Source organism: Argiope bruennichi, chromosome 7 (assembly GCF_947563725.1).
Source record: "Argiope bruennichi chromosome 7, qqArgBrue1.1, whole genome shotgun sequence".
NCBI classification, from domain to species: domain Eukaryota; kingdom Metazoa; phylum Arthropoda; class Arachnida; order Araneae; family Araneidae; genus Argiope; species Argiope bruennichi.
In genome coordinates this window covers 127,776,892-127,848,980 of record NC_079157.1, presented here as the reverse complement: position 1 = coordinate 127,848,980, position 72,089 = coordinate 127,776,892, and the positions used below count along the sequence as shown (strand labels likewise).

Sequence of the window (72,089 nt, the reverse complement as noted above, 5' to 3'; positions counted from 1 at the left end):
ATGGACAAATTTGTTAGTCTGATTATTTAGGGTTATCTTGTACAATCACGTGAAAAAAGTATTCAGACACTTAAACGGAAAAAAAAAAAAAAAAAAAAAAATAGAAGTCATTTCATTGTGTTATATTTGGGAGTTGCTACAATTTTTTTTCAAATGTAATTGCGGAAAAGGGAAGCAAAAGAAATTCAATAATTATAGAGTTTTTATATCTTTCATTACCAAAAAAGTTTTAAAAAATGTTAAAAAAATTCAGATAGAAAGCGAAATTGAATTTAAGGAAGTTGTATTGGGTAGGATGGAACTCGCAACGTTGGGGTTTGTAGCCTAGTAACAAGACCACTAGACAAAAGTAATCACCTGTAAGGTGACCATTTTTTTTTTACCTGAAACCAGGACAACATGAACTTTGACCAGCCACGCCCAAATTTTATAAATTTTTATCAAAAATTCACCCAACGGCCAACCTGTATACCTAAGTAAATAAAAAACTTTTAGATATCAAAAAATGTTGCGTTTATTTAAACGCAAGAAATGTGAAAACTAAAATATGATTTTACAATATAAAAATAAAACATAATAAACATAACATAACATGATAAGCCATACCTAATATAATAACATAATAAAACATAAGGAATTATTTAATTTAGTTTTTTTTTATATATATTTTTCTCATGAATGAATTGCTTTTAATAAATTTTAGTTTTCCTGTATATTTTCATAGAATTCCATACAGGTTGCATTAAAATTATTTTTGACAATCAACAAGGATTTCAAAGTTTCCATTTTCAATTGGGTTTTTTCGCTAGTCCAGATGTTGTTTAATAAAGAAAAAACCCGTTCGGTCGGTGCATTAGCTCCTGGCATACAGAGGCAATACTTTACCAATTTACCAATATTACACATCATTTTCTTTAAAGGCTTTAAAAATTTCAATCCACCTATCTGATACCGAAACACAATTTTGTTTCCAATGCCCAAGTTTCTCATCTGTGGTGTAGCGCTGAATGAAACAGATTTCATCAAAGAGCTCATCTTCAATTAAATTTATTTCCGGATAATGTTGAATTAAATAGTCACTGCATACTTGAACCATTTGATGCGTAGGTTTCATGTTTAATGTAATCCAATTAAACTTCTCGATTCCCTCAAAATGGCCTTTCCAGTCTTCCAGATACTGAAAACATGTACTGTAAAATTCCACCACTTTTTCTTTGAAAATATTCGACTTAACTAAGCCGTCTTCTTCTAGCTTTTTTAAATTTTGTCGAACTTGCAGGGGCAGAAACACACTTGCTATCCTGTCAGCAATTTTGGTTTTAAGGTCCTTATAAATTATATTTGTTTCCAACATACAAATATCCTGTCCTTCTATCTTTAAAACTGTGTTATGAAACATTGACGACACATTATGGAGAATGAAAAGCCAAGATTCGGTTTCGGGATTCTCAAAATAATTTTTAATAATTGTCGGAGTTTTTTCATTAGACGCAAAATATGATTTTAATGCAGGAAATATTTCCAACACGCGCTCAATAGCTGGTCGTAACGCTAATCACCTCGTAGCACTGTAACCCAAAAGTTTTTTATATTCTATGTCTACAAAATTACAAAATTCTTTTAATTCACTGACGCGCACAGTATAAATGTAAAAATAAGAGTAAATCTTGGTAATTAAAGTTTGTATATCGATTGGAAGACAGTCCGCCGCGGTTTGTATAGAATTGTTTGAAATATGCGCTGAGCAACCAATTCCCACAAGCTCCCGTCCGTCCAAAATAGCTTTTAGCTTGGTAAAAATATTATTTTTCCGGCTCTTCGCATGCCTCCAAAGTTAGTGTTGGTGTTGTCGGCACAAAACCCTAATATCTTGCTTTCTAAATTATGTTTTTTTAAGACCTCTACAATATATTCGGTAACTATGTCAGACGTTTCTCCTGGCAAATCCTTTACTTCAATAATTTTTACCTGTATTCCATTCTTGTATAAAAAAATATCTGACAAGTAAAGGAATAAGTTTAATTTCTTTGAGATTTGAGGCGTCTGAATACACTGATATAAAACTTACGTTTCTCAAATCTTCAGCCAATATTTGATTTGCATAAGGGACAAGTACATCGGTGATTATAGCTTCGCATTTGGTCCCAGAGCATGTTAATTTAGCATCGAAACATGCCTTAATAAGTTTACAGGTACAGTCCATTGATCGAAAAGATTGATTATGCATAAATGTATGATATGCCCACAAACCTTTCAGCTGCAGCTATTTTCTTCTCGGCAGTTTCAAATTCTTTTTTCTTAAAATATGATGTTATACTCGAACATACAATTGCTGCTGACACTGCTCGTTTGTGTTTAACTGTTTTATGTGGTTTTCAATGTCGCTTTTTCCACTATTTGCAATAGAAAACATACTTCTACATTTTTCACTTCACTAGGATCAATATTATTGCTTTCTTTAATAAATGTATATTTTAATTTTAAATCATCATTAAATACGCACTTTCGTCGTTTTGCCGCCATGATAATAATAAGGTAGGTACATCTCAGTAGTTAGTATATCAGACCACCACAGTCTTGTATGACGTCGTGGCGGTCCTGCTCATGCGACACCTGACGATATCACATGGAATTATCAGGGTTGCCAGTTCTATTTTTATTATTTTTATTTTATTACTTTTTTTGTTTTAATGTTTTCTAATCTAAAATCAGTACTTTTCGTGTACTGGTTTTGTTTAATGACTAACCAGGACTTATGCCCTGAAAACCAGTACTGTTCTGGTAAAATCAGTACGAATGGTCACCTTACACCTGTGTCCCGAGCTTGTTATCTGGCTTATAAGTTTCATCACATTACTCTCCCTCCAGTGAGTCGGAGGTGAGACAAACGATATATTTGTTGCTGTTGAGCAGAGCCGGCCTTCTCTATGAAGGGGCTCGGGTGCAAGAAACCATTTAAAGCCCTAAATTTTTCCAAAAGTAAAAAAAAAAAAAAAATACATATACGAACACATATTGCTATTGCATGTTTATTTAATGCTTGTGTTTGTTCATGCTATTAATTATTTCAAGAAAATTACAAGTTTTCGCAATTTCTTTTTCGATGCTTAGTGCAAGTGCAATTAAGCGTTATGCACACATGCTTCACAGAAGACAAATCTTTATTGATTTTGATTTCCTGAAAGAGCGCTCTGCATTTATTATACTGTCAGTGTAAAGAAAAGTTTTAACACAGTTAATACATTAAGAAATAAATCATTATAATTATTAATTAGTATAAATTGCAATATGTGTTGAGCGTTATTTGCATCCCTTTCATTTAAAATCATATCCCGTAGTAAGACAATTATTTGTATTAGGTTTTCATATGCATCGCTATTATAAAACGTTGCAAAGTTTTTAAAATATTTTTTCTAATTCATGTTTTTTTTAAAATTTTTATATTAGTGATTAGTTGGAAATACTTTTAAATCTATCTGTATAATAACAGTATCAGTTACAACCGGGTTCTCTATAATTTCATCTTCACCTTCTTCGAAATATAACTTTTCTCTTTTTCGAAATCGTTTTTCAGTAAAATATTCTGAAAGATTCAAATTACGTGCTGCCGCTATTGTTTCGTCTAAAATTCAGTTAAAATTCTTAAATTTTGGATTTCAGTTTCAATTTTATTGACTATATTAAAAGCCCAATCGAGAACAACTGTTTTTACTTAAAATAGTTCATTGATACTGCTAATTTTGGACAATATTGTAAACCATACTATTAAACATAAAATAAATGCCATTTCTTGTATTGAATTCAATAGACTTTTTGCTTTGGATATTGCCGTATTATTGTTATTTGCATCAATAAATTCTTGTAGGACATTACAAGTGTGTTCAAACTTTATATGCACTGCTTTAATCGTATCTATTTTGGTTTCCCAACGAGTGTCACATAATAATTTAAGAGTAATGTTTAAATACTTTTATAGAATTTCCCCTCTTTCTGTAGATGTAGAAAATAAGCAATATAAACGTTGCAATATCCAAAAGAAATTACGATACATACTGCTGGAAGCGGCATCACAAATTTACAAATTAATAGAGTGTCATAGGCAAGGCACATAAATTGCATGAAGATTTAGAGTAATTATTTTAGACTGTACACCTTTAAATTTCCCTTTCATGTTGCTACCATTGTCACATGCGAGTCCACTACAATCCATAATAACTAAGTAAATCTCACTTAATATTTCCAATACAACTTTTGCTAGTCCTTCTCCAGTCACATTAGTTACTTCAATAAATTCTATAAATGACTCATTTATACTTAATCTTTTCCTTTCAAAATTTACATACCTAATTACTTTGTTTTTTATTGGAATTATCAGAAGTAGAATCCATTTGGAACTGTAATACGTAGATACTTTTGTATCGTCTTTAATTTTGTTAAGAACTTCATTTCCTAATGCAAGAAATAATTTGTTCTTGTAATGTATGTGCTAAAATCATGCACAATTCTATTTTCGGAATTTTTTTTATTCTGTTTGTATGATCCATAAGCACAAAGTCGTACTTACTTAATAATTCGATTAACCTTAAAAAATTTCCCTTTTTAGGCAATCCTATTATTTCATGGTTTCCTCAAAGTGGAAGATTATTTATTACATGCTAAAAATAGAATCACAACAAAAATTCTTTGAAATAATAATTTAAGTGTTCCGTTTCCTTATTCATATTCACTTGATTTGATTTATCAATAGGCGAACATAAATTTAGCCGTTTTAATAATTTCTTTCCAAGCAATAAATGAATTAAGAGACAAATAGAAGCTTATGATCTTGAATTACAATTGATAACTTTCTCCAGTTATTACAGACACTTATAAAGCGTGTATATTTTTTATTTCTTCTTTTAAATAATGTAAAAATAAACAAAATATCGAGTCTTACATTTGTGAATAAATCAACCAGCTGCGAATCTACATTTCACCATTTGGGTACTTTATTAAAGAAGTAGTAAGCAGTGGAAAATAATCTACTTTCAGCATTTTTAGCAACAACTCCTTTTTGTTGTATAGGTATGTTTTTTAACACAAAACATTTTAAACTTATCAGTTATAATGCTTGGTCATAAACCTGAATCACTTATATTCATCTGCTCATATTTGCTATTGCCATTTCCGTCGTTATTTTCTGATTCAATCATATTTGTATTAATATATGGTTCTTCAAAATTTTTTAGTTTCTACACTTTTATTGCAAGATTGTGTAGTTTGTACGGAACTTTCTTCGCTAGTTGAAGCTTAGATTGCAACTTCTGAATTCGAAGCAATTTCATTGCCAGAATTACTTCGTAGACAGGAAAGCGGATATACTTATGATTTTTGAAATTTAGCTTTTCTACTAATTTTCTTTTTTGAAGCCGAGTCTTGACACCCAGAGGGATGCATTTTTGGCATGGACATGATTAGATCTAATTATATCAAACATTTTATAGTATGAATTATCAAAGTAATACATGCAATTTAACTTAGTGATTGATGTAAATGACCGCATTTTATGTTTATATGTTACACACTTGCATTAAACTGTAATATATCTGTAAACTTCAAATACTTCCAAACCCATCTATTATTCTAGTTAAATTTCTCTCTCTCTTCTTTCCATTCGACTATTAATATTCAGAACATTACTTTAATTCTTGATCATGTTGGGGCGCACCTCAATCGCGGGGCCCCAGTGCATAGCTATCCTGTAATGAACTCTTTCACTTTCAAGTTTTTAATAAAGAAAAGATTAAAATAATTTGAATACCCAAAATATGAAATATATTGATAATGTTAAAAATATGCCAATATATGTTACCTTCCAGAATTACGTAAGTACTGCACAATTATTTAATCTATAAGCAATAGTTACTATTTCAGTTATTACTGATGTTATATGTGAGAATATACCTCCCGCTTTCTTTTATATATTCCCACAAAAGTTATTGAAGAGTTGCTTGAGATTACTGAAGAATGGATGAGAAACAGACTAAAACGAAATTAAGATTGTTGAGATGAGGCAATTCTTAAAACAAAATGATATTCGGGAGATATCACCTGCTCACCTCCATGTTACTATACTTAGAACTCGCTTGCTAGGGGATATAAAGATATGGTTAACAAATCAAAAAATATAATCTTTTATTGGAAAACAACGTCAACTTAAGTTGTATGCTCAACTAAAAGGTTTATGTAAAAACAAGGTTTATGTAAAACAATACAGTTTCTGGAATGGCTTTCTATCGAAAGCTCACTTTCCTTATATTCTATACTTGTAGAAGAAGCTTGAGGAAACATTAAACATTTTTAAAATGCTCTTCAGAACATCTTAGGGTGAAGATAGTACTTTTGAAGTGAACTCTTTTCCTCCCTGTGATATCCGAGATTTTGCCTTCAGGCGACTTGATAAATCATTAACTGCTCATGTTGTCTTCCAGCAGCTGTTTTCATATCTCCACTATCGGTTTTCATCTATTGTACCAATTTGCACGGATGACTTGCAATCAAATAAATATGTTGGTTGTGGTATCGTGCCTCTTTCTGAGACACGGTCTTCACAGTGAGGTAAATTTACGTTCACGTGCAAAACAACCGCGAGGAACATTTCTGTGCAATTCTCAATTATATGTTTGTAACGATTATTGTTTACAATTTTCCGATTACGAGAACACTTATAAGAACACGACTGATGTGTGTCGTACTGTCATTTTCTAAGGAGAAGATTTAATTTGTGCATTTATTTATTTTTTCCTTAATTCTGAATTTTAAGTTAAGAAATAGCGGGTATACTTCTGATTCTGTGGATGGTTCACCAAATAATAAACTAAGCGAGCGATAGATCCATATTTACTGTTGAGTTGGGTGCCATTTTCTGTGCTCTGCAGGCAATTTCATTATTGCTTGCATTTAGCATTTTTTACTTTTTTTTTGTTCTACATTTATTACATTGCTTTATAGTTTCGTCATTTTTACACTGTATTTTCATTTCCAGATACTAAAATTTCTTAACATTACACATTGATTTTTTCCATTGCCATATTTTATGTATTTTTAGGCTGATACTTTTGCTTTTATATTTCAATAAATGCTTTATTATTTATTTGATTCTACCGTTTGCTTGTTTGCGTATAACCACGTATGTACCAATAAACCACAAACAGACAAATCCTAAAGAACAGAATACAGAAAACGTGAAAAATTATTTGATTTTTTTTTCGTAACTATTTTCGTTTTCGGTGATTTCTATCTTCATCATCTTCTTTAGGTATCAGGAAAATCATCTCACCTAAATAATGACTGTTTTCAGTTTTGTTCTCCTTAACACTTATCTAAGCTGCTTGTACTAGATCAGCTAAGTTGTTTTGATCTCTTAATTTCTCATATTCTTCTTCATTTCTTTCATTCAGACTGCTGAGTTTTATATTCAACTTCTGAAAGTGATCATTGCCCGCTCATTATCACATGGCCAACTCTGGGGCACGTCTCGAAGAATATGAAGACCAGATATTGGAATCCAACTATGAACTAATCTGCAAAAGTTTTAGCTACAAGAAATAATCTTAACTCATTGACAAGTCTGCAGTTTTAAGAGATAACAGCAAAACAATTTCATTGCCGGTTAATGATAATTTTCCTTAGTGGAATTATCTTATTAAAGGTTTCAAAAACTGAAAATTATTTTTTTCAACAGAGTCCTTTGTTTGATTTCAGAATCAAAACTGTATTAAAAACAAAATATATAGCGGGACGTTTTTAAATAAAAACGACTAGTCGGAATTATTGAGATAAAATTTGTAACAAATTCAGGAATCCTCGTTTGTTTTATTCCATTCTCAATAAGGTTTACAATCATTGATTAGATTCATTATCTTCGCTTTGTTATTACAGTATTTATAGACAACGATTTGCCTGCTGAAATAAGATTATGATATAAGCGTAGAAGCCACATAGCCATGAGACAAAATAAATAAAAACATGCTTATTTTCGCAAGGTTGCTGAAATAAAAGAAGTAATAAAAACTGGTTTAAAATGTTATAATATGTAGATTACGTTGAAAATGCATTGTAACGATTAACTAAACTGACCACTTATGAAAAAACGGACCATAAAATTTGTTTGAGAAATATGGTATGAGGTATTTGAGGTATGTAGATCAGCTAAAGCCATTATTCCCAGAGGTCATATAATGCAGACTATTTAGAGTCTAGATCCGACATTGATTAAAAAATAAGAGGGATGGTCGCATAAAAAAATGTCATTTCCATTTACCCTTCATTATTCATTAGAGATCATTTTTCAAAGAAGATTTTAAACACAAAGCATGCTCGGTCCTTTTTGTGCGTCTTGAATTTCGAACATAGGCTGAAGAAAATAAATATCGCTTAACAGGTCTTTTCTAATACAGCTCCCCAATCAACATCAAGCTTCTGAGCAATCCTGCAAAGGACTATCTTCACTTTCTAGAATACGAAACAAAAAAGGATGAAAAAATTCTACCTCGATATTTTCTCGACGTTTTAAACCATCCTCTGCTTGCAAATCAAATGTCCGTGAAAACGACTATCTGGATTTCTATTAAATTTTAAATGAAAACTATCAACGGGAAGTTTATTTATGTATTTGCCCGCCGAAGCGCACGAACACTTAGGAAAGCCTCAAGCTTTGCGAAACGATTTTATCAAACGAATTTTTTATTTGAACGAAGTTTTTGCACAAATACTTATTGTACAGAAGAAAATGTTCAAATTAATATCCTCATTTTCTTTATTAAAAAAAAATCCGTTGGAAAAGAGAATGGAGGAGCATATTGAAAAAAGGGCTACAAATATTTATCTGCTTGAATTCTTAACAGCGAAAAAAAGTCACATATTCTTATTTTACATTTCCAAATGCTTTTTGGATGGTCATTATTCAGAAGAAAGTAAATGTCAACACACACACATTTTCCGATATTCCAAGTCCCATCTCGCGAACCCTGCTTTTTAATTTTTTTCTAGAAACAGTTGTCACAAAAGTTTTTCCAAATTTAACATATAGAAATCGTTAAAAATTTAAAAATATATATATATATATATATAATTTTTTTCCCCTTCGGGCAGATTAAAAAAAAAATATATAAACATTCTGAGGTCGACTTTTTACCTATGCGCAACCCTTGCGCTAACGCCAAATGCTTTCGGTTGGAATCCCTCCACCATGCTGTTTTCTTTAACCTAATTGCCTATGTGTGTTTGTGAATTTTGTAGTGTAGCTGTGTTTGTGGAAATTAAAAATATTATATTTAAAACCGCGCAGTTCATTAGAAAATCACAACACACTCACTATATACTCGCATTAAAAAAATGCACCCACATATCTCCCTTTCTACTTATTTTTATTGATTTTTCAAATCCAACAGATTTTTGGGACACCCGATATATATATATATATATATATATATATATATATATATATATGAAATTCGAAATAGTTACTGAAAAGCTATTTAAAAAAACATAATATACATATTTTGTGAAAAATATAAATGCACTCTGGATACTTCAGATGCAATTAGGATTTGAAAATATGTTGTTATTTCCTGCATTGTTCATTCTTTCTGAATATTATTTATTTTACCTTTTTCTTTTAAGTACACAGGACAGGACTAAAATCTTTTAGCGATTGATTTGAACTATAGCGTTTGAAGTAATGTGTTTTCCTATAAACGTGTGTTAAAAAGCAGCATTGTGATTTTTAGCATTTATCTTGAAAATACCCGAAACCAAAGTGTATGTGGTGTATTCTTGGTTTTCTAAGTAAATTTTCAGAAAGCCTCCAAATAGCTTGACTGTACCAGATACCTGGAATTGGATTATGGGAATCTTTCCTCATTCTGGAATTGGTTCTTTTGGTTAATTATCTTTAGTTATCATAATGATGAAAGTGCGAGTGTGTGTTGGTGCTTTAAAGGCCAAACCGTTTGATGTAGAGCTATCAAACTTGGCATATACATACTTTGGAGTGTGCGAATGCTCGTCTCGGGGTAATTGTTTTAAAATTTTGATTAGAATTTTCATTTATTAAAAATTAAGCGAAATATTGGCATCTTTCCACGATAACTTTAGAAAATATTACACTACAAAAATAATTTTTACATCATTCTATAGTTCAAAAATTATCTTTTTAATCATACAAATGTTTTAATACATAAATTTTAGAATTAAAAATACCAATTTTAAGCTTCTTTTAATGAATTAAAAATGTTTAGTACTAACTTGATTATGAATAATTAACTTATTTCGTATAAAATAAAAATAAAATTTAACATGCAGGAGCACGTTATGCGGGCATGGGAAAAAAATTATATTTTACCTGTATATTGTCATCACATTGACAAAAGTTCAAATTAAAAAATAAGTTAACTATTAATTCCTTGGTTATATGAGACGCCATTTTTTAATTTAAAAGGATTCTACCAATCACATTCTACAACAATGTTTTTATAGTTTCAATTACTGAATTCATATTCGGCATACATATTTTTGCATCTTATCGCTGCCTTATAATTGAGAACAAATTTTTAAACATAATATAAAGTCAATATAATATAATAATATATAAAGTATTATGATATCTTGGACTAAAGGTTATATCTCCTGTAAAATTTTTTATATTAATATCCAAAATAAACGTTTATTTTGAAAAAATTTCATTGTTTCTAAATACTAAAGAAACATAATAAAAGAAATTAGAAACATAATTAACTACTGAAAAATATATAAATGCAGGTATAAAATGAATATTTTATTTCAATTTTATGTTCATAAAATGATTTATTAATATTATGCTTGTAAATAGTTATTTTTAAAGCAAAGATAATATATATATATAAGCTTAAATTTCAATGAGATTTTATTTAATTACAGTTATATTCAATATCCTTAATCATAAAACATGGTGCAGTTATTTATCAAAAGCGTAAAAATTATTTTTATTTAAAGAATTAATTAAGGTCTTAAAAATATAATGTAAAAAAATAGTATGAAAAAAATCCCCTCCCCCCACCTCTTTCACTTATATGTATCAATAAACGACTTTTGGTGAAAAGTGGAAAATCATAAAATGTAGGATTAATAATACACATGATAAGAAATCTCAAGTATCCAATGTGGGTATCAGAATAAAATCTTTTGAAAAAGATTAAAAAAAAAAAAAACACCCTTGAGATGCATATTATTAAAACTAAAAGTGTACTATCGATCATTCAAAACATTACGGATATTTACAGAAATTTATGAGAATAGTACTGAAATAATTTTTATACAACGAAATTGAAAACAACTAAAGCTGATTGACAGTAAGTCGCTGAATGATGTCATATGTACTTTTGAGCCTCTTTGGGCTATATAAAGACTCTATAATGTAAGACAGTTTTCATCGAGAGTTATATTTAAAGCTTTATTCCTTCCACATTTGCCAATGACTTTAAATATATGAAGATCAGAGTTAGGACTCTTTCATTGGGTTCATTTGAATTATCATAGTTGGTATGCTTTATAATTTATAACAAATTGGGTTCTGTGTTGGTTTCTATCCATGCTTATACGATTTTAAGCAGATTTATTATATTATATTCTAGCTTTTGCACAATGGATTTCATGAATTGACTAAAAAAAATAAAAATTCTACAGATATTCTTTTTCTTAGGTACGAACATTTATGCACAAAGAAGGATTTGAAATAAAGAATATTATGTTGCAGGAAGGATGAAAACCTCGGCTGAGTGAGTTTGCTGACGCATAATCCTGCTTAAAGGAGCCTCAAAGAGTGGTGGAAGGGTTGGCATTTCCATTTCGCCATCATTTTTTTGCAATGAAAGATAATTCATACTAAGCCAATTCATAACCTCATCATAATAAGACACTTTCGGGTTAAATATTTTTTCAATGGCTGCATTAGCTTAGAAGTCAGCATCTAAAAAAAGATTTCCAATCCCCAATTTTCTTTCTTCTTAACTCAAACAAGAGATGAATGAATGGAAAACTCTCCGAATTCGCATTCCCTACCAGCCTTATAGTTCTACCTATTATGAAATGAAAAGCAATAATGGTTTTGGAGCGGGTCTTTATAATTGTGGAAAAATGGAATCTATTTCGTTGTCAGACTTGAGAACAAGGATTTTTCTTCCTTCATTCACATGAGTTATATAAATATTAAATCTCGCATTTCCACTTTTACATTCAATATTTTAATAAAAATAAACATAACCGAATTCAACAATATATCCATTTCCCTATGTCGTTTGAACTCTTTTAGAATGAAAAACATATAATCGACAGAATACATTTTTAAACTACATTTGTAGGTCAAGTTATTTTGGGATATCACTGGCTATCCTATTTAACAGCACTTTTTTTTGTATTATCCAGTCAATCGTCTTGAAAATGCGCTGCTTGACAAACATTTCAGAGCATCGACACAAGGTTGTTTCTTTCACAATCATCTTTGCTTTAACCACTGCAATACTGGTCACAAATCTCTTGTTCCTAACTGTGAATTCCTGTAAAAGAAAATAATAACAATGCTTTAGCAGAATTTCTTGCAAATGATGCAATCTTCTACTTTTTTTTTTTAAATGAGGCACAGCTTTCTAAATTAACATCATTCATTCTGTATTAACAATAACTCAATTTTTTTTATCAAACAAACAAACAAACATTTTTTTTTTTTTTAACAAAATGAGATATTATACATGGCATTATTGAAAAACGCAGCGAAATACTAAATAAATATTTTGAAATAACATAGATCAGAACTTAAATTCAACCTTTTTTTTTTTTCTTCCCTTGAATAATTTTGAGAATTAAAGCCTCTACATCACAAGCTTCTTTAAAGTGGCGAATCAGTCAATTTCTCTTAATAATCTTTCATGTAAGTAAGAATTCCGAACTTTCTCTTTGCTATTACTGTCAAGACGGATGTGCATTTTTTGTTGTCCATCTGCCATGGCCATGAAGCTAAATTTAGCAGTGTTAACCTAAAAATGTTGATTATCCTATGAAAAAGATTGCAAAATGGAAATGATTTGGTATTTAAACTTTCCTTCTTCAACAATGGCACAAAAAGAAAGATTATCAACTTTATATACATACATGTAACATAAGTTTAAAGATGAGTGGCCAACAAGAGAAAAAAAAAAATTGCGATTTCAATTTATTTTTCTATGGGAGGGTGTGGTTTACACACAGGGATCACAGGTGGTAACACGCCCTTTCGCATCGGGACAAAAGAGAAAAAGTATGAGAATTTTATCCTCACCGTATTTTACTGAGGTATTCTTTTAGGAATTTCTTCAACACATATCGATTCGGGAAAGAGAATTTTAAGTACCTTTGGAAGGTACTTTTATCCCTGTTCTTGCATTGTCATCAACTTTTCAGAGTACATGTTAGAAATAATTCAATAATAATAATAATAATAAAAATATAAAAAAAATGTGGGATTTGGATCTTTGGAAATACGAAAACACGTTAGAATAAAGTAGTAGGGGCTAATTTAAAATAAAAAATAGGATACTAATTAGGATTTAAATTAGATCTAGAAATATCATTACATTTCTGTAGCGGAACTTTTAATAATTCGTTATTAGAGTCCAGTATTTTCAGATGGATGAATGTGGAGTGTGAAAGGATAAGTTAGTCAAACGCAATCGGATTTCAGTGATCTTGCAGCGAAGTCGGTTTTGGAATTAAAAATGTGAGGCTATTTATGGATAATGCAGCTATTTTAAACCAACGAAACAATCGCTCAAAAACTCTCTAAGAAAAGCGTTATACCAGAGAACGCCTTACATGACATTGCCTTTCAACAGTTACAAAATATTAACCTTTGGTGTGAATTTAGCATTTTTAATAAATCTATCGTATCCTTGGCGAGTTTTTTTTTTGGGGGGGGCGTTTAATGGCATGTGGTTATTAATATCTGAAAATCGAATATGTACTTTAGACTAGCGTTTTCCAACTGAATGAAAAAAAAAAAAAAAAATGACACAGAACTAAACTTGCAGTCACAGAATCACTTAAAAAAAATGATATAAGTTTGATAAAGACATTTCAGTTTAGAATTATCCCACTTACATGTTTCTGAAAGAACAGACCGACAGAGAGTCAATCCTTAGCTAGATTTATTCGAAAAGTTGATAGATTTCTACAATATAGATCTTAAACCGATTATCTAATTCTAACAGAAGAACAGACAGACTTCCTCTGAACAGATGTTCCGCAAAATTCATAGAAATTTACAAATTTGGTGTAAAGGCCATATACCAGATTTCATTCATCTAGCTCATAGCGTTTTTGAGTTATCCTTGTCATAGACAGTCGAAGTGATGCTAAAAATGTATTTTTCAAACTCAGGGAGGTCTAAAATGTAGAGATTCATCAAAATCTCGAGTTCGAATTTTTCGGCAATCGCGATCTTTCTCTATACTTTGTATAAGTGAAAGAAAAAATTTCTGTCTCTTGATAAATATTTTTTGCAGCACAGCTCATTTTTAATATGACAAGTACATTTAAACAGTGGATCAAAAAAGTATTGGCAATTGCACCTTAATGGGCGTATTTAAAATAATGTATTCCTAATCGCAAATTAAAGTATAAAATAAATATTAGAATGCATTTTGTTAGGAATTTACTTTAAAATTTATTTATTTGTACTATCAGTTTACCTACTAAAAATAAAAATTTGTAAAACGAAGGGGAAAAAAAAGTATTGCCAAAGTGCCAAGAATCGTCATTTGAAAGCACGTGATTTTAGGAAAGAATACATATTTTCCTAAAATCACGTTGATTTATTGATTAGACGATCTGTTGTACTTCTGGATTGTTTTTATTCAACGCTGGTTAAAATGGTAGCGGGACAAATACGTACAAACATTTGTGTACGAGTCATAAAAGGTCAATAAATCACGCGTACCTCTTTGAAAAAAAGGGGGTAGGGAGTGATCAATCTAGGTTGGCTAAAACATATGTTATCTGTTGGCAAGAGTATTTGGCGAGAAAATGTATTGGTATTTTAACTAAATTTTGATAAACACAAGGAAAAAACTTTTATCTCTATGTGTATACACTGGCTCTGTACACACCAGGCCGTCTGCCTATCAAATTTGGCGAATATATACTTTGGAGGGTAGGAAAGTGATTTTTTGAACTTTTAATTAGAATTTAATGAATCGAAAATTAAGAGAAATATTGACTTTTTTCCGTGATAACTTTCTAAAAATTTACAATAAAAAATATTTTTTACTTTCAAATCATATCAATTCTCTGCATTATTCATTCACAATCAAAGTATGCTAAATATACTTCTGAAATGAAAATCAATAAACCTTAAAAGAAAATCTGAAATAGAAATTCCATTCTAAAAAATGACACCTGAACTAAACTTTCAACATCACAAACGATTCCAATTGTTTTAAGATAAGTGGATTATTTAAATGTGTATTTCAGCTCATTAATAGCACACAAGACAATAAGAGAATTTAAGTCAGTAAATTTCCTACTATTTGAAGTTAAATTTGTTCAAAGCTTTTGATAAATCTGGTAATCAAATAAATAATTCATATACACATGAAATAAATAACTTAAATATATTTATAACTATATCAGGCTTGTTAACTTATATTTAAAATAATATTATTCTCGTATATATGAAAACTTTTTCCATACGTAAATATAAACGGAAGATCTTGACTATAAGACATGCACACTATCTAAGATCTGCATTCTTTATACAGAATAAAAATTCGCAAAGTCTGATCAACCAATAAAATGAATGATTTTTTTTTAAATTTTAAGATAATTTACGTTAGAGTCAACATTATTTTTTTATTAATATTTTTAAATGCACTGAATTGCATGTTTCTTTCTCCCAAATATACGTGAGTTAAATTTAGTATCTCTACGTGCAATGGTCTATATTTTAAATAGACTCATAGACGCATATATATATATATATATATATATATATATATATATATATATATATATATATATATATATATATATATATATATATATATATATATATATATATATATATTCACTTTTATTCTTGGAAGAAAATCTTATTTTGTTAATTAAAACTTTTAGATTAAAGTCTGAATATTCCACACTTTAATTTTTAAATCATTTTAAACGAAAAATTTGGAAATATCTGTGAAATTTAAAGTATATGCTTCCGTGTTAAAAGTCAATTTTTCCACCCCCCCCCCCTCTTTTTTGTGTGTGTGTGTGCGTATGTTATCAGGTAGTTTGTTATTTAAGTTCCTAAAACGTCCTTATTTTATTTTATGAATTAAAAATAAAATTCAGGATATTTTAACGGAACATTACAACTGGAAAGGGAATAATAATACGTAAGAAAGCATTTTTCACTATTTTTAAACTTATCCCGCATTTACTATTTATTTGATTTTTATAATATTGTAGTGTATTGAATATTATTTAAAAATATTCTCAGTGTGATTTCTTTTGTCTTTTGTGACACTGTTACAAATTTAGATAATTTTGAAACGTTGTATTCGCTTATTTTTCCATTGATGTAAATTTTGAAAGCAGAATACATAAGAAGCTTATAAAGAATACTTATGATAAATATTAATCGCAAAATGCATATGCAGGTAAGTTAACATAATATTCTAGTTGGATGAAGAAGTATTTATATTTCACGTGTCTGATTAAATGACAAATCTTAACAAAGAGTGATTAATTAAAAAAAGCAACAAAGAAAAATTCAGCTCTTGATAATTTTTAGTAGTTGTAGAAAGGTAATTAGTTTTAAACTTTCATTTAATGACAGAGGGCCCTGCAGTCAAATTTATTCAAGTCATAATCAAGTATTGATTAAATTAATTTTGGAATTTTATTCTAGTAATATTCCTAATTACCATTTACAAGTTATTCGTTATGCTATTTTATAATTCTAAAAATTTTGGAGCTTTACAGTTTAAAAAATTATATTTCCTCCTTTTACAGTATTGTTTAGAGTGTTATAGAAAGTTGTCTTTTGTTTCCGATATTTTGCTTAAAATTAATTTTACGTTTTGACTGTGCACTTTTTTTATTTGTACAACACTGAAATGGACTTTTTAGAAAGGGACTAGCGACTGCAGTTTTTCAAAATTTTCTACTTAAAATTGCTGAATAAAAATTAAATTAAAATCAATAAAAAATTTGGAAGGAAAAAGGGGCTTTGAGATTCGCATTATCTCAGAGCCCCTGAAAGGTTTAAAACGCCCATGAATTCTTCTGAAATTAGAAATAATTACATTGTTTAAAATATGGAAGAAAAAAGCGCATAGCTAATCAGTAAACATTTCAATAAAAGTACAGATGTATATTGTTGAAGAGTATTAGCAGAATTTAATTCAACACTATTTTTAATGACTTATTGTACATATAAGAACGATCTTTAATAAAATTAAAGTTTCTGAAGAACATATACTACATGTATTAATGTAAAAATCATTTTTCTTAATTCTATTTTATTTTTTAAGAGTAGATTTGGATTTTGGTTTAATAAAAGTGCAATTAGAAGAAAATTAAATTTGAATTCAGCTAATATCTCCGACAAATTTGCGCAGATACAAATGATCAGTTAGCAAAATATTACTATACTTCTGATTTAGTAAGCTGTTTATTTTATGCACCGTATACTTACAATATTTCATATACAAAATGCAAATGTAAAATATATATATATAATGAACAAATAATTTATCTTTATCAGAGTACAGATTTAAAAAAAAATGTAACAACATTTAAATTAAATCTATGATGATAAACAGAAAAGTTTAAATTTGTAATGGCGTTCTACTCTGGAAACAGATTTTTCTTTAAAAAAACTGATACAGCAAGGAAACTTGACATCCGTAGTTGGAAGATTTTCTTACTACTTACAGAATTTCAAGAATTACTTTTGCAACTTTTCCCTCCTTACAAATCATTCCAATACCACTAACCTCATTTAATTGTACTTTAAATTTAATAAACAACTTTTTTTTAAGTGCCTATATTTAAAAAACATATATTTTAATTTTCGAAATTATTGAATTAAATAAGCGAATGAAGAAGAAATAAAGCAAAAACTAATGAAACGCAAACTCTTTCGTTTAATGCAAAACGTTATATTTATGTAAAGTAATGCATTTATATCTAAAATCTAGAAGAAATGATTATTATTTCGAAGTGGGTACACTATTTATATGAGAAGAAATATCATTCCTCAATGATTTTTATCATACATTTTTGAATAAATACATTGAAATGCAATCCATCTTTCATAAAAAGCAAAGTGGAAATTAATCATATAACATTAAAACGCATGAAATTGTATTAATGAATGTATCGTTAAGTATTCGAATTGTGTCAAACATCATGCTAACTCTTGCCAAATATGACACTTTTAGATAACGTTTAAAATGTTGTAACCTCTTCTAGAACTGACCCTTATCAGTAACAAACAACCGCATTGTAAACGAGACTATTGATTGACGTTTTATGACTGGTACGCAAAGTGCACTGTACGCAATTGTCGTACAACCAGTTAAAATGTCTACAAAATCGGAAGAGTTGGATATGAGTATAAAAAACAACATTATCCGTCTTAGAAATGATGGCTTAACATATCGCGAAATTAGAAATCAACTGCAAGTTAGTTTATTCACTTTCAGAAGTGTCGTCAAAAAGTTTCAAGAAACTGAATCAACAGAGAATAAGGTCAGAACTGGGCGGCCTCGAATATTTTCCACAAGGGAGAAGCGTGACATTATCAGAGAAATAAAAAAGAACCCAAAAATAAGTGCGCCTCAGTTGGCCAAACAAGTGGCAAATACTTCGCAAAAAATATTTAGTGTCCAGACAATTCGAAACGTTTTACATGAAAGTGACTAATATGGAAGAGCAACTAGAAAGATGCCTTTCATTTTTGAAAAGAAACAGGAAACTTAGACTGGACTTCGCAAAAGTTAATATTGATCGGCCAGATGAATTTTGGAGTAAAGTCATATTTTCGGATGAAGCGAAATTCAATATTTTTGGAAGTGATGGAAGACGATATGTATGGAGAAAGCCGAATTCTGAATTTGAAATACAAAATGTAACAGCTACTGTGAAACACGGAGGGGGGAGCGTCTTGGTGTGGGGCTGCATGGAAGCCAATGGAGTCGGTAATTTGTATTTTATTGAAGGTAAAATGACAGCACTTATGTACATCGAAATATTGCGCTGTAATTTAAAGACGAGTGCTCAAAAACTTGGGTTGGAAACGTCGTTTGTGTTTCAGCAAGACGACTCCAAGCATACAGCGAATAAAACACGGGAATGGTTACTCTACAATGCACCTCGCCAGTTAAAATCACCACCTCAGTCTCCGCACCTTAACCCAATCGAAAATGTATGGCACCAATTGGATTTAGCTGTCAGGAAACACAAAATATCATCGAAAGAGAATCTGAAAAGTATATCCAAGAATGGCAAACTATGCACAGCGATACCACGAAAACGCTGCTTTTGTCAATGAAGAATAGATTACATGCAATCACAAACGCGAAAGGTATGCATACAAAGTATTGAATATGTCCTGTATTTATCTACACTTCGCTGTTTCATTTTGCTAATACTTTTTTGACAAGCTTATTGCCGTTTTTGCTCCATTTTATTTTTGAAAACCTTATTAAAATGAAAGTTTCATTTCATTTTGAGTTTTTATTGTCTTTATACTTCATTATATTATGCTTTAATTATCAGACATTTTCTGAGTTAAATAATATGTTTAAATATAAGCAATTGCCAATATTTTTTTTACCCGCTGTATATATGTTCTTTTCTTTTTCTCTCTATATATTTCAACATTTGCTAATAATCATAATAAAAAATTTTATCTTTAGTTACAACAGTCTTGAATATTAATTTTAATTATATATAACTTTTTTTCTGTCCTTCCCTTTTATTTTTTCAAGATATCATTATTCGTTTTTTTACTAAGTTACTTACCTCAAAACAAAAAACTGTCACTTAATTGTTGGATACGCCATCGTCTGGAATCTTCCAAATTCAAGATTAAATCTATGAAATGAATACAAAATGATATATTTATCCACATTTTAAAATCGTCAATTTGTCATGCATAATATTTTATGATGCACAATAATAATAAGGCTGTTGGAACGAAACCGATTTCAAATACATTTTATCAAGTCAACGCATTAAAATTTTTTTTTAGTAAGCATTAAAAAAAAAAAGTCTTTACCATTATTTTTTTTCCGTAACACCACTTGGCACTCCTTTGTACTTCTAGTATGAAAAGAATTTTTTAACGCGATTCAATCAACTGTTAGAAGCACACAGAAACCTATTAATAGAAAACATAAAAAATTAACATGCATGCAGAACATTGTTTTCAATACTTCCGTTTATAGTATGTCTAAAAAATGATGAACAACAATCATTTGTATAAACGGATGATAGCGTAAAATTATCACATTGAAATGATCAAGACATATATTGTAACAGTTTAAATTTGCAAGAAATATTTTATATATGAAAACATGTTTAAAAAAATACTTTTTAATCCTAAAGCAGAAATACAATATTTCAAAAATCATATGTATACTACAAAATTAATTAGACGCTAATAATTTTCTTATATTTTAAATATTAAAACAATTTCTTTAAATTCCTTCAAGCTTACTTTCTAAAAACTGACTGAACAATAGCTTCCAACATGAGGAAAGCTACAGTGCATATTACTACGTTCAAATAATAATATCCAACAATATTTTTTAAAAAATTGACATGATACCCCGTTAAAAAAAATTTGGATTTAAAAAAAAAATTGAGACATTTCTTGCAAGAATATCTAAGAATAATTTAAGAATATCTTATGATCTACTAATCAAATTCGATTTCACCCAGTTCGAACACACACAGAGCATGAATGTAGTGCGTGGATCTATGGGTTTCAAAATGGGTCAAATCTGGTCAACTGGTCAAGAAAGTTAAATCTTCAGAGCTCCTAAAAACGATGACAAAAATACGAATTTACTCACATCAAAATATCAAAATCACTATTCTGTTCGTGTAATTGCAGTCGATGATTTCCAGAAACTCCCCCAACGATTTCTTGCTAATAATAATTTTATTTTCTTAATTATTTATCAGACCTGTTCAGTCAGATTTCAGATTCTAGGGATCGGCATTGTGGCAGAAGAATTAAAACTTTATACTATCGTTTCTAATTAATCCTTATTTACTGATGGTACATAACATGTTGAATGCCATGGGGGTGACCGGAGACTAGAGATGCATATTTGGAGTAAATTTTAATGCTTTTAAATTTTATGATGACGTGAAGAAATTAATGCAATACAGAACATACAAACATAACAAATGACAGTACTTCAGCGCCATTGTCTTTGGTAAAATAAATTTAGCGTGCACCAGACCCGCTTACATGACGGTTATTCGGTGGAATCGAGCTTAACCTGAAGCCTTCCGATTTCAAAGCCGAGACCAGGCCATCGCAGCCCAACACAACGTGTAAAAAACACCATTTAAATCAGGCGGGTTACTTCGTAATGCAATTATTTCTTTTGATGGTGTTCAAAAGGGGGGAAAAAACCCTGAAGAGGGTAGCTCAGGCAGCAAGCAGTAGATATAAGCTAAAGGTATATATATTAGTTCGTCAACGGATTCTGAGACGACCACATTTCGACGACTCCATCTCATTAAGGGGTGAGACACGGAAGGATGAGCGCATTTCCGGTATTCCCTTCGACATTGGATTTTTCCTATTACATACTAGTAAAGGTAAACATCTCCTCCTTACATCTTTCCTTTCACCCCTATTTTGAAGAATTAAACCCATCCTAATGCATGCGCAAAAAAACGTGGAATATTTTACAATCCGTTGCTGAACTATAGGAATGAAATATTAAATAAAGGCTAAAAGTTTCAGCACTGGGGTGCATTTCAGCTGTGATACTTTTTTCTCGTAAGTACACAAAAGGGATCACTTCCAAAGACGATCTACTTTTCAATAAGTAAAAGCTAACTGTGCACAATCGGTTTTAATTCGGGAAATCATTAATGACAAAACGCTGAAGAAACGATTAGCGACGAGTAATACTGTGCTTGCAGTTACTTTACACATAACTCCTGAGATGCCACTATGACGGAAAAGTAAAGTCCGATTTGTACATGAGGACAAGGAAACTGTACCAGAATCGGATTAAGAAACTGTCCCCGATAAGTTTGTAAGCATTTCTGGTATGCTATCAATGCATTTCATCTTGGTAATCGCTTCCCAGGCCTTATCCCATTAATAAGTTCATCGGATCCGTGCGCCGAACATAAGGTATGGCACAGCCGACATTTGCATCATTCAAAAAATGGTAGACGAAACAACGACTCAGCAACGACTTTCTCAGTGGTTTAATTTAGTTTAGTTATATTAACGTCTCATTTTAAAGCAACATTAGAGCTATTTTGGGTCGGACTTTGTCATTTTGAACCGCGGTCAGATGACGGGAGCGGCACCTGAGATGGCACCTCCTCTCCAATTTTCCAAACCACACCAGTGGGAGGCCGTTTGGCCCCGAACGGATTCAGTGTGCCCCAGAACAGCTTACACGACGGTTCTTCGGTGGAATCGGGTATCGAACCTTTAATCCCCTGGTTCCAAAGCCGAGGTCTTACCATCAGGTCACAGCGACCCGACTTTCTCACTAGAGGCGAACTTTCATTCTCCCTCCCACGTTTTCCTCCAAGCAAAGTATAAATTCCCGCCAATTTCCTTTTAAAGCCCATCAGATCTACAATTTGTTCGAATATTGCTTACATAACTAAGTTGCCTTATCCATACGAATTTTTCTATTCAATATTGGACCTTGATATGCTGAAATTATTTAATCTAAAATCATTCTATCTGAAACACAGATCTACTTGTACTGTCTTCTGCAGGCTCTATAATTTTTGAAAACCCTAAAGTTCAACACAAACTTTAGGGAAGGGGGGGGAGCATTTTGTTGCAATTTTTTCTTTAGAGTAAGGTCATGCAATAAATGTTAACTTTCGACATAAAATAATCTATTCCGAATAAAATAAAAGACATATAATTTATAATGCAATAAATGTCATACATTACATTTTAAAGCTTATTTTCTATACTTTTGTAAATAATCGTTTAAATTTTAACCCAAGCATTTAACCAAGCAAAATAAAGCATTTTTTTTAATCCGTCATTTTTATTGTTTTATTAAAGCTAGAATAGCTAAATTTCAACTCCGACGGAAAATAATTCGAACGACATCAAGAGAATTTTTCTTAATCAAGAGAATATTTCTCAAATGTCCTAGTTTGTTTTTATTCCAAGTTCGAAAATGGATTCTTTTACACAGACCCAAACGTTTCTCCAAAATTGATAAACTCTTTCATTTTGAAGAGTTGAAAAAAAATTGCATGAACATAAAGATAAATGACACAAAAACCTAAAAGACATATCTGCAGAAATTTTCAATACATTCTTTAATAATAGTAATCGTTAATAATATAAATTTTATTACTAACAAGGAGAATCAGCGAGAGTGGTCTCTCCAAAACTTTCTTGCACACTTTCTGATAAAGGCGATATCCTTCCATTCCTCGCAAAAAATTGCGGGCCTTGGGCAGGACAGACAATGGCTCGCATGGTATTGGCGTACAATAGTTACAAAAAATTAACCTCTGGCGAGAATGGAGCATGTTTGCTGAATGTATCATATGATCCTCGGCAAGTCTTTCGGCAACAAGCGGTTAATAGTGTCTGAAAATTGAATTTGTGTTTTAGATGCACTTTTCTCAAACGATTGAAACCGAAATTTGGCACAGAATTACAATTGTAGTCTAAAAATCACATACTAAATTTGATATATTTGTGTTCATTGAATTCTGATATTTATGTCTCTGAAAGCGCAAACCGGCAGACGATCCACTCTTACTTGGATTTGGTTCAAAATTTGAGTCGTGTCCATACTATAGGTGTTAAATCTGTGTACCTAATTGTATCCAACTAGTTCTCTTATTTTATAGCAATCGTGCTAAATTATATTTGAAAAATCGGACCAACAGACTTCCTCGGAGCGGATTTTGCTCAACATTTGATAGAGATCAACACATTTGGCGTGCAGACCAAATACCAAATTTGATCCATCTAGCTCAAAGTAGTTTTGAGTCACATACAGACAGACATTTTCCAGAAACGTGTTTTTCGAACTCGGGGAGATATATAAAACGTAGAGATGCGTCAAAATCACGAGTTCATATTTTGTGACGATTCCAATACTTTATTCCCTGTCTACGAGAAAGTAATAAAGTAGTGAAGTAGTGGTGGGGAGGGTTAAAAATAGACACGTATTATTTTCTTATATATATTCAGTACTTTAAGGGTAGCTTTATTTTCTTAGTTATCAGGTCAGAGATTCAATTTCTGGATGTTTTTTAAAAAGTTATTTATTAAATCCATGACCAAGAAACGACGCTGTCCGTATAGGAAAGCAGAAAGCAGGGAGAAGGGTTGGAAACGCATTCAGAATTTACATAGCTTCAGAAAGGAACTTTCCCTAAATTTAACCGATATGACATTTACTTTATGAGCGAGCACACTCAGAACGCTCAACCAAAAACGCTCACAGTTCAGAAGTTAAAAAGAGAAATCTGAATTCAAATATTAGAAGCTAATTCATTAACAAATTCACAGTTTACAGTTCAGAAATTTTAAAATTTAGCAGAAAAAAAACCCGTGTCAAATTTAATCAGCTAATTTATAGTGTTCGTTTTAGTCACCCTTGTTCATAGACATCGCAAGATCTAAAACGCAGAAATTTTTCTAAGTCTCAGGGTCGAATTCTTTGATGTCATAATAATTTTTCCATTTAAAAATAACTAGAAATAGTGGTATCCCTCGCATATTCTGCTATCAAAGAGAACGCTTTCATTGCATTGGCATCTAACAGTTAAGAAATATCAACCGTTGGCTTGTATTTACCATTTTTACTGAATCTATCATGTGATCCTTGTCGAGTTTTTTCGCGACTCATCCCTGACATACTGTGAATGGTATCTGAAAATCCAATATATGTTTTAGACGCGTTTGCCTCAATCGATTAAAACCAAAATTTGACACAGGACTGCACTTGTAATAAAAAAAAAATAATAATCTCATACCAAATTTGATGTATTTAAATCATAAAGTTTTTGAGTTATCGCGTTTACATGTTTCTGGAAGTAGGAGCCGACAGATGTTCAACCCCTCGTTGGATTTGGCTCAAAATATCACAGTTGTCTACACTACAGATGTTAAATCTCTGTTCCGAATTTTATTCATCAAGCTCTCTTCGTTTCGCAGTTATAGTGTTCACTCATATTCGAATAGCCGGACAGACAGACTTCCTCAGAACGGATTTTGCTCAACATTTCATAGAAATCTAAACATTTGGAATGAAAATCGTATACCAACTTTCATTTGTCAAGATCAAAGCAAATCTGAGTTATCTTTGTCACAGTCAAATGGACAGAGACATAATGCCAAAAATGTGTTTGTGTACAACTCATGGCGGTCTAAAAGATGTTCATTCGTTAAAATGACGAGTTCACATTTTTTTGACAATTAAAATGCCTTCTCTATACTTCGTATGCGAGAAAGTAAAAACATAATAAGATATCCACCCCAAATAAAATAAAATTATCTTAACTATTTTACTATAAAACTGGAATATAAAAAAATTTCAAAATGGAAGAATAATAATTTCAACGGTTGCTAACTTCAGATATAAAAACCAACACCATAAAATGTATACTACCTGTTTATCACTTCTACAGTACTTCCTTGGCAACACTTGAGAAGAAGACTGCTGTTGCAGTCATTCAACCACTGCTCGGGACAAAACTCAACATTTCAAAGCTTATAAAAATTCTAATAAATACATTTTTTTTTCAAAACTCCTGAAATGAAACTATAGTAAAAACAATTGGTCATTTCACCTCTCCTTACGTATGTATACATTTCGATCACTAGCAATTCCGAAGAACAGCGGGTATTCTAAATACAAGTCAATATAAAGTGCTCTACTTAATCAAATAAATTCTGAAATTAAGTTATCTTAGCTACAGAAGTTCGAAAGTTAAAAATAAAAACAGAAAAGCAATTTTTAAAAAAAGAGAAAAAAGTTGTTAATAGTGACTTTAGACATTTGGCATATTTTTCAAAAAAAATCTTAGCTTTCCAGTTTCTACAAAGGATGCATTTGAAAATTCAATTTTTAAAAAAAAGTTAAAAGAAAATCATTAAATATTCACACAATGGCTGAGTTGTTACACAAATTGGAGAAGAATAAAACATTGCATAAATTAAAAATAGAAAATAGTTCAATTATTCGAATTATTAAAAAATGAAAGAGGGCGGAGCTTGTAAAAATAGATTCTGAAAATTGTGTAAATAGCACAAATGAATTACTGTTACTATATATATTTTTAAAACTGACATTGACAAAAAAAAAAAAAAAAAAAAAATCGGTTACAAACCTAAAATAGCGAAATCCCAATGTTAATATTAAATTTAAAAAAAAATCACCAATCTGATTTTATTGTATCGTACAATAGAATTCATTAAAATAAAATTAATCAATAGAAACATTCAAAATTTAAATGAACATTCATTTAATGGATCAGTTCATGCTCACCTGATACACATAAATGGTGCCTCGCCACAGAGAAGGAGATCTCTTTCTCTGTGGCCTCGCCTTTTCAAACTGGAATCAATTCTTATCTCAGATTTGTGCTTCATAATGTTAAGAACAATTCTTCTGCTGCTGGAAATAACTTTATTTTTCTTTCATAAAATGATTTTTGTTCTTCCAGCATGGCTTACTTTTTTTTATTAGTTTTAGGACTGATGAGTTTTTCCCCCCTATTTAAAATTTTTCCCCCATTGTATTTTGACACAATTCATGTTCGTTATCCATCATTGAGCATACATAAATTGCATGGAGGTTTCTCAATTTATAAGAAAATAAATTATTTTACTTAATTATTTTTAATAAATAATTATATAAGTATGAAGAGAAAAAAAAAAAAAATCGCGATAGTTCGATTTCAACAACTGGAAAACAATTTCAGCTGCCTCTTTTGCATCGCCGCGGCCTAAAGTGTCGAGTAGTAAAGTATTCTTACATTCAGAAATTAGGGCAAAAGCTAAACAGTTTCTTTCTGTGTGGCGTAGAAGAAAGGCCAGGTCATCCTCCTTTCAAATGACTTACTCCATGCACTTAATTATTTTAGCATAAGTGAAATATTGTCTATAAACTGTGTGAACTGAAGAAAATCGTTTTAACTCTACAACTGCCGCAGTGTAGGGCAAACCGTAGGATATAGACCTGCGTCACATACACACTTCTGTTGTTTGCATATTCCAAATATTCTTCCTGTCTTTTAATTATTTTTTTGCATCACACATATTTTACAAAAACATCGAAACCATATATATAATAATTCCAGAGTCATTTTAGATTATTATTACCGATTATTTATCGATTCCAAACTCCACCGGTCAAGTGTTTACTCAAACGAACTGAATTCCCCTTCTGATAGGGAAAACACGAGCTAGATATTTCCCTACCTTTTAAGGATTACTGTGGCCCAATTCACCACAAGTGCTATCAAATTTGATACATAACTGCTACTTGTATAATTGGTATTTTTTAATGCAAGGTTTTAAAATTTTTAATTAATTAAAAATTAAAAGAAATCATATCGCTTCTCCCCAATGACTCAAAAACTAGCATCGCACAAAAAGCCTTTACACGTCACTTAAAAGTTTTAAAAAATCTTTAGTGATACCAATTTTATTTCAACGCAATATATTTCATTATTATAATATTTAAAAATTACATTTCAATACATTTTGTAGCAACACTTTCAGTCCCTGTCGCATGAAATAAAATAGTAAGATTTTGAATAAACAACGTAAATTTTTAATAGTTCTCACAGAAGTAGGCAAAAATAAATATTACTGAGAATATAACAATGACTCAGGTCTTTTTTTTTAAGCCGCTTAATATAAAATCTCAACAATCTTTCATTGCGATTTTAATGATTAGCTTTAACACTAGGTTTACCATGAGATGGCATATAACTATTTCTACCAAAGGAGTCAAAATGACCCCTTTCGGTATTTAATTAGGAAAAATATAAATGGATTTATCTATTATGACGTTAAGGTGGAAAAAACTTTTATATTTTCAATAGATTTGTTCATGTGTGGTGTGAAGAAAAGGCAGTCCCTCTGTATTTATTTACTAAAAAAGGTTTTTATTTTCTAATCTAGGTCTTCAAGACCATCTACTCTTCTACCAAAACATTGACTCACACGTTTTCTTACTAACAACTTATAATAGCTTCTATCTGACTGACCTTCGGCTTCTTGCTTCTTATATACACACATTTTACTAACACATACTGATTTCTATATTTATACCTATATCTGTGTGCGTCCCTATCAAGCCGCTACATATTTAAATATAAATATATGTATTCTCAACAATATTAAATGGAATGGTCAAAATGACCCCCCTCTTCGGTAAAAGTAGGTATACTATATACATTCCTCCAAAACTAAAAAAAGAAGGAGGAAAAAAAAAAAAAAAGATAAGATTTGCGATTATATGTCTTATAAATGTAAGAAAAAAATTAATTCAAATATTCTCATAAAATACGACAATGATTTTCTTGAAGAAAATTAACGGAAAGTTTTCTCAGAGGGGTCAGAATGACTCCTTCATAAACCTAGTGTTAATGTGAATGTTCATGACAATTATGTGTGGAAAAAATTAGCGCGCGCGCGAGAGAGAGAGAGAGAATCACATGACTGAGAACGAGAAAAAAAATCAAGGGGATAAAAATGAGTTAACGAATAGAAAACTTCAAATTTTATTTACATTCTTTTTTTATGCCGAATTCTAGTAAAGTTAACAAACTGAGGTCTACTGATTCATAATAATCTCATCTCATTTGGAGATTCTAATGTTCTCTTTCGATATTTTTTATTTTGCATTGTATTTTTTTTTCTATTAATGAATCATTATTTGTTTTAGACTGATTTTCATCATTAGTTTTCAGTGCCCGTAAACGCTATGGAACGAGAAAATCCCATTTAAAAAAAAAAAAAAAAAACTTCTAACGTTTTTATATATTTACAAACAGAGTGTACCGCAAATAATTCTTTTTCTTTTTTAAATTTATTTCTTAAATACTCTGCAAATGTGTATGAGATTTTCCATTATTTTTTCGTTATTTAATGTGCGACAATCATATTCAAGAAATGTATATAGGGTGATCGATAAAGTCCTTTAAATTCGAAACGACATCTCGTATAGTCAGGGAAACAACGTATACCTGTAGTAAAGTGACTCTGCTCAATTTATTAAGATAGGCTACCGTGCTTCTACAGCGAAATGAAGAAGCTACAAAAATTAAGGATAAGGATCCAAAAGTCTAATTTGGAAATGTTATGCAATACCATAGTAAAAACATAAGAGTTTCGTGTACTTTGAGATACATTTCTTAATAGATGTAGAAGAATAGATGTCACAGAAAATTCATAATTTTAATTGCAAGTATCTTCGTCAATTTTAGAGATAACTCCACAAAACTTTTTATGGAGTTTCTATTATGGTATAACGTACATTTTTCATTTGGAAGTTTTGGTAGTTCTTTATTGTCCCAGTTATTTTTGTAACTTTCTTCTTTTCGCCACTAGGGGAGTTGTAACCTGTCTCAATAAATTGAGCAAAGTTCCAATTACTGCCTTGGCCATACGAGATTTAAAGCATTACTGTCTACAATTTAAAGCATTATTGCCTTGGCCATACGAGACACTGATTTGAATTTAAAAGGAAAGACTTTACCGATTTCGACATTACATTCTCGTCATTTTTTTTTTTTTAAATTTGAGCTTGACTACACAGTTTACTAAGAAAATGAATTTCTTCAAAATAAATCCTGGATTTTCTATGGATGCTTTTGTGGATCCTATAGGTTTTTATTTATAGCCTTGCATTAGCATTTCATTTCTATACGTAACAAGCGAGGCTCTCCTTCATATTCTTAGGTACAATTGTGGCACGGATATTCGTGGACTTGTAGAATCTACGCAATGCTAGTAGAATTCAAGTGGTAGCGTTGACAGTTTATATGAAACCCACACAGTTTTTGGTTCCAAAATTAATTTGAAGTTATAGTTGAACTTTTCTTTTGTACAGATGACCGTTAAAAGATGATTACTCAAAAGAATAAGAAAATCTTAGATTTCAGACAGGCATAGAGAGAAATTCACACGGAAGTTTAATTTAATATCCTAGAATTCAATGACACTGATAGAAATGACATAAAAGAAAAAACTGTAGTAAATATTTTGTCCATCACCGTTTTTCCCGATAACTGTAACTTTTAAAACAATTTCAAATTAAATTATCAGTGATTATAATTCTATCAAATGTGAATTTACCCCCTCTCCCCCCAAAAAAAGATACCAACCCTTTTAATAGTTTATAACAGAGGAGGAAGGGGAGGGATCATTTTAACAACTAAGGAAATACTCTTCAGCTTAAAAAAAAAATAATTATGATAGCAGAGGCAAGAAGTACATTAAAAACTGCTTGAGGCATACATTTATAGATTCACTACAAAATATTAGAATCCATGCAAAAACACCCTCTCATTTATTATTTAAGCCAATTTATAGCTTTTCTTAATAAAATAACTGCAAAATGTCTATATACTTTGCCATAGAGTGTATCAATAAAATAATATGTTTATGGTCATTTCAAACAGTGGGAATACTTCGTGAAAGTTTTTTAGCATGTACATTCACGTTCTATAATAGTTTTATTTTGCGTGTATTGAGTAAAACAAATTATTAGAGAATAATTCAAAATATTAAAAAAATATATTTACACTAAAATTTCGGAATTCGCAACTATTCTTCAGTCAGTTTTATTATTTTATTTTTCCTGTTTTACCACAATTTAATCTCAAAAACATCATAACCCATTTGAAAACAAATGCATCGTCTCGTCCCCTTTCATTACATATTTTCAGAGCAAAGGTCCCCCCCCCAAAAAAAAAATTTATCAAAAACATTCCTGCATCATTTCACCAGTACAATTTATATTTTAATGAAATTATTTTTTAAACTTAATGAATCATGTCTATTGTTACCGAATTATTTTAATGTTTTCAACATTCATTAGTTTAAAAGAATAAGAAAATAATTGAAAATAGAAGACAGGCGAATCATAAATGTGAAATTACTTTATTAACATATTAAACATTATAAATACAATAAAACCGTAAAATGTGAACAGAAAATGAATCAACAGAAATGCAAATGCATTGCAAGTTGTCAATGAGTTGTCAAAGAGAAATTCGTTACCCCCTTCAGTTGCGGTGAAAAATTAATCCTCCTCATACTTAGGGCTTGAATAACAATTCTTTGTTGAAGTTTACATCTTTATCCTAAGTCTGGGGACATACGTATATACATACAAAAAACTGATTTTTCAAGTTTAGTGTAATAAAATAGGCAGTATTTCACTGATTACAGAAATAACATAATTTGTATCAGTTGAAAGTTTATAAATCATTCTTTAACAATAAATCTAATTGGAACTTCTATGATAGTAAGCCCCCTCCTCCTCTTCTTTCCCGAAACACGTTTTCTTCAAATTCCGTACGCATGCTATTCATTACAATCGTCTTAAATTTTATACACCATTATTTACAACCATTGTGCACATGTTAAATATATATATTTTTCTGCCCAATAGCATTAAATTTTAGAAGATGTTTATCATGCAAAATATCATTTTTTTAAAATTTTACTTTTTTAGATTACATGACATTTATTATTTATATATATTTTTTATTATTATTATATTTAAAAGAAAATATAAATTCACAGCCATTATTTAACCTCTGCTCACGCTCATTTAGCAATTCTGAGCGTTTCGATTTGTGGTAATGAACTTAAAAAATTATTACATCACAACACATATTCGATTTGCTATTAAAAAACAAATGCTTTAAGAAACAAATATTTTTCTACTGTTTTATAATTAAAATAAATCTATATATCCGAACAATTTTTTTTATCAAATATTAAATTTTATTTTTAAAAAATCCCATTTATTTACAGTTAGAACTTCGGCAATGTTCCTCCTTGCGAACGTCCCAGTTCCCTCACTTCACTTCCGTCTGTTTCACATTAAATTTTGAAGAAATTTATGAAATGCCCATTTTCTTAATTCAATCTGAATAAAGTGAATGAAAAGATTTCTTTAATATTTACAAGAGGAAATGAGAAACAATACACTTGAATTATTTTTATTTTCTAAATGAACACTTTTGCTAAATTTGTTGAATGAACATGGACAGATAATAATTTTGAAATGAATTTTAAAAACTGTTTGCGTAAGAACTATCAAACTAAGCGACTGCGACATGTTAAGTTCATTTCAGATATTCGATGACAAAATATTTAACTTTCATTTCGGTTTCAAAATGTTAATTTTCTATTCATAATTACAGCAATAACTTAATTTCTAACTATTGCAGAAATAAAAATAATCTATTTTACAATCTTAAATGTCTGGATTTCTTTTACAACAAAATAATAATTTTAAAAAATTTCAAAATTTTTGAAAAAAAAAGGCGATTTTTGGCTAAGCACATAACATATGTAAATTAATATTTTTAATTCAAGAGCTTGTACAAGAAAATTATTATTTTACCAGACGATAATTGCTTTACAGGAAGCTTATTAAGAACCGAATAAAGAAACTGTGCTAATTTGATCATTAAAGAGAAATTAAAATCTTCGCGATAAAAAAAAAAATTGACATCATGTTCAGAGAAGCCAAATCATTTGAATATGATTTTCTCGAAAAATAGCATGGATAACAAGACAAATTACTGAAAAGTGTGTAAATAAACAAGATAAGCGAATTACTGAAAAAAAAAAAAAAAAAAGTACTTCCTTTTTATAGACAAACACATGATTTAAACTAATTCACTGGAACCAGAATTCATATCTAACTTGTTTTCTTTCCGTTCGCTATGACAAGTAAATTACAACCCATGTATTAAAATCAGAAAATTTTAAAAATTAAATTTTAGGACAAATATTCAAACGCTTGATCTCTGAAATCTGAAAATGACGATTCAACAGGGCGGGGGGGGGGGTCGGTTATAAACAAGCACATTAACTAAAGAAAGGGTAATGATGCTTTACTCACTATATTATCCCAACGAGTGAGAGCCTTAAATACTGGAATAAGAAGTTACTGTATAAGTAAACAGATTCTTGCTTTGGTGGATACAATAAAGGTGGGCAGTTAAGTTACCTTCAGTTCGATGACGAGTCATACATGTTAACTAAGGGATGGGCACAAAGGCAGCGATATAATGGGAGCTATTTTGAGTCTCTCAGTATTTGATTAAACGCTAATCAATGGCGTTACTAAGTTCATTATTGAACGGCACCACATATTCATCTCATTTATATAAGTAGATTGATTTCGTTTTGAAACGAATTCTTCTGATGTTCCCTGCTTTCTAATATAATATTTTTATAACATTGATGAGAATTCTTTGGGCTAATCAAATGGCACTCCTTGAGGTATCATGGAAAGGGAGGCAAATTTTTGAAAAATGAGCAATTTCCTTCTAATGAGCAATTTTAGTTCATTTTCTAGATCAATGTGATTGCATATACTGAAAAATATTGTCCAGGAAATTCTGTAACAATTGAGATTCTGTGAAATTCGTCATAAAACTGCATTCTGTAAATGCGTTGGGTAAAAAATAGCGAAAATTGCAGCAAAACACTCTACAAAAAAAAAAAAAAAAAAAAAAATCTATTCCATACATTTCAACTACTTTTATACACAACGTACTTACAGTTATGGTGATTTGAATGAACTAGAATCTAAGAAATATGTACATTTCAAAATGTTATAGCTTATCGAGTATTTCTGTATTGAAAATTTTACAAAATCCGTTGTTGAAAATTACATTAGGCAATTCTAAAACAAAAATTACTCAGTTCAAAGTTAAATGCCTAGTTCATTGCCTTTATAATATACAAGGTAATTTTATAATATTTAAAGTATGCAAAATTTCAAGATAATGTTTTAATACGTTTTTAAGATATCATGTTTTGCGTATGAAATTTTTTAAGAAATCCAAGTTTTTCAAAAAATTTATTTAAAGTTTATCTTGAACTAAAAATGCTTTGGAAACAAACTATGTTCAAAAGTAGATGTAACTGTCAATCCTTTCAGCATAAATACTACTCAAAACGTATTCTAATACGCGTGGCTTGCTGACAGAACGTATTATAAAATAAATTATAATTCAGAGGCATACTTGATAAAATGGAAAACATTGAACTTCCGGTTGATACTTTCGGTTTCGTTTTCAGCTACAGTTGTTTATAAAAAAAATCACATATATCGGTTTCCATTTATCGTAGAATTAAAACAAACACAGATTTGGAAACCAGAATAAACGGATTTTAAAATAAAACAATATTAAAAAATGTGTGAATTTTGACCCAAAACTGCCTTTAAAACGTATATAAATACCTTAACAGAAACCAAAGAATGTTGAGAAAACACATTTTTATTAAAAAGTAGCCAAAATCTTTTATATATTAATCAACAATCCGAAAAATTGTTTAATTCACATTGATTTTTTTTAAAAACATGGATATATTATTTGCACACAAAAAATATAGTATGGAAAGCAAGTCCCGAGGTGGAAAGTATGCATATCTGTTACTCTTATATTCATGCACGAAAATAATAAGAATGTGAACAATAAACGTGGATATTTTGGCTAAAAAATGAAAACTAAGACTTTTCATATTTTTTTTTATTTATCGATGGTAAAATGATTTTAATTTGTGAGGAAATGATACAGTTATTTAAAGTATATGTGGGATTATTTCTGTGGTAAAATGAAAGTTAGACCAAATAAGAACTCTCCAAAAAACAATGAATTGCCATTAACAGAAACAAATTTTTGAATATAAGATGAAAAAGAGAAAGGAAAGGTTTGTTCCATGAATTTATGGAAACAGGGTTCATATATTCGTGTAAAACTAGTAGAAGACGCTGTCTGATGCCACGAATATCACAGTGTATCGATCTTTCTTTTCAAAATCGAAGTATATTCATAGAGTGCAATGGTTAAATATGAAAATACATTATTTTTTAAATTGCATCAAATGAGTAATGACGCACAGTTCTAGACGAAGAAATAAAAGAGTACCCATGAAAGAACTGAAAATATTTTTTGCTCTAGTCTAAACTAAGATTGGCTATTTTAAATTGAATCAAATCTACAATAAGATGAATAATTTTTCTCTAAATATTTTTAAAAAAGGTAAAATTTTATGGAAATATAAGTAGTTACGGAAAACTGCAAGAAATAATTTTCATTTCAATATTTCCTTTTTGTAGAAGTAATCTTTACCACAGAAAGAAAGAGTTTCAATTAAGGTAATGAGCTAAGCTGGGAATATTTATATAACAAATGCATGAAATGTATCATCATATTCAATGGTTATCGAAAAAAAAAAATAATTTAAAAATGAAGATTAACTTCAGTACTGCTTTGCCATAGAGCATTATATTGATAATAGGAAAAATTTACAATTTTTTAGAGAATTTTTACTAACTGGACAAATTGGATTAATATTCAAAATTATCAATCACAGTGAGGCAACAAGACATCCTTTAGTGATAATTAAAAAGAAACATCCTCAAATGTTTTAAGAGCACAGTAGCTATTTAAATAAATTTTATTTGAAACTAAAATATATATATATATAATCTAATAAATTAACAAAAATGATTTCAAATAGCAGTAAAATTGAGCAAATGAATTAAAAATTATTTGTATGTGAAAAAACTTATAGCAAACAGCTTAAAAATCAGAAAGTAATTTAAGAATGCAACAGTTTTTACATATGTGTGCTATCAATCATTATAACTAAAATGAGTTTTGTAAGTTATATTTTTTCATAACTTTTTCCAAAAATTTAAGCATTCAATTTAATGCATATTTTTTGAAAAATTTAAAACATCGAATACAAATTTAAAAATGAAAATTTTATACTAATTGCAATAATTTTGAAAGTATATGACCTTCTCATAATAATGTCTGGTGATCTTATTAATATGTAAACTTTCCAAAGAAAACCGATAATAGTGGTTAATGATATACAGAATGGTCTTTAGAAATTAAGATAAATTTGGGGGGGGGGTGTAGCTAATTTGCAAACAAATGAACTTAAAAATCTAAATAGTTTTAAAATCAAGTATAATTTACAATTAAATTTTTACATCTTTTTAAGAAAATCCAATACTGGAAAAAAATATTAAAATGTAAACTATCAGATAAATAAATGTTTTAATAATAAATGTCCTTCCTTGTAATAGTTGACGTGGTCGATTTTTTTATGCTTTCAATTAAGTGGCTGGATACCGAAAAGGAAAGTTAAGGCCCTTTATATAGCAAAAATTTGTTAAAGTTCATTTACCAATCTAGCAGATAACTTGAAGCAACCATTTGTCTTCCAAGATAGCATCAAATTAAGTTTTATCAGATAACAGACCACAAACAGAGTTAGCCAGTTCATTCAATCCCAAAATTGATCTTGAAGATATACATCGACAACTTAGCTCAGTGAAGCCAAGCAATATCATCCATTAAGAATTCCTAGCCAACCATATCAGTAAATCCTTTGACATGTGAATCAAAAATCTACTCTCTATCTCAAGGCAGTGAGAGTTCTTCAATGGAACATGTGAAGGTCAAAGTGGCCACTCTTACAAATTCATGAATTGTATGAAAAGAGGATTGACATATTCATGCAAAACTTGAATAGGTTGTTTAACACAATGGATATACATATATAAAATTGCCTGTTAACACAAAACCATGATTTTTCCTTCACTACAAGATTGCGTCTTTCAACAATATTAGATTGATGGCATCTGGTAGCTCATATCAGCATACACCCTAAATCATTTTCCAAAGACAACCTAGACTTATCTGTGAAGAGTGCAGAAGTTCACTGCTATCTAGTTCAGGTGCACTCTCTTCTTCAATGTAAATATTCACTTTGTTGTTGATTAAAAGATACATATAAATAGGTTTGTTGCATACAATTTTTAATCATGAAGACTTCTAAAAAAAAATCTCTTCACACCATAGTACCCAATATCCTCATCCTTGTTACAGCAAAATGAGACACAGTAGGTCCTTTTCTTTAGGGCTAAAAGTATGAATGATTTGCTGGAGATGTTGTAACCTGCGTTGGACTCGGAACATGTTTTCTCATATTGTGAGACACATTAAGCCTTCTTGCAATATTAGCTTATTGAATGGATGGAAGTAGATTTCATATAACTCCACCGATTCTTAATGAATTAGATAAATGACTTCTCTGAGATATTACAAACAATATTTTTATAGATTTTATATAAATTATCGCAATGTAATAGCAAAGACATATATAATGTCCCACAACTTTCATAAAAAGAATAATTGTTTTAAAAAAATAGATGGTGAATACAATTATATCATTTAATGCTATGGAATACCGTTCATGTAAAACATATTTGTTTGTCTCCTCCGTCTTTTATGTATCCATATAAAGGCGAACTTCATTACTTTATTAAGCTGGTGTATACATATCTATATGTTTCATAGAAACAATTCAAAAGTCCCATCTAAAACCGAGGAATTCCTGGAATGCAGTTGATAACTTTAATTAAAAAAAAACGAAATATGTGTCGCGTTCTAAAAATAACAAACAAACGCAATAATTTATTAAATAAATCATATCTTTATTATATTTACATGTGAATACTGGTAGTACGGAAGCCAAGGAGATTTCAAACATTTGCATTTTAAACAATGTTTCTTCATATTGAAATTCATTTTTCAGCAGACATTTTCTAGGAACATATTACAATATCCATAGCATGAACAAAATGCATATATAATTCAATGTAGAATAATATTTCATCTTATAAACTAGTTTGAAAGTTTTTATTGATGCAAAATTAATTTTAAGTCTTAAGTCATCAGCAATGATTATGCAAATATGAAAACGTCCTAACACAGTTACCCCCTCTCCAACAGAATACTGTATGTGAGTGAGGCATGCTATGTAGATTGTTTTTAGAGAAATAACTACTTAATTACGAATATCAAGCAGATTAACTTTCAACTGAAACTCAAAAACATTCTATATTTACAAAGATGAAATTAAGGAAAAAATGCAGAACTGCAAAATATATTAAATTCTGAATTTATAAACGTATTAAATGAATTCAAGTCAAAATCATATTAAAAGAAATTCCCCAAAACACTTAAAAAAAAAAATATTATAGACTACAGTGTATAATATTCCTGCATTTTAAATAGTTTATATAAGGCATAAAAAGAACATCAAAGATATACATACCCAAAAATATGAATGCAACAAATGCACACAAATACTGACACAGTTGGATTAAATTCACTCTGAAGCTAAATGGTTTGAATGTGGAATCTTCCACATTAAAGACCCCAAGTTTGAATCATTGGACTTCACGTCATGTTTTCTATTTTGGATTACTCAAACTTCATGTAAATTTCATTTCTGTTAACATTTCCCAGTGGAGTATTCTCGAACATAATAAATAATAAATGACCTTAGCTGAATAATTCATTTGTGAAACAATCTATGTAAAAGCCTATTGACTAATAAAACAACTTAATGAATGCAAAGAAAATTTTTATATGCCAATATGAATAAATACTACCAGAAATTATAGAATTTTATTTTTAAAAAATTAATGTAAGGTTAAAAGGGTAAAGCTCTTATTTCTGTTGTCTTTCAATTTTAAAATAGCTGCAATTATTAGGTAACAATATTTAGGTTTCCTCTGAAACTTTTAGCACTTTTAATTCAAGAGTAAGTAAAAATATATGATGTAACATTATGTAATTTGAAAAAAAGTTATACATTTTAAATAGGTATGAACTCACTTCATGAGTGTCTCACGAGCATATAGTTTTGATTCAGAAGGAATGAATTTCAGTCAATATACTAGATCACTAATCTAACAAATTTCACAATATTTTTATTAATTAAATCCAAAACTTATTGTTTTGTCAAAGTTCTATTTTCTTTATAAATACAGGTTCATTAGCAAATCTGCCTACTTCTCATTTGAGAAGCCTCCAACATGAATGAATATCTAAACAGTAGCAGTTCTATAAGTTTTCTATAATCAACTACATGATAAAATGCATTCTTACTAAGAAGTCCCAGATATCAGAGCAAAGGCAAATTTTTAACATCTCCAATATTTTGGCAGTTTTGCTGATTAACTTATTAAATATTCAAACTAATGTATAAAATCCATATATATATAAAATCCTAATATACATAGCACAGAAATCGAGCTTATTACTAATTGTCTAATGACAACAGTCAAACATAAACAAAACATCATGCAAATTTCAGACTGCTTCATTCCTTAAACATTTTTACAACTGTATGGTATCAAATGCTTCACTCCGTTAAATTAATGGAGCTGCAAAATATTATTAAAAGGCTGGTGATAGTCTACCACAAAAGAAGATATTCAGTCAGAGGAAAGAAGATCCAACAGAAATCAAGAAATAAGCTTCAAACACAAAGTTCTATCAAGTGCAAAAATAAACTTAACCATTGCTACAAAAGTTATCACAATAAGATTTAAGATTAATTTATGGTTTCTTGCCAAGCACAACAAAGTCCTGCCAATGGCCCACAAACTCTCTCAAAGTCTGCAATTCTGGGTGTATTACCAGAAATGCTAAAATTAAAGTTGCAATAAAAAATTGCCAAGATTTTATTTGACGGGAAATCGCTGCAAAATGTTTCAATTTTGGTGTTGTATATTAATCTACAATCTAGCCGTAATTGTTATGACTTGATTATGGAAACTCATACTTTCCTCTTTCAAAACAATTATTTTATATATAAAAAAAAGAGTTTTGTATGTCTTAAGATACAAAAAAAGATCGTTTTAATAATATAAATTTCATTTCCGTACAGTTTTTCATCTAACTTCAATAATATTTTAAATTTGATATACTATATAAAACAATGCTTTTAAATGCTATGATGGAATTCAAACTCTCCCTTAAAGCATTCTAACATATGCCTTTGTCAATCATTAAATCCATGGTAGGTCTTTTATTTCGTAATATATATATATACACACACACACACTTGGCAGTAAAATGTTTTGATTGAATTCTTGTGTTTTAGTCGTATCGATTTATAAGGTGAAATGTATTTTTAAAGAAATGAATCCTATATTAATAATTTAACAGTCTAAAAAGTTAACAATCTAGGCAAACAAACTAGTCTCCAAAAACAGCTAGCTTATACAGAAATTTTTTTTAAAAAAGTAGGTGTTAAAAGAACAAATTTTTCCTACCAAACTTTTGCTTTAAAAGTATTTCTTTTTGGAACATGAGCTAAATTTGTAGACTTACTTAATATCAGTGATACTATTCAAATGAACTTTTTACAAATTCTATATCATTAATATTTAATAATATAGAATTCAAAGGTGCTAAATGTGTGGAATGAAAATGAAATTTAAAGAAGAAAAAACTATTCTATATCTGATCAGCAAATAAAAGACAAAATACAATTTATAAAAGGAGCAAAATAAATTTTTATTTACAAATAATTTTTTTTTGTTTCATAATACATTAACATTCTTCACTCTAAAATATAATGAGATGCATAATTACACATGTGGGAGTGTAAGGATTTATTTTAATGCTTAAGAAATAATATACTTATTAATTCAATTTAATTAATAAAAAATTATCTAAAAGCTTTTGCTGTTATATAGGCTTTTACATTAAGAAGTATCTAACAAAGATGTGAAAATGATGTAATATACACACACGCACACAAATGCAACTGTTAAAATAAAATTTGACAAAAGTACTAAAATATTTTGATTATCGCCTGTTCACAAACACCATAACCACACTAATGATCTCCGACAGAAGAAATATGTGAACAGTCCAAACTTCTTCAGGAAAATATTGCATAAAGTGGGGATGAAAAGAAACAATGCTTAAGTTCAAAAATAAAATTGGAAAGATCCTTAAAAAAGTTAAAAATATTATACAGATACAAGTCCCTCTATGACTAATGAATTTTAGATTCTAGTATATTAAAGAATATAGTAACTGCCAATCCTATCTAAATTGGAATAATAATATGGACAATTGATAAATAAATTTTGAGGAGTTTAAGAAAGAGGCAATTGAGAAAAAAAAAATCATATATAATAAGAGAGGGACAGTATTCTTATAAAGCAAATAATGCCCAAAATTAATACATTGTGCTATTAACATTACTATGATATTAGTGATGAATATTAAGAATACTTTCTTTAGAACAGCAGTAATACTGTCATCATTTTCTGGATAACAAACTTTACTCCAGACAGTAAGTCAGTTGACATAAGATCTTCCACGAGAGACTGTAAATTATCTTCAGAAGAGTAGAAAATCAATTTTCTATCACTGTTTTTAGAAGTAAAATAATCAAAGATGATCCGAATTAATTTGGAGGGGTCATTATAATAAGTTTCTATCCCCCTTTCAACAAAATAATTAGAAAATATGGCCTTAAAGTCTGCAGAGATCAAAACAGAGCTTTATTATGATGAAGTGATATTGAAAACATATTGCCTATTGGTACTTATAAATGATATTTAAAGTAAATAAATACAAAACCAAGATGCTCATGTAGATGAAACAACAGCTTAAACTTATTGCGGCCTCACATTAATATTTATTGTTTGATATCACTGCACTAAACTATCTTCTTATGTTGTTTCCTATTTAATGTATGCTACAAGTCATACTGCAATCAAAATTGCAAATTAGCGTAAGATATTGGAACAGCAAATTGACTGACGATGATTGAGGTCTTTATTTTCCAAACCATATTTCATTTTACAAAATTTCATGGCTGTTTACATACTGATAATAACAAAGGTACCAACTTGTGGAATATTTTTATTGCAAGCATTTTGAACAGTGTTTGTTTAATAATGAATTGTTTCAATTTTTAAAAAAAATTTTAAGTACCACTATGTTTTCAAAAGCAAGTGGTTCCTGCCTGCAAATGTACAGTGGCCTTTTTTTTACATTTTTCAAGGTATCAAAGGAATATTGAGGCAAATTTGGGGATAAATTATGAGAAACCACTTGCATAGGTTACAATATGTTACATATTCAATACATAGGTTGGTTCTCTTCAGAATATCTGAAGAGGACCAACAACAAGAATGCAATTGTGGAGTATAACTATATATCAAAACTATGTGACTGCCATAATTTTGTTCTCTCATTTTACTAGGCATAATTTTTCAATCTTCAAAAAAGAAAATATGTTTTTTATTGAAATGTTAACATCTCATGAATTCATTGTTAAGTTTTATTATTAATAAATAGATTTTTCTTTGAAATAATTCCATGCTACTTCTTTTTAATTAATATAGTAACAGTGCAGAATCAAGCTCCTTCTAGAATTTTTTTTTTCTTCTGAAGTTTCAACAATTTGTTTGGCGATTAATTTCAATAACTTTAAAACATAAACTTTTATAGGGGGAGGGGAGACTCTTTACAGCACAATTTAAAATAATCTGTACTATTTTTTAAAAAATAAAATGCAAAGCAATTTTATTTTTATTTTGCCAATATTTATTTCAATTATAACAATATTTCAATATAAAAACTAGGTTAAAAATAATTTAAGATAAGTATACAAAAGGATATCTAATTTTTGTGGACATAACTTTCACATTTGTTTGAGAGGCAAAATACTGCATTTCATAAAAATTTACTAATAATTGTTTTTTTATTAAAAAGATTTTTTTCCAATTTATGCAAATAACACATAATTAATCTCTTAAAAAGTCCTTCATTTCAGTATTATTCTTCAGGATCCATAACTTAAGGAATAAAAGAGGTTTATTTTAACATCACATACTAACATTTTGAGTGTCTTTTGTATCACATATTTCATCAAAATTAATAGGAAGTAACTAAAATTTACATATTTCATGTGATTTTGAACCTTATAAGTAGAAATATTTAGACATTATGAAATATTTAGTTTACATAATTCAAAGGCTTGGAAAAGCTTGCAATGCTTTGAGGACAAATTACTATTTACTACTCAGTAAAGTTCTCCCCCCTCTTTTTATTTGGCCTTTGATTTTATTTTTAATTATTTCAGTATTTTCAAAAATATTCTTTATTAAAAAATATAAATATATTGTCTGCATATATGTGATATATTTTTACTGTTATCGATAGTCAGAAAGAACAACCAATACACTGGCATCTATTTTACTAATTTAGAAGGTATATTCAGGATAAAGAAAGAAAAAAATTTCAAAAAATACATTTGGTTACCAAAATGGAAATGCTTAACATGGCCAAATCATCCAGCCCCATGTGTAGAAGTTCTATCATGGTCATTTTTAAAAATGAAGTCGTTTCAAAATTGCAAGTTGAACCAGAAAGCAAACAATTAATTTAACATATAACAATAAATAAAGGGAATTGAGATTAACCCGCTTTATCTAATTTTAGAATAAAAGTTTCTTATTATGCAGACATTGTCAATTAAATTGCAGAACAGTTGCATAAAAAATTTACACAAATAATACTGGATTTTCAGTATTAGTCAGCAGGAGTAGTCTCCTTAAAACTTTTTCGTATATTCTCTATTAAACGGACTATCCCCCTCCCTCGCATAAAAAGGTGGACTTTCACAAAGAACATGAGTGATAAATTTTTTATTTTCCGAGAATCATCCATGAAAATTGTCTGTTTAATAGTAGAAAAACGAATATATTTTATGTGCCTCTATCTGAAACAATTGATACCAAAATATGATGAATTACAATTTTAGCAAGAATATCTACCACATACCAAAGTTAAGATGTAGCACATTTAATTACCATCTTTATATATAAAGGGAAGTACAGATGGCAATCATTTGAGATATATAAAATCTATACTTTATACAGATAATATAATATATTGGTACTATAGATAAGGATTTATACTCGAGATGCACAAAATTCCACTTATCTAATCTAGAAGAATTTTGAATTCTTGGATTTACATCTAAGCAAAAATATAAAATTAGTCAAACTACTGACAGATTTGGTTCAAAATTTGAGACAAATATATTCTTTAGATGTTGAATATGTGTAGCAAATTTTATCTATCTATCTTCATTTTTAGCATCATGGTTACTTATATTTGGACAATCAGATTTCTTTTGAAAAAAATTCAGCAAAATTTGATAGAAATCTAAAAATATGGTGCTAAGACATTATACCAATTTCACCCATCTAGCTCAAAATGTTTGAGTTAATGTATTCACACATAGACAGACATAATTCTAAAACCTCGTTCATCAGACTCAGGAAGGTCTAAAATAAAGATTACATCAAAATTACATGCTTGAATTTTTTCATTTTTTACAATGCTATCTCTTTGTATACTTCATGTATGAGAAAGGAAAATAAGTGGTCTATATTAGAAAATTCTGGGCAAGAAAATTCAAATGCAAATGTAACTGTTTTATCACCAAAACAATAAATATTTATAAGCAAAGAGGCTATATGCTTCAGTAAAATTGGAGGAGAAAAGGAATGAATATATATATAGAGAGAATACATGCTTATAACTGTCTACAGGCTGAGATCATTTAAAATAGTTATTTTCAACATGAATTCGAAAAAGAAAAAAAATTTTTTTTTTTCAAGCTATAGACAATTAGCAATTGAAAATGGTAGAAGCAATTTCAAGAAAACAGATTCAAAATTACAAATCTATAAAGTATTTTTAAATTATCTCATCATAAACTAGCAAAATTTCAACTGAAATAGGTTCAGCTAGTTTTTTTTTTTTTTTTTAAATACTAGATTCTTATCCATATGATGCCGCATTCATGAATGTCAAAAAGTAAAAGAATACTTTAGTCATATTCTTGAAATAAAGCATTAAAAGAGAGAGAGAGAGAGAGAGAGAGAAAACAAAAAAGCGTCTTTTCTGATTTGAAAATTTTTATTTAAATATATGAAATATGCTTTATAGCTTTTTTTTCATCAATTTATGTTTCATTGGTTTATTTTATCATCCCTCATAAAAACAACAAAATATCGAGGAAAAATATTATTGATATAAAATAATCAATAATAAAAAATATTGAAACAAATCAATATTTTTGACTAAACGAAGTCAACCAAAAAACTTAATCTTTATTGATATAGTTAATCGAAACCTAATGAATCCTTTAATTACAATTTCTCTACTTTATGCGAAAAATAAGCAAACAGTTTATTATCTATTATCAAATTGTTATATGTTCATTTAAAAGAAAGAGAAATGTAAGTGTTACAAATCTGCATCAGGTGCCAAAATGACAACAATACAAAGGGCAGAATAATTGTTATTAGCAAATTTTACAAGAAAATTTTTCAAATTTACAAAAAATAACATTTAAGCCTACAATAATTTTTTTTTTTTTTAAATTTCCAACATTTTATTAAAATTTGCATCAAATCTTGGAATGATTATTGATTTTAAAAATATGTGAAAAGGAAGCAAATTGTTACTATTCTTATTAAAAAAGAACCATAAAAGCATTTATTTATAGCATTGTGTACCTTCCATATATAGTGTGGGATAGAAAAGCTGTTTTTGAAAAAATATGGAAAAGCTAATTTACTGGTCATTCAACAGATGCCATGTCTAAGAGACTAACATATCACATAACTCAACAAGTATGATTTATATTCAGGACTATTCAACAATTACTTTAGATGCTTTTATCTTTTAAAAATTAAAAAGGTATTTCTTTAATTTCTAAATTTAAAATATTTAAGCAAATTTTTTTTATAAGATTAAAAAAAAAAAAAAAGTCCCAGTGCCGTACGGAACAAAATCCTGAATTGCAGATAAGTCAACAGCAAATAAGAAATTAGACAAAGATATGTCAATTAAAATTTGCAAAATACGAATACTGTGCACATACTGATTAAAGACAAAAATTTACAGTATACAAAGAATACATTTCAACTTCACCTAGATGAACACATTTTATCCTGAAATTCAATACATTTTTAAATGAGCAGAAAAAGTAAGGTATCACATTTCAACATGATTTTATTTTGCTCAGAATTGATTTCCAAGCAGCTCAGACAAATGAATAGTTTTGCTATATATCCATTTAACAATGCATTATAAAATAAAAATAGGAAGAGAAACTACATATATGCAAGATTTGTAGAAATGTGTTTTTAATGTCACTTATCACTGCCATCAAAGGAGAATTTGTTTTGAGAATTGCTGAAGAAACTGATACAAATACTAGAGATCTTGAACTGAAGTGAATGAAGATGACAGATAACTTAAAATAACAAAAACACCCTGTTGATCAAAGTAGTCCAAAAAATTTTGAACAAAAAGCATAAGATGAGCAAGGTTAGTTTTCTTTCGAAAAATATTCAATAATGACATTTGCTAAAGATTTCGTTGAAGTGAGAGAATGTATAAAAAATGGTGTTAAATGACATCCAGACTAGGTTTTCATTGGTTAGGGGGCTGATTTAACTGGCTTAAAAAAAAAAAAAAAAAAAAAAAAATCTAGTAATAATTTTTGAAAAATATTTTGAGAAAAAGTAATTGAGACTTCATTAAATAGCTATACATTTTATAATTGCTTAAAAAAGATAAAAATGCAAGATTCTATATTTATCATTTCCATGAAATGCACATAAAGACTATTTAAGATAATATTTCAGGTGAAGGTGAAGTGTCCAAGTGAAAAATGCTGATAATGAGTAAAAATTACTTTAAAAAATATAATAAATTATTGACAGACAACAAATGTAATATTAGAATGAATTATGTTAATAGATCACAAACTAAATTTAATATAAGACACATAAATTTGAAATGAAAAATTATGCTCTGGCAGGTTCTTCACAGGTTTATAGCTACAAAGAAATATCATGAAAAAAGAAATTACACCATTGAATATTCTCTGCTGTGGATAAAATATTTTTAACTCAACGGCTTCTATTAGTTAATATATTTTATTCAAAAATCGTGACTAACAAAATATTAACCTTTAAAGATGATTATTTTTTTTTCAAACAATGCAGAGAAATATTGAAACCATTGCATCATGACTAAGTGATAAAAAAATGAATATCTATAACAAGGGAAACAAACAAATTGAAATACAAAAATTTGAGAAAATATAAAGATTTCATTTTTAAAAAAATTTAAAAAGAAAACTGATTAATGCAAGGAACAATATGAAATGCATAATGCATTTCAGAATAAGTATCATAACAATCATTTAAACTGAAAAATCAAGAGACCGGGAGACACATTTAAAATCCCCCTCCCCAAATAAAGATTCAATATATGATTACATACATTTTTCAAAAACTTTTGGTTCATAATCTTGCAACAGAATTCCAATTGATAAATTGAGTATTCATCTTTAATTAATTTTTTTTATACATAAAATATCAAATGGAGAATCTCGTAGCCAAATTATAAAGTAACTTTATTTTCAGGGACCTGATGTAATTTTGTTAAATTCAAGCAATTATTAAATCTTTCCGAATTATTCTGGTAAACTTAAAATACTTCATATCTGACAGATGAATACATAAATAGTTGTGACTATCTCAAATTAAAGCAAAGCTTTATTGTGTTATAACTTCTAGAAATAAAAATATAACATGTCTACTAGCTCCGTAAAAATAAATAAATTAAAAACACTTTTTCTTAAACACTTAGCCCAAGCATCACAAGATTTTGATAAAAATTCCACAAAAGGCAGATGATAACTGAAATGCACAAGACTCAAACTAAATATGATTTTTAAAATTAAAATTTCAGATATAAAAAATAAATAAAAAAAAAAATTTAAAAATAAAGTTGATGTGAACAAATTAAAAAAAAACCAAAGAATAATAAGATAAAATGAATTTATTGTCATACACCAGATACAGATAAATGAGTGGGATAATAAAAAGAAGGTAGTTTCATGCATCATACTAGCTAATATCGCCTTCGTTTAGCATCCATTGGGTACTTCTCATCCATTCTATCATGTGGTGGCATCGGTCCATGCATTCCGCCTCTGGGACCTGGTCCAGGTGGTGGAACCCCCATATCAACCATGGGGTCTCCACCTGGTGCATAACCTGCACCCATGGGTGGCTGATCAAAACGCCCCTGACGTTATATGAATTTTAATGTTCAGTAGGCAATTAGAATTAAACAATCCATTCAATCAAATGATAGTTGGAAACCATTCAATGCCACGATTTTGATTCAAATGATGATTAATGTTCAAATGAGATTCCACACAACAGAATTATATATGATATTTAATAAAGTTTGAAGACACCATAGAAAAGCAAACATCAGCAGCAAACAGGATCAGCAACGGGGGAAAAAAAGAAGCAAGGATAATAAATTAGTAAACGATAAAAATCATTTTAATGATTTAAAATAAAATTAAATATTTATTTTTAGATCTATAACTAAAAATACATTTATTTAATAATGCACACATAAAATTATATTCTGAGTTTTCCATCTAAATATTTCTTGAACAATTCTAACACTAAAAAGTTAAATAAAGCAAATATTATTGAATAACAATTATTATAATGGAATAGTCACACAATCTATCAGTTGAAGCAAAATATTGCTGTGCAATTCGTATAAAGAAAAGACGAACAACTTCTGATTAAAATCATTTTTATAGATACTACTACTGTCATTTCTTTTTTTGCTTCCTTATAAATGCATAAGAAAATAAAAATGAAAATATATTTTAATATTTCTAAACTTTTATTTAACATAAGTATCAATGTTTTCAGTGAATTCCTTTTAAAATTAAGATTGCTATCATGTCACATATCTAAAAGGAACTTATGTAGGCTATTCATTTATAGACAAAACATAATATTCAATACAACTCTTATTTCCTCACAATATCTATATATTGAAAATTCATTATTTTGCTTTAAAATATGCAGAAATGTTAGAAATATTTCAGTACCAGCTGTAACAGACAAAAAAATAGTTTAGACTTGCAAATTTGTATATTAAGCTATGTAACTGAAGTTTATTATCTGAAATCATAACTGGTAAATAAATATGTAAGAATATCATTTAGTTAGACAAAATTCTTTTGCTATACAGGGAAAATTGCTAATACAAGTTATTAAAAAAAAACTATTTGTATTAAGCTTGAATTTTTGATAAAATCTTCAAGTAAGAAAACATGCCTAAGTTTTATAACACAATCTAATTAACACAACATATTTTATATTAAGAGCAAAAAGAGAGAAAAAGACCCCCCACACACACAAATACAGATGAGTATAACATTTGCTTAAATAGACTTCATTTTATACCTTATTCAAGTCTAAAATGAAACTCTTTGGTGATTCAGTTATTCATAGATCCAATGAGATTTTTATAAAAAAAATTTATAGTAAAAAAAAATTAGAAAAAAAGTTTACTAATTTTAAGTTTATATATTTTTTATGAGTGGAAATATAGGAGTCATTTGAGATCTTTATACAAGATAAGCCAGAGCTTTTAAAACAGAGTAAATAAAAAAAATGACCACAAAAAAAATATTAATATTTTAACATTTTCAGTGTTAACATTTGTTATAAAGAAATAGCCTTTTGAATTTACAAAAAATAACTAACTAAAGAAATAACCAAAACACAGACAAATATGAAGAGAAAGAAAATTGGCCCAAAATACCATTTCATTTCCCCCATTAATGATTTCTATGAAAGGTCAAATAATTCTGAAAATGTAATAAAATGAAGAGAGAAAACATACCAAAGAAAATTTTCCATAAGGAATTATGAATTTCTAGAGCAATCAGTTCAAAATAAAACTTAGCAAACTATAAAATTCAATAAATAAAATCCAAATACCTTCTCAGCCATTTCCCCAATATATGCTTACAATAACCAAAATCATAATTATATAACTACAATAGAATTTTAGAATATTTTTTCCAAATTTAATATATCCAACTACTATGTAAAACATACATATTAAAATAAATTGAAAGTGAAATTTCACATCACCTATAGTGCATGCCTACCTGAAATGAATTATTTTCTTATAAGAAAGATAAATTTGGTTTCATTAATCAACAAACTAACCATAAATGAAAAAAAGCGCAAACAAAGATTTTAAAAGGAAGCGATTAAATTCACAAGAAAATTATCTTCCACGATACTAAATGCTTAACAAAATAACAGCATTTAATAAACAAACACAAAATTTCCATTATATATATAACTTACTATTCTCAGATTATCATGTAAGCATTTTATTTGTTAGACAAATAAAAAAAATTAATAATAACCACTGCCTCTCATATAAAAAATAATCATCCAATGAAGTCAAAATAAATGGCACAAGCTGTTATATCAAACAGTTAAGTAACAGACTTTCAAATAAAGTATTGACCCTTTGTAACATGAATGAACTCAAGACTTATGAAGTAAACCTAATATATATTTATCAAGAAAAATATATCCATGAAACCAATTCTGCCCTTCTCAGAGAGGATAAAATTACATCTGTTATTATGAAAAATCACAGTGGATAACAATATTGTGAGAATCTTCAATCACTATTCATACTAAATACTGTACCAACTTTCAGCATGTAAAAAAAAAAAAAAAAAAAAAAAAAAAAGTGCTGGTCATCGACAAAAAAAGACTTATCCCTATATTTTAATACCTCAAACAAAATAAGAAGCAACAGGAATATAATTATGACCAAATGAAGTGCAAGTAGTATTATATGTATAAATTTATAACTTAGAATACAACCAATCAAGATTTTATACAAATAATGTTTAATAAAATAATGTAAATAAAAGCAATTCAGTATCAGATTTTTAAAAAAAATTGTTAATGCAATGAATCATAATCAGCAAATACTTAAGTCATAAAAATTCATTGATTAAAATACAATAAACATATATATTTATTCTTTATCATAATTTTCAGTTAAACGATGAACAATTGCACTATTCACATGCGACTTTAGTAGTAATTTTTTTTTTAATTGTATAAAATAAGCACCTAAAATTTCATGATTGAAAGAGAAAGATATTAATTCCAAGCAAATTAACAAATGAAGAATTGAATAAAAAGGACCAATATTTCAGAAGAGATAGTTAACTTTTAAAGTAAGCATTCCATAAGACAATCCTCATATGTCATTTTTTGTAACTAATTCAGATTTGTTCCAAAATGTTATGAATAAGCTTGATGTCATGAATTAAAAAAAATTATCATTGTTCATACATAAACAATAGAAAGTGTAAACTATGTAATGATATTGCTGTCTTTTAAGATACATGAAGGAAAATATTTTGTATATATCAAAATTATTTTTATAAATTGGTAAAAACTGGATTTAATCTACAAAGAAATATAGCTTTAAAATTTATAAAATTTTAAGATTATTCTATATAAAGATGTTTCATAAATATTCACTATTTTTTTTAATTAACTTCAATATATATATTTTACTCAACTTTTTTAAGTGGAGTAAAAAATAATACCAAATAATGATTGAAACGTAATACAATTTAAAATTAATTAATTAATATAAAAGAAATGCAATTTTTAAACTAAATATAGTTATCTGGATTATTTTTGCACAGAAAATTAAAAGATATGCAAGAGGAAATTTTACAAGCACAGCATTTTCCCATTTAATCTTATTTTAGGATTTCAACCAAATTTGATTGACTTTCCAACTCACAATTAAAGAAACCATGACCAAAATACATAATGAAAATATGCTAGTTATAATTATTTAACTATTGACCGTAGATATGTATGCGTGTTGACTTAGCACCTCAAAGAACACTATATTTAACAATTTCTCAATTTATTATTTTAAAAAGAATGTGTTAAGTTACTGATTTCAAAAATGGCATTTGTTTAGCAACATTGAAAATTGTTTTGCAGAAGTGTTACAGTTATTTAAAGGTTATTTCAAAGAGACACATGAAAAAAAAAGCCAACTAGACACATCCGATTTTTTTTTGTTCAAAATAATCAGGCAATATAAAAACACTAGAACCACAAATAATAACCTTGGAATTTCTGCCTCCAGTTTCTAATAAATTCAATTTATCAGACGGTTATGAAGATTCTGACTGTGAAAGGCATAATAATCAAAACATATATTCATTGTATGTTTTCCAGAAAAAAAAGACCTTTTTTACAATCAATACACCAAAATATGTCCCAAATTAACTATTGCCACAAGACATTTTTAATTTTACCATTGAAAATTATCTTACCGGTGGCATGCCCATACCAGGTTCTTGCATCATGCCATTAGGACCATAACCGGGACCACCCATACCCCTTGATGGGGACATCGGTGCTTGTTTCGGCATTCCACGCATAGCAGAATCCTGATAGAAAGAGGAAGGACTTAACACCAAAGGAAAAAAGAAAAGAATGAAGGGCTCATTTGTAGCCTTCAACAATATTAATCTTTTCAAAATACCTTTACCAAAACACGGTAAAAGACTCCAAGATTAATACAGGATGTTTACCAAGTTCTGTCAGATTTATTTTTTAATATCTTTATTAAAATCTCTTTTTAACTTCCAGACAAATTAATATTCCAAATACCTGAACAAGCTTTTAATAGTTTCAGTACCAAAATTGTAAGTAATTATTTATGAAATAATTTTCTTAAAACAGTATGGATAAGCATTCTTCAGATTAAAAAGATTCAATAACATGTGAAATACAACATACTAAGCTTACCATAAATGAAACTGACTTGATAAAAATAACTGGTCACTTGGCAATTAAGTTAGAAAATCATATGCCTTATGATTAAAACTAAATTTACAACTTTCTCTAAATTTTTATTAATCTAAAATGTCATCATTATCAAGGACACTGACAAAAATCTGTAATTTACAATTGTCATGCTTTCAAGTAATCACTAAATGATTACTCCGACTTGCCATGAGGCACACAGAAAAATCTGAATGACCAGACTGCCACAACACCAGTGGCAGGAACTGAGGTTGAATCCTAAGGTTCATCACACGGTAAAAACTCTTCCATGGGAGGTAGTCCCATTGTTGGTAGGGGGTAGCCTACCACACAACATTTTTGTACACGCTCAGGTGATAAGAACAATTCACCATACCAAAAACTTCTTATGTTCTTATCTGAGGTGCCCCCCTCCCCAGTGAAAAAGGCCCTTTCATGTAATCATTCTTCTATCATGCTTTTTTAAGTACTTTATCATGTATTTTTTTTTGTCAGTTTTAATTTAGCAATATTAATATGCCATTTCAAAGCTTCAAGAGAATTACTTTAAGACTTTGTAAATATGAAATATTATCAAATGAAGACAAAATATGAAACGTCTCATTAAAATCAAGAAACTGAGGTGTACAACAATTTGCTAAGATATAATCATTAAGTTTGAAAATTAGCTTCTCTGATGAGTAGCACATTTTTTTTTTATCATTATCTTTTTAACTGCAAGACAAAAGTCTTGCAGTTTTGTTTTTTTTTGTCCAGAAAACGAGATATCTCCCACCCCATTTCAAAATTCTAACAGAATTATTTAATGACTGGTAAACACCCTGTTGTAAGCAGTAAACAGTAAAAGGATACTTCTACAACCAAAATATGCAAGAAAATATCATAAGAGAAAAGCATGATCAAGCCAATTGTTAGTACATCAAAATACTTCAGAAATTTACTACTTAAGATCTAAAGCTGCCAACATTTAAAAAAAAAAAAAAAAAAAAAAAAAATCAAATATTAGTTTTATATGTTCTGGTAATGTGCTAAAATTTTCTTTTGATGTTTAAAAATTACTAAAAGCAAAAGATTTTATTCTATAATGATTTTTGTTGATTGTAATATCTAATGCCAAATGCTTCCTCTGAAATTCAACATACTTTTGATCAACAATTTACAAAGCATGTGAATATTGGTTAAAAAATTTTAAGAAAGAAATTATAACATTTGGTTGAAATTATAGCATTTGTGAAATTTTAACATTAATAACACTAACACAAAAAAATCTGTTAATCAAAATGCATGAAGACAGACGATTCTCTAATGTAAATGATCAAATTCCATGCAAAACAGATTAAATTACAAGATCAATATAAAAGAATTGTTTTTCATTTTTAAAATATCAATAAACTTTTTTATGCGTAACATTTTAGTAAGCTAAGTAGTCTGAATTTTAAATACAATAAATGTTTGTTTACCACTATGACATTCTTAATAATAAAAATCTTTAATAATTCTTCTTGAAAGTCTGTTTTCTGTATTTTTGTTTTGTAGTTGCAATTGTAGGAGAATTTATCTTCAGTGTAGACTTTTTTTTAAAGCCTAAGATCACAAAAAAAGTTTAGAAATCGATTTCAAATAAAATTTAAATTTTATAGTTCAAATTAAGAATTGTTAAGTTTGTAAGCACAGTAATCAAATCAAATTTATAAACATAGCAACAAGATCTACTACTGAGCTGCTTGAACCAACAATATTTAGTTGTCACTGTTTCTTTGACAACATATTAACTAAAATAATTCTTCAAGATCAATCACATATAATAATAATAAAAGAAGAAAAAAGCAGGACATAAAGATTATATTTGTAAAATAATTCTTTCAAGAAAACCAATTCCATTTGTTTAAGAAGTTTGAAAATTATTGAAAATATTATACTAATTCAAAGTAGTATTAGTTGATGAAAGGTGTAAATGTCTTGTGACAATATTTCATCATATACAATATACAACATCTTTGCAATCAAGTACAATATTTATCAATATGCTTGCAAAAAAAGAATTTTTTCCAAGAAAAATTATTGAAAATATTTCATATTCATTCAGCTTTTATTAATAAAACCATCACGCTTTACAATATTTTGCATTTAATATGCATTTGTTCTAATTATATAAATATATTCAAAGAATACTTTTAAAGGATATATTTGAAAAGCCTGAAATATATAAAACTTGAAAAGCTATCCTTAAATATAAGAATATTTCCAAAGTTATTTCATTGAAATTTGAAAAATGAATGAAACTTAGAATTTTAGTAAATGAATAGAAACTACGTAAAATTTTAACAGAAATTTCTATTTCAGAAATATTGTATCATAAAAGTAGGTAACAGAAAATTCCACTCAGTTCCTCTGTGAAGTAAAAGCAAAAACAGTACTTGGATTAATAATCTAAAATTAAAATATTCAAGGTATTTTAAAGAATTAAATTTTTATTCTTTATTTTGGTAACATGTAAACCAATAGTAATTCAATTAGTTTAATAATCCTTTAATTTCATAATCAAAAAATGCAATTTACTTCCAATTTTTTTAATTAAATCAGATATAATTCAAAATTAAAGATGTGCATGACTTTCCATTTCTGTTAACAATACGGCGTCAAAAAAAATAGTGCAAATAATAATATAACAGCTTTAAAAATAATTTAAATCCAATGAAATAATATCCATTGGCTTCTTAAGTTCATCACTTAGAATTTTAAGAATCAATAAAATCATGATAAAGTATTGTAATAAAAAAAATACAGGTCATCATCTAACAAATAGAAACCTATAGGGATTTAAGCAAAGTAGTACTTAAACACAAGTAAGTAAGCAAGCAATATAGCTTAAATAAAGGCAAATAACCCCTTATTCAAAAAATGAATTAATTATAAGAGTTCATTTTCAGTTCTTCTTAAAATTTAGAATAGTAAAAATCACGAATGTTATTGAAGTTTTTATGAGAATATCAATACAAATTCTGTAAATTATATAAACATTCTCACCTAAAAATAAGCAGTAAAATTTCAGCAATAGAATGATTAAAAAGATAGCTAAAGTACTAAAAAAATAGACATAATAGAAGTTTGGACGAATGATTAATAACATCTACATAACAAAGTAAATACTAGTTTATACTAAAAAGATATTGTTGTCACATTCAAATCAGCAATTAAAGTGTAAGGCATTCAGAGATCTACACTTGCTCAAACAGCAGCTTGTAACCAAGTGCAAATTGCCTTACACGTAATAAGTATTTTGCAATAGGGAAAGAAAAAACTTGCAATATTAAAAATTATCAAAAAAATCAATTAGCCAACAATTTTTTCAACATATCATTTCCAGAAACTATTGAAATTTCTGATATATTCACAAGTCTTTTTTTACCATGGACTAAATCTTTTTATAAGGATATATGTATATTCAAATTAAAATTCAAGACAAATTTCTCACAGAATAAATTAAAATTTTTAAATGGTACTGAAGATGATTTTTTGCACAATAGGGCATATATAAATTTCTAGCATCAATCTTGAAAAATAATACATTAAAAAAATGTCATGCCCAGTTTAAATTTCTAATAGGGAAAAATTTAAGATTCGTGAACTGGCTGGTCGCCAAAGACGGCTAGTACTATATAAATCGCTGTCTTAGTATTTCACTATTATGACAAAGAATATTATGACGCAGCTTCTTCAAACTTAAAACTAGTTATTCAAAACAGAAATTATCTGGATGTTTTAAATAAGAACAATTCAGAGAATATATGAATAAAAACATTAAAATCCGATTTGAAGTTAGTTTATGAAAATAACCACTCGAAAATCAGATATCTAAATAATTGTAAAAAGTTTCATTAAAAAAAAAAAAAAAAAAAAAAAAAAAAAAAGCCAAATTCTGGCCACACAGCAGACTAATCACTACAAAAGTATAAAAGAAAAGTAAAAATAAATAAATAATAACAGAAGAAATTTTACAAAATGGGGAAAAATGGATTTTAATTAATTTTATTAATAAACTATTTACTAAAAAACATATAAATCTAAATTCATTAAATTCTTAATCAAAAATTCATATCTGAATAACAGTTCTTAACTGGAATAAAATATTCTGCAAGCTTTAAATACATATCAATAATCCATACATTTTCATCCATCTTCAACAATTATCTAATGAGATAATTGAAACTTAAATGTATTTGGACAAATCAATTTCTAAATTATTAGTTAAATCCTGTATATTTTGCAGCAGGTAATAATGAAACATTTTCTTAAAGATTTGCTGAATTAAGAAATGAGATATTGAAAAATGGAAGTGAATCAAAGAATAAAGCCACCAACAATATTTGGAATAATAGCCATTAAACTGAAAATAAGAACTTACCCTATCCATTCTTTCACCATAACCAGGTGGACCCTGAAACACAGATTTTAAAAATTTATAATTTGATATAAAACATTTTCCAATAATTAAACAGTTCTTTCCAATAATTATTCTAAGATAGAAAAATCATTATAATTTAAATCAGCTTCAAGCATATAATATTCATACTTTATAATTATTCTAAAACTGATTTAAGAGCATTTAATGGTTTTGTTGAAAATTGATTGACTTTTGACCAATATGCATTTCATGACTTGCATAAAAAAAATCTACTTTTGAAAAAATTTAAACCTTTCCTCTATGCACATACCTAATAGTGTTTCTCTTACTTTAAATTTAGCAAAAAGCATTTTAAATTTCTTAGGGGAAGAAAACAAGAGGGAGGTGAGAGAGGGAGAGAGAAATTTGTCACAATTTCTAAGAGTTACATTTTTCCAAATACAGGATTTATCATAATAGACAAATTATACTAGAAATATAAATTATTGATTATCTTTGATAGTTTACATAAAACTAAAAAAAATTCTTTTAATAATTTGCATATGTTTATGTGGCATTCACAACTAAATTAACAACACTCATGTGTCTATCCCACATATTCTAAATTTTACTCTCTATTCTGAGCAGTATTTTAGTAGATTACTATATCTAGCACTTTACAATTTTCAAACTGTTGAAAATAAAATCAAAGGTAACTAATTTAGTATGATCTTTTTTTAATTTTAAATTTCATTAAATACAAAATTATTATAATTAAATTAATGATATACTTAATTCCAGAATCACTGGAGTTCATACTTTAAATTAATAATGATTAGAAAAGAAATTTTAAACAAAACATTAAACTTAAAAAACTTAAGTAATCATCTTTTGTTTATATATATTGAAATATTTTTTATCTGAAACTTAAATAACTTTTTACTCAGGAAATGCTTATTTTATGTTATAAAATGACAATTTATGACTTTTCTTATCAGCAAAAAATTTATAGCTAATATTAACAAGCAAATCTATATATAACTGTTTCATTAATAATCCCATTTGGTTTGGGCATTCAGGATTTTTATTTCTCAACAACACCATATAAAAATGAATGATCAAATGGTTTTTAAAAAAAATGAATATGCATAAATAAAATTGCCTAGACTAAATTCTTTAAAAAAATCAATCAATTTTTAAGACTAACATAATTTGGAAACAATTTAATCAAAATTAGCAAAAAAAAAGAAAGAAAGTAGGGACATTTCTACTTACCCCCATCATCATATTTTCTTCTTGTCTTCGTCTTAAATTATTTCTCAAGATTTCTTCTTGTTGTTGGCGAAGAAGCATTTCCTCTGCACGGCGAGATTCTTCACGTCTTATTTCTTCTTCTCTTCTAGAATTTTATTTAATTAATCACTTTCAGTTAAGGAAACAAGATAAGCCAAGTATATACATAAAAAAAAGAATAATTTTTTTAATATCAGAAAGATATTTAATTTACCGCATTTCTCTCTCACGCTGAATAATGCTGCTTTGTTCTTCCATAAGACGCAATCCTAGTAGGAAAATTAATATATTGTACATTAGAATTTTAAAACACCTATGTTAAGATAACATACAAATGAAATTAAATTATATAAATATATAAAATATATTATTAATAAATTAAATTTAAAATTAAATTTAATTTATTAAATAATGAAAATTATTTAACATTAATTTTTATATATATAACACAAACATAAATAGAAGAGAAAAAACCAGTTTCCTTCTAAATAATTTGTCAAAGGAGATGTAAAAACTTTTCTTGCAATTGAAAAATAATAAAATTCCAACTTTTTGACAATATTTTTTTTAAAAAAAGATTAAATTAAACAAACAAAAACCAGTTGTTATTGCAGCTGCTTGATATTCCCCAATTTTTTCCAGGTTTATAAAAATTTCCTTTGAATTTTTTTCTGGATATATCTAAAATCTTCAGAATAATTTTGATGCATGTTCTCCTCCTTATTAATTATACAGCACACTTATTAGTTCTTCTGTTTGTGTCTAAAATTTATGTAGAATAAACAAAATTTAACGTCCAGGAAAGTCAAATGAAATAATAATCAGCATTAAATAAAATCAGTTTTAAGCACAAAACGAAAAAAAAAAAAAAAGTAACTGTAAGGTAATATTAGCAATAACAGTAAGCACTTTTAATTGAAAAGAGATAATACTGTAGTAAAATAAAAGAAATTATTCAGTTACAAAATTGCATAAACTTTTAGCCTGCCAACCATAAATAAAAATCATTTACACATTGACAAAACTCTAATTTGGCTCTACTACGAAATATTTCTTTTTACAGCCTAAAGAGACATTTTTGAACATTAAAATTTTTAAAAGAGTAACATAAATGCTTAAATTTTTTATGTGAACACTGATTTGACCAAAATAATAACGAGCGTGGAAGCAAGGATGCTAAATATCAGTAAAATTAAGAAAACCTAGCAACTGCTGATAATGCGCAAAAATGAGTTAGCCATACAAATGAATGATTTAAAGCGAAACTATCAATTTCAATTATAAAATATAAATTATAATTATTTTAAGTTAAATGTAGGAGATCAGATGCATTATTGTTTTATTTTAGAAAATGAAGCTTTAATTTATTAAACTTGTGTAAATGAAGTAATTGATAACTTTAATTGGATTGCTGATACTGCAGCAGCAATTCAGTTAATTTTTGTAATAACACTGGAGAGAGTATAATAAGTAAATCTATGTCATAAGCAATATGTAATTTAGTAAATCCATTAGAAGTAAGCAAAGATAACATAAGGCCGGGATAGCATGGTTGGTAGAGCGTCGGATTCGCGTCCCTTTGGTTGGGACCGAAGATTCCCCGCCGCTGGCTGAAGATTCCCCGCGTGCTTGGTGGCTGACGCGCGTTAAATCTGTCATGGTCACAAAGTTCTCCATGTCGAGAGTAATACCACTGGGGGTACTGGATCAGGGGTGATCGTTCTCTGATTCAGGTCTAAATTACGATCTGGGAGTAAATGATATGTGTGAATGAAGTCCGCCCCGTAAAAAGGGTTGTGACGTGTGTGTAGCTAAGTCGTTCTCTTGGCCCTAGATGGCGCTACTATAGAAACAAGAGGCGCTCCCCCTCAGGCTAAAAAATCGGCTGTCTTCGAACAGCGGGCTTGTCCATGGCAAGTGCCATAAGAAACAACAACAACAAAGATAACATTCATGTTATCTTAAATAGTAAAAACAAACAAACAAACATTGTAGAACACTTGAAACAGTAATAATATTCTTGCATAAATTCAAAGGGAGCTTTTATTTGCTTTTTTATTCGAGAAAGCAAACTATAATTTTAAATGGAATTTTATGGTTCATTGTACCAAATAAGAGGAAATTATTTTTGCTAAAAGATCTAATGATTAATATTTTTTTAAATCTATATATGATTCTAAGGATGTGTATAAAGATGCAGAAACTTCAAATGGAAAAGAATAAAAAAAAAACATCATTCTGAAAATATTAAATTTTTACATAAAATGTTTTGCAATTTGAATATTGATTATTTAATTCAAAACAACAATTACAAGCCAATCTGGAATATTGAAATTTAAAAAAATGATACATTTGATTATGATAACAGTAAATTAGCTAAATTTAAACAAAACCTATTTTTTATCCATTGGAAATAATTTCTCCAGAATGGTGATTTGTTTTCCTTTTAAAGGGAGGAAAAATTGTTTTAAAACTTTCCAACTTAATGTTGAACATATATTGAAAAGTAAAGTGCCAGCGTGAGTTGGGTAAATACCATTGTCTTGCAAATTTTTTCAATGGGCCGGGTATAAGCACTGATGAGAAAAAAAAAAAAAAATTAATACATTGGAGCACATAGTAGACTTGAGCATTTTAATTTATCGGTTATAGATTGTATGATGGTAATTTAAAGGAAGGTATTTTAAAAATTGTTTTGGGTCAGAGGCAAATATAAATTTTAACCAGGCAAAAAAAAAAAAAAAAAAAAAAAAAAAAAGAGTTGCATTTGAAAATAAAACATCTATTGAGCTGTATTTTGACCATCAACATTAAATCATCTGAAATAAACTTTATGGCAGTTTTACCATTATATGTGAACAAAAGAAGTAATTGTTATCTCTGGAATTATTTAGATACCATTGGAATATTGGACCTTCCCCATACATAGATGTAAAGATTGAAAAATTGAATTTCCAGAATTATCTTTAGTAAAATAATCAAATAACCTGCAATAAAATTTTCACATTCATCTAAAGAAAACCATAAGGACAAAGTAAATTGATAACTGGTCTCACTTTAAAAAAAGAATTCTCTAGAAATACAGTATGTGAACTATTAGTTATGATCTTTTCTAAATTATTGCATTTCAGTCCTTTCATATGTTGTAATTATATTTTTGAATTTATTTAGCAATATTTTTTTTAATATTCTTCAACTTCAATTGCTGAGCCCTAACATTTATTGAACTTTGCAAATTCTTTCAATTTATTTCTGATTTCAGTGAATGAATGATTTTCCTTAGTTGATAACAATGTTTCATTCAATTTGAGAAAACAGATTAGTGAATTGTTGGTCTGGTAATAACTACCAATATAAAAAAATACAAATTTTTAAATTAATTTTCCTGGTCTTTTCCAATTACCTGAAATTTCTTGATTTTAGATCCGCTTACTACCCTATGATAATACCAACATAGTGAAGTGTTCAGCTCTTTTTTATTGAAGAAGTAACTTAGATCAAAGATTGTTAAATTCATGTTTTAGTTCAAAAATGCTTCATTCTATCATACACCATTTATTTGTATGTGTGCAAATATGTAAAGATTCAATAACAATGAATATTCAATAATAATTCAATCACCAATTATTGAACAAACACGATATTTCCAAAATACTTTTGAACTATATTCCTTAAGACAGTTTCAGTGAGCTTATCCTCAACTAATTCCAAAATATTTTAGTCTCAAAAGTTGTTTTTTTTTTAAATTCATTTTCTATATAATAACACACGAAACAATTCAATACTTGGTAATTAATTTGGTATCACTTGCTTCGGCGATCATTTTTTCTATTTAGACAACTGTGCTAAATTGTGCCGTGCCCGAGAAAAGTAACCTTATTCTGAGAAGTTGATGAAAATTAGCAAAAAACATGAATAAACTTATATGCAGAGAATTTAGTCTACAATTTGCATTTTGTTGAATTAAACAGAAAATACTAGCAATTCAAGATACGAATTAAAAAATTATAATATTAATAAAAACAAAAAAATATCAACTGAATGTACTTACTTTCTCTCAGAAGATTTGCTTCATGTTCATAAATAGCAAATTCCATCTGTTCATCTAGTTGTCGTCTGCCCTCTTCAATTTCTTTTTCAAGGTGGTCTCTCTTTTGTTGTTCCAGTTCATAGAGTTTCTTCCAACGGTTAGCAAATTCATGTTCAAATGTACCAGGTTCAGTTAAACGGGGTCCAATTTCACGTTCTTTCAAATAATCTTTATTGCCTTTTTGAAAATTCTTCTCAGGAAGACCGTCCTCTTCATCTCTTTGTTCCAAAGGTTCAACAACAACAGGACGAGGTGAACTATAACATTATAAAGTAAAAGATATTTAATTAGAATGCAATCATAAAGATCTTTTTAGTTTCCTAATTTTTTTTATTTAAAACTATATATATATAGTTTAAAAATTTTTTTAAAAATTATATTAAAGTGATAATTTTTATATTAAATCTTATTTATAAGAAAGTAAATTCACAAATGGTTTTCTCTGAAGTATAACTAAGGTTGCAATGAAATCATATTATTTAAAAATACAAATACAACTTAAACTTGGGCAATATCAGTAGTTATTATTTTAAAATCTGACCATGAAAAAAAAATAAAAATCTCATTTTTCAAAATGAAATTAAATCTGATGTGAAATGTTAATGCATCTCTTAGATGGTAAGAAAATTTAGAAAATATAAAAAATATTGGGTACTGTGCTGTATTTTCTCATAAAAGTTTTCAAATATATAATTCATATACTATAAAAATAAATTTAAATGCTTTAACCAAGATTTAACTTTAATTAATGCTCAGAAAAGATTAAAAAAATATATACTGAATCACATCTAAGATTATTGCATCAGAGTCAATAATACTACGTAATTAACAGAATGCTTTCACCACATTTTATATTTAATTATTTTCTAGATGAAGAAATTTTAATATTCTGCCTGTGTGATTATGGAACAAAAATGATGAAATAGAAAATTTTATACTGATTCTAAATTACCTAGTAAGCAAATAACATCCCTCAGTACATCGTTTGATAGCCATATGTGCAGATTGTTTCCTTGCAAATTCAACAATACCTTCACCTACTGGCTTTCCTCGATCATCAACAATAACAACTGATCTTTCAACTTCACCAAAAACAGAAAAAGCTGCCTCTAACAACTCATTAGAGACCCAAGGTGAAAGATTTTTCACTTTTAAAGCAGCTCCATGTGTAGCAAATCTCACTCTAAGTTGTTTACCATCTTTCATCGAGAAATCCAAAGCTGCCTTAGCAGTTTCAGCATTCTGACGAGTATCCTGCAATACAATTTATTAAAAATTAATAAATGAATAATTGCTCATTTCAGTTATCATTAAAAAAAGCAACTATTCAGAATAGAATTTATGCTTACAAAATTGCAAATAACAATATTTTAAAAAGGTTCAACTTCCGAAATAGCTTCTAAAATTAATTTATGATAAACTGGAAAACGTTAAAGCCTGCATCTTTATCTTTGTAAAAAATTTCAAAGAAGGTAGTTACCCAGAATCATAAACACAAGAGTATTTGCTAAAATATAATTTACATAGCAAATTGAAAAGATCACACTTTTTAAACTATAAAACAAAATGTAAATTTAAGGCAGCTTCTTAAAAAAATGAAATTGATTATATTCTTTAAATATACAGGTTACATTATTGTGACAACACAGTGCATAGCAGTTTCACATAGGTACCACTCTCAAGACTATAGACAGACATTGTTCTGAAATAAAAAGAAAGAGGGTCGGCATATGAGATTTAATGGGTACCTTGTGTGTATGTGTATAAACGTAATTTTACAGAATCATGGCCAAAAAGAATTTTTTGAACTTTATCTCATTTTACATGAGAGGCATTTTACTTACTGGGAAGAAGTGATAGGAAATGTATCATTCTACATCAAGAAACAAGTACAAAGGAGAGAAATTTGCCCCTTCAGTGATTTAACAAAGAAATTCTGATAGGTATTTCTTTGTCGATTTAAGCAAGGGAATCTTGGGTATCTTTGAAAAGTATGTGTGAGTGTTATGAATTGTTATCCCTTCACTTGGAGTATTAGAAAATAAAATAGTCATCAATTTTCTAGAATACATTTTAGAAATAATTAAATAAAAAAATGGGAATTAGATCAGGAAATCATTTTAGAATGAAGTTAACATGGACTAATTTTAAGATAAAAATTAGCCCATTTAAGGCAGAAATATTATTACACACACATCCTATTTCTCTCTCTCTCTCTCTCTCTCTATATATATATATATATATATATATATATATAGGATGTCCTCAAAAAGTAGAACAAGCATTTACTTTCCTTAACATCATACCTAGATATGCAATTTCATGAAAATGCTTCAACTTTTTAAGAAGATAATTTTTTTTTTTAATTGAAATTATACATTTATATAGATACAAGGTTTCATGTTACTATTTTGTTTGTATAAAAACTTGGAGACATGTTTGATTCTAAATTCACTGGGGTTTAAAATAAGTTTAGATGGTAACATTTATTTTAGCATGCAAATACCTTTAACTTGCAAATAAAAAAACTCTATAAACACCTCAACGTAGGGATCAGCAGTGACTGGCAGGTCCGCATAAATTACATTGTAAGAAATTCCGTGCAGCAGTCAATGTGTTGCAAAGAGTAACTTTAGAAGTTGAACATATACAGTATTGCAGAAAAAGCACAATTCAATACTCCCCTTCTCCTCCCCCCAAAAAACTAGTTAAAAATTTCCTAAAAAAGAATTATTTTTTAATGATAACAATGTTTTAACCCATAAATTAGGCTTCTATTTTCAATGCATTATTCTGCAAATATAAAACATGAATTTAACCTGCACATGCATGTTATGCATGCATGGGGGAAAATTAGATTTTATCACCGTGTTGCCTTCGCATTGATAAAACCTCAAATTAAAAAATAAGTTAACTAGTATTACAAATTAAACCTAGAAAAGTGTAATTTTCAGAACAGTCAAGATAAAATAAATATGAAATTTTCTAAAAAATAAATGTAAGAATTTCTATGGTCTTTTACAATCTTTATTATTAAATTAATAAATCAGTTTTATTTAAGGCAAGCATGGTTTAATATATACAGGATATCCACTCTAATCATGGCCCAACAGCTAATTTGTAAAATCTTTATTAATAGAGATATATATGTTAACAACATGATATAATGAAGTAAAATCTTATGAAATCTAAATGAAGTAAAAAATATATGTTATGTAACCCACGTCAATAAATGCTCTGATAAATTACGAATTTTAAATTTTTACATAGATCATCTGCCTGTGAATCATATTCAGCAAAATATTATTAAGATACTAATATTTTAAATAAAAAAAGTTGCAATCCAATCAAATAAATCACTTTTACTCAAGACATATATAGTTTAATATATACAGGATATACACTCTAATTAGGCCAAAACAGATAATTTCTTTATTAATTGATGTATATCTAATATATTAAAATGCATGAAGGTTACAGGCATAGCACAATTATTATTATATAATATATAAAAATGAATTTTTATTCATATTTTATGTATCATTGTACTATTCATCCAATTGCAATAATTGCTTGTACTTGCGCAAAGGTTATAGGCATTGAATATATAAAAATGAATTTTTGTTTGTTTGTATTTTATATCTCACCGTACCACTCATCCAAATGCAATAACACTTTGCCAACTTATTGCTTGCATTTGGGGGAACGTTATATGCTTAGTACAATTATTAGCATTTATTTTGAACACATTAAAATTTACAAACAAATCGTTTCATACATTTCTACGACTCAATATTATTCTTAAATTGACAATCGACAAACAGTAAACAGCACATGTCATTCAGAGTTAATCGCACATATAGTGTGCCAATTAATGCGTGCGAAAAAAATCGAAAATATTTAGTGCAAGTGGTAATTTCTTTTCTTATTGTTAATGAATAGTCATCTACACAAGATATTATCATTCAGGGTACACAATAATTTGGCTGCAGCGAACTGCACATATTATTCAGAGTTTATCACACACTTACAAAATGATTTATGTTTATTGATGTTGATCATGGTAAATTATATATAATGGAATTTCCAGAGCAAACAATAATTTTTCTATTTAACCAGTGAATAGACAAACAATATTTCGGTTATACAAACTCATATTGTGTTAATTGCTATATATGGCTCTCAAAAATTTGCCCCTATCAGATCTACCACCGCAGCACATAGAAATAAGGAAATTCAAGCTTCTCAAACAAACAAGTGTTTACAAATTGCAAATTCTTATGCTTCAAAATCTCAAGATCAATGTGCAGCAAGAAATGAAAGATAATGTTTTATGTGTTATCCGATCACGCGCATCATAATTAGACAACCAATTTGTGGCAAAAATTGAGGCAGTTATTCTTAACGGGAAACTGAATGGAGAAGATGATGGGCTCATTCCATGCATTCCTATTATTCTTACCAACATGCCTTGTGATTTCAAATGACTGCAGTTCCCCATTCGACTTGTATTCTCAACGATCATCAACAAGGCACAAGGACAATCACTTCAAGTGAATTACCTAGAAAATCCATGTTACCATTGTATGGTGGGTGCTCATGAGTCAGACAGCCAAGAAATTTATTTGCTTTTGATGAAGAGAAAAACAAATGAAGTATTATTTACCCTAAAGCCCTTTAATAAAGCCAATAAAATAAAATAAATATTAGTTATACTTCTACTTTTTATATATCATTCTATTTCAATGAATGTATTCCTTGTTCAACAAGAAAATAAATATTGTTCTTTCTATCATTCCTAATTTACAAGATAGCTATTTCAAATGGTATTTCCAAAATTATTTCTTTTGCTGCAGTATGTACTGGGTACCAGCTAATATCTAATAAAAAATGGTCTAAGTAAAATAAATAATTATGTTTTATTAAGTTTGAATAAATAAATGTTTTCTGATGAATTACGAATTGTAAATTTTTATACAGATCTTCTGTTTTGCAAGTCATAGTTAATAAAATATTATTGTGTCAATTATTTTAAATTAAGAAAGAGTGAAATTCTTTTGCAATTAAAACTGATTGAGTTATGAAAATTTTAATGTCTCTATTCTATAAAAATGCATGATTTTAAACCTATCCATCAACTGTCTTGAAGAAAATACACCAATTGGCAAATGGGACTTTTCCCATAATTGATCACTTAAAAGTAATGAAACTGATGATTGTCCTAAGATAATGATATTCAAAACTTTAGCAGAGCCTAATAACAGAAGATTGATATGTTTGTAAGATCATCAAGATAATTTCACTTAAATATGATTTATAAAATCAAAGGCTTGCTTAAGATCTAGAATTCATAACTGTTTCCAGAAGTACATTTTTATTGATTGAAACAAAATAAAATATTATTTACAATATTTAAATTTCTTGAAGGTAGAATTGAATTTTATGATGAATGAGAGAAATTTTTATAAATTCCTTAAAATATTGCATAAATTATCTAAAAAATTATTTCGTGCAACACTCAAGATTACAATGCTGAAATATTTGATTATCTGTTGTCATAATTTAAAAAAAATATGCATGGATTCAGCAAAAAAGTGTTTGTATTTGTAGAAGTTTTATCCCTCCCATTTCAAATTTAATTCTTACAGCAATTGATATCAATCCAGAGAGATATATAGTACAATGAACAAAATATTGTAAGATTTTATAATAATAAGAGTTGTGTGACTATCAAAATTTGAAGCTTAAAAATATTTTTCAGAAAAAGCTATTAAGAGATCAAAGTACATAAATATTTAATTGAAAATTTTAGAAAGCATTAATCTGATGGTCTGGTATGTTGCCAAAAGTGGCTAGTAGATAATAAAAATGTTCACTTTGCATGGGTTTTGTAAAATGCTCAATTAATATATTACAAAAATTTTCTGAAATTTAATAAGATTTAAATAAATACATTATTTTTTGATTCTGGTTTTTTAACAACGTATTTTGATGTGTTTATTATCACTGAAATATATAACAAAAGGTTTATTCAAACATCAATCAGCAATATAAAAAAAGTGGTTTAAGTCAATTTATTTCTTCCAATACCTGTAAATTTTCTAGATAGAAATATGAAACTTTGTATGCATAGATAATGTTTAAAAAAATATTTAACCTTTAGGGTCTGTTTAAAATTTATTTTTTTTAAAACTTTATATTATCATTTTTAATAAAATTTTTATAGAAGTGAGCTGCTTGATTTAGAATGAATAGTAGAGTGCAGGCAAACAACAACCGTGACAACAGGAGAGAGAAATACAAAGGTGTACAGTCTAGAATACTTTCTCTAAACCCACATGCAATTTATATGCCTTGCCCATCACACTTTAATTTATTAATTTGTGATCTTGCTTCCAGCAGTATATATTGCAAAATTTTTGGGGGATATTGCAATGCTTATAATGCTTATTTCCTGCATCTACAAAAAGATGGGAAATTCTACAAAAACATTTAAACATAATCCTGAAATAATTATGCAACACTCATTGAGAAAATATTAGAATTCAGTTAAAGCATATATACGCAATTTGTACAAACTTGTAATGCCCAAGAAAAATGTATTGATGTAAAAATTGAATAATACAGCAGTTACGAAACTAAAAGTCTACTGGATTCAATACAAAAAATACCATTTATTTTATGTTTAATAGTATAGTTTACAATATTTTCCAAAATTGACACTATCAATGAACTATTTCAAGCAAAAACAAATGTTCTTGACTCGAGTCAACAAAATTAAAACTGAAATCCAAAATTTAAGAACAAATTTTAACACATTTTTAGACAAAGCAAAAGTGCTAGCACATAATTTGAATAGTTCAGAATAGTTCCTAAAAAACAAATTTGGAACAGAAAAATATTACATTGCAAATTAGCAGAAGATGAAGTAAAAGAAAATCCGGTATAGGAATTTAGATGTTATTTTTTTAATATCGTAATTATAACTGTTATTGTACAAATAGAAGATAGATTTAAAAGTATACAAAATACTATTTCTGATTCGAAATTAATCACCGATATGAAAACTTTAGAAAAACATAATTCAGAAAAATGTTTCAAAAACTTCATAAGTTTTATAACAAAGATGTAGATGGAAACCTAATCCAGAAAATTAGTTCGCTATGGGATTTGATTTCAAATGAAAGAGATGCACAAGATATACTGCAATACATAATAATAATGAGTTATTTCTAAATATATTAACTGTGTTAAAACTTTTCTTTACGTTGTCAGATATTAACAGCAAGTGCTGAGAGCTCTTCCAGCAAATTGAAGTTAATAAAGAATTATCTTCTTTCAAGGATGTGTGCAGAATTTTTAAATTTATTTGCTATATTAAGCATCGAAAAAGAAAATGTAAACTCTTTTCTGCAGCAATTAATGTATCGACTGTATATAAATTGCAGCAATTAATGTATTGACTTTGTTTTTTTACTTTACAAGAAATTAGGACCCCAAATAGTTTCTTGCGCCCATGCTCCTCTATAAAGAAGGCTGGCTCTGATACCAAGTTAAAATGAGAAGCAAATAATAAAGTGTGAAAAAATATAGACCCTTTTGTTTTAATCTATCACCTTTAAAATTGCTCACCAGCTTTTTGAAGACCTAACAGCATTTGATAAAACAAATGAATTTATTCATTAATTGATTTTTAATAGCATAAAAAGTAAAATGATGGATGGCTGCCATTGTAAAAAAAAATATCTCATAATAAGAATAACAATATAATAATTTATAGTGTTAATAATTATTCTTAACCAATATAATTTAAGAGTATTAATTATATCGCATTTTTACAATGTAAAAAGTAACAAAATCGTTTTGCATTTCAAATATAAAACAATATTTCAAAAAATAAAATGTTGTTACGTACCAATTTGACAAATCCGTAGCCTTTTTGTTTTTGGAGAAATACCTCTGCAATTTCGCCAAACTGTTCAAACATTTTGCGGAAGTCTTCTTCACTGATATTTGTAGGCAAATTTCCCACAAACAAACGACAGCGACCAGTAAACTTTTTCGCAGAAACTCCATCTTTACTAACCAAATTGGTTGTAGGTCCACTCATTAGCTCCAATTTTTCTTTCACTGCATCTTTCCGGCCCCACTGATTATCATTTTGATTACGACCTGGTGGTCTTCTGTTGTCTTGTCTGTTATCTCTGCGACGATCCATCTTAACATCTTGTTTGTTGTTTTCGTTGTTAAAAGGACCGCCTTTCTTAAAATTATTATTTTCAGCCATTTTGTTAGGGCAAAACAACAATCTCGGCAAAAAACAAAACGGCGGCGGTTAGAAAAGATTAATGACACAAACTCTATGCCTCTCTTCACTTCAATTTGAAATAATAATATTACCTTTTTATTATCAGAACCGATGGAGCAAGAATAAAAACAAATAACAAGATTCACAGGAAAAAAAATTATGTAGATTTTCCAATAACTTTAATCATAAAATAACACGACAATGCTATATTTTTACGAATTTTAATTACCGACTTTAATTGTCATTTAAAATTGCATACTACAAGTAGAGATGCATAATCTATGTTTTTTTTAATAACAAATATTTTCCAATTTTTGCTGCTGTCGCTTTTAAATATTTGCTCTAAATAGTTGTTATTTCAATCATGCTTTTCATTAAAATTGCCCCTATCAGTTATAAAATTTTATTAATAACAATTGATACTTACTGCTTTAATTTAAAATGTGATCAACTTAATTTATTTATATAATTTTAATTTTATTTAAAATATTTTATTTATTTAAATAAGTATTTTCTAAAAAAGCTGAAATAAAATAATTTTATTTCTTTAAAGTTTATACTTTATTTCGACATTCTGTTGCCTGCAAATGAATGCCTTTATATATTGTTATAAATTCGGGGTTCTTTCGATTTGTTAGAAGGTGAAGAAACAGTCCTTCAAAAGTCTAAAATATTTATTCTAGAAAATTATATCAAATGCAGGACTTTACATGAACCAAATATTGCAATTATACACTTAAGTACAGCGTAATTCAGTTGTAATTAATAGCAGAATATCAGACTTCAAAAAGTGTCAGACGATCAGATCACAAGCGAGATACTCTCAGTGAACTTGTCTCTCTAAACGCCTGCTATTCT

General features: G+C 28.3%; 1 protein-coding gene and 1 long non-coding RNA gene across 3 annotated transcripts; both read right to left on the bottom strand.

The window, feature by feature from the left end:
* Nucleotides 1-10,943: 10,943 nt before the first annotated feature.
* On the bottom strand, nt 10,944-26,236 carry LOC129974850 (uncharacterized). Its single transcript, XR_008784979.1, has 4 exons — nt 23,638-26,236; nt 20,321-20,422; nt 20,065-20,136; nt 10,944-12,572 (listed from the first exon to the last, which is right to left on the bottom strand). It is a non-coding gene; the product is annotated as an uncharacterized LOC129974850 (long non-coding RNA).
* A 22,022-nt stretch (nt 26,237-48,258) lies between these two features.
* LOC129974849 (splicing factor, proline- and glutamine-rich-like) lies at nt 48,259-71,277 on the bottom strand. Of its 2 annotated transcripts, XM_056087613.1 has the most exons (8): nt 70,839-71,276; nt 63,876-64,177; nt 62,885-63,180; nt 59,048-59,102; nt 58,816-58,939; nt 57,562-57,594; nt 52,661-52,777; nt 48,259-48,525 (listed from the first exon to the last, which is right to left on the bottom strand). In XM_056087613.1, the coding sequence occupies exons 1-8, from the start codon at nt 71,208-71,210 to the stop codon at nt 48,349-48,351; spliced, it is 1,476 nt and encodes a 491-aa protein (XP_055943588.1). In that variant the 5' UTR covers nt 71,211-71,276; the 3' UTR covers nt 48,259-48,348. The 2 variants fall into 2 exon arrangements, with proteins under 2 accessions (XP_055943588.1, XP_055943589.1); XM_056087614.1 differs by lacking the exon at nt 52,661-52,777 and having other exon boundaries at nt 70,839-71,277.
* Nucleotides 71,278-72,089: the final 812 nt, after the last annotated feature.

Excerpts from the sequence above, each read along its gene's own strand:
- LOC129974849 (XM_056087613.1), bottom strand. The coding sequence starts at position 71,210 with ATGGCTGAAAATAATAATTTTAAGAAAGGCGGTCCTTTTAACAACGAA. Across the intron at positions 63,181-63,875 it reads GGATGTTATTTGCTTACTAG|TTCACCTCGTCCTGTTGTTG; the intron begins GTAATTTAGAAT and ends ATAATGTTATAG. Across the intron at positions 59,103-62,884 it reads AGCAAATCTTCTGAGAGAAA|GATTGCGTCTTATGGAAGAA; the intron begins GTAAGTACATTC and ends TTTTCCTACTAG.